At 36.9% G+C, this 72,089-nt stretch overlaps 1 protein-coding gene across 1 annotated transcript; it reads right to left on the bottom strand.

The window, feature by feature from the left end:
• Nucleotides 1–25,027: 25,027 nt before the first annotated feature.
• On the bottom strand, nucleotides 25,028–54,627 carry LOC136151184 (butyrophilin subfamily 1 member A1-like). Its single transcript, XM_065912138.1, has 8 exons — nucleotides 54,483–54,627; nucleotides 43,474–43,494; nucleotides 35,334–35,354; nucleotides 31,141–31,161; nucleotides 30,062–30,088; nucleotides 29,556–29,582; nucleotides 25,722–25,748; nucleotides 25,028–25,551 (listed from the first exon to the last, which is right to left on the bottom strand). The coding sequence occupies exons 1-8, from the start codon at nucleotides 54,625–54,627 to the stop codon at nucleotides 25,028–25,030; spliced, it is 813 nt and encodes a 270-aa protein (XP_065768210.1).
• Between the last annotated feature and the right edge of the window lie 17,462 nt (nucleotides 54,628–72,089).

Genomic DNA, 72,089 nt, shown 5'->3' with positions numbered 1-72,089 from the left:
AGAGAATGATGCAGAAGCACATTTTGTGATAGAAAGAATAATGGTCTTTTAAAAATGCCTACATACTAATCCTTGGATTTTATAAGTATCTTATCTTATATAGCAAAAGGGACTCTGCAAATGTGATTAAGCTGACCTCCAGATGTAGAGGTTATCTTTGATTTTCTGTGTGGGTCAAATTCAATACAGGGATCAAGTGAAAGAGGGAGGTGAAATGTCAGAATCAGGAGGTGTAAAGAGAAAAGAAGGCAATGTGTGGAAGAAAGGGTACATTTAAAAATCATGTAAGCTTCAAACTGAGGGATGAATTTAAATATAGTTCTATGCCTTCTCAGGTGATGCAGTAGTAAACAATCCACCTGTCAATGCAGGAGATATGAGTTCGATCCTTGGGTTAGGAAGATTCCCTGGAGTAGGAAATGGCCACCCACTCCAGTATTCTTGCCTAGAAAATTCCAGGGACAGAGGAGCCTGGAGGGCTACATTCCAGGGGATCGCAGAGAGTTGGATGTGACTGAGCATACAGCAAGCTTCAATCTGAGAGATACATTTTTTCCGGGTGGCGCTAGTGGTATAAAGAAACCACCTCTCAAAGAAGGAGATATAAAAGACATGGCTTTGATCCGTGGGTCAGGAAGATCCCCTGAAGGAGGAGATGGCAACCTACTCTAGTATTCTTGCCTGGAGAATCCCATAAGGATTCTCAGAGGAATCCTGAGAGAATCCCAGAGGAGCCTGGTGGGCTGTAGTCCATGGTGTCTCAAAGAGTCAGACACGACTGAAGGGGCTTAGCAATATGCCTAGGAATATAAAGAAATACAATGGAAGGTGAAAGCCCAAGGGGAAACCTGAAAAGCTAAAACAATAGCAGTAGTGAATAAGTAGTTGTAAATAGGGTAATGAAACTCACCTTCTTTTGCATCTAAGCAGTTTCTTGACAAAGCTGTGCAAAAAAGATTGAATTCAATCAATAAAATTAGGAAGCAGATAAATCACTGTTTCGTGATACAGGTTCCCAAAGCAGCATCATATGACAAATTATAAGTGGGAGCATTCAACAATGACAGAATGACAAAGGAGAAATCATGACTTTGATCTTTACAGACGTTACTAAAGATTTCTTGAGACTATCAGTTAAAAAGGATTTCTCTAAAGTAATAGCCTCCAAAAAGAAATGTATTAGCCTTTTTGGATACAGTTAGGCTCCTTTAAGATTTGGAAAAATTAAAATGAGTGCTTCAAGGAAACGCTATATCAGAAATTGCAATAAGTAATCAAAATTTAAAATTAAAATGTAGAAGCTTGGAAAAGCTTCTACAAATAGTGATTTCGGGCTCTATACATCAGTACTTCTCATCTCAACACCTTTATACCTCAATAACTCTCATCTCAACCTTTCAAAGAATATGGTAATCATTGGGGCTCACAAACAAAAATATTACTCACCTTCTTTCTCTGTGTTGGTCACTAAAAACCAAAAGAAAAATTGTGGCTAGTGAGCAAAGTAAAAGTGAAAGAAAAAGAGCAATGGGATAGGTTAAAGTTGAAGGATAAAGACTACAAAAGATTAAGATAGAACAATCTGGTTACCAACAAAGCTATATAAAATTGCCATTTTCTTGAAGGCACAAATAGAAAGGAGGAAATTTAAAAATATGTATGTAAATGCCAATGGAGACAAAGAATACAAAAATGTACTACAAAACTGACAAATAGGATAAGCACTAGAATAACACTAAAGAAAAATATTACTCACCTTCTCTCTCTGTATTGATCACTAAAAAACAAAAGAAAATATTTTGCACTTATGTAAACATCAGAATAATTAAGAAAATTTATGTTCATATTCTAGAGAGGTGAGTAGGCTAATTTTCAATTTGTTTCTCATAGACTATTTCACAGCTTTTATTTCTGCCTCTTATCTCTAGTGTATATACTGTTGTCATCCTGAATGACTACATGATTTATATGGGCAAACATCTATCACACTTTTGCCATTGCCATTTACATATAGATGGCATTATTTTTAACTTGGAGAAGGCAATGACAACCCACTCTACTACCCTTGCCTGGAAAATCCCATGGACGGAGGAGCCTGGTAGGCTGAAGTCCATGGGTTCGCTAGGAGTCAGACACGACTGAGCAACTTCACTTTCACTTTTCAGTTTCATGCTTTAGAGAAGGAAATGGCAACCCACTCCAGTATTTTTGCCTGGAGAATCCCAGGGATGGGGTACCCTGATGGGCTGCTGTCTATGGGGTCGCAGAGAGTCGGACACGACTGAAGCGACTTAGCAGGAGCAGCAGCAGCATTTTCAACTTAGTGTAAATGTATAGCTTTCCAAACACTTTTGAAAAGACTATCCTTTCCCCATTGCTGAAAAATTAGTGGACCTCATATGCATGTGCTTATTTCTGGGCTCTATTCTGTTTCATTGGTCTATATGTTTGTTTGCATGACAGTTTCAAAGTTCCATATCATTTGGATTAGTGTAATTTGAAATCAAGGAAGTGTAATACCACCATTTTATTCTTGTTCAAGATTGCTTTGGCTCTTTTGTGTCTTTTGTGGTTTCACACAAATTTTAGCATTGATTCCTCTATTTCTATGTAAAATGCCATTAATATTTTAATAGGAATTTCATTGAATCTGTGGATTACTCTGGGTAGTATGGCGGTGTTAACACTATTAATTCTTCCAATCCATGAACATATGATATTGTTCCATTTATTTGTGTCTCCTTAAATTTCTTTTATCAATATTTTGTAGTTTTCAGTTGTCAGGGAATGTTTGATGGGAGGATTCCTACATACTGTTTCTCATAAGTCCTCTGTTCCTTATCAGCTTCTGCCAGAAGTGAGTAGAACTGCATGCAGTTCTTAGGACTGTCATTGTGTGAGACAGGTTTGGGTCTCCTTTAGTAAAACATTCTCTTTATGACAAAACTGCTTTGTCTCGCCCCCTTTCTTGAGATGTGAATTGTCTCCTGATCTTGTGACCATTATTATCCTTTGTTCCCTTGGTAACGGTTACTGTATGTATGGTTTTCTGATCTTTATCATTATCGAAAGAAATTTCTTGTCCTACAGACTATATATACTCACAGAAAAATCGTTAAAGCACCTTTGCTCCATCAGAGCTTGGGTCCCCGTGTCTTTTCCTTCCTTCCTTCCTTCCTTCCTTCCTCCCTCCCTCCCTCCCTCCTTCTGGCTCTCTCTTACTTTCTTATCGTCAACTCTGGACTACCAGGTCCCAGTCCATTAAAGGACCCAACAAGTGGCGCCCAGAACACAGACACTGGTATGCATGGCATTTCAGACAGAGTGACTCCAGAGGCCTATTGAGGTCTGGGCCTATTGAGGTCGGTAAGTACTAAGACATGGGTCAAATGGTTGGAAAGCCCCATCATTTCTCTATTTTACTTCACCATTTGTTTAAAGCTCAGGGACTTGTGGTTTTGCGCCAATGAATAGAGGCTTACTTTCAAACAGTGGTTAAATGTAATCCTTGGTTCCCTGATAAATGCAGTTTTGATTTAGAAATTTGGCACCAGGTCAAAGAAAATGATGAATGAGCCTCCAAACAAGGAAAAAAATATTCCAATTGATTTCTAGCCCCTATGGGCTCTCATTAAAGCTGCAATTCTGCCATTTCAAGGTAAATTCTAGCCCTTCCAATATTCGACAACAGACAGAACACTTATTACATGAATAGAAATTAAATGATAAAACTTTACCAAAGGTCCAATTAAAGCAACACAAAATATTTCAGAATTTTCTTACTAGCCCTGCCCCAGATGCTTCAAATGCTCCTTTGCCAACAGGCACAACTCCAAAAGTCTCTCCTTTGTTGGAACCTAATGAAAGTTATGCTAATTGTTTAGTTATATTAGAAACTGCTATTTCCCGTACTGTAATTGGAGAAGAATCCAAGAAACAGCTAGAGAAATTACTTGCTTATGAGAATGCAAATCAGGAATGTCAAAGAGCTATCGCTGCAATTTGTGAGACTGGTATAATTATTGATTATTTGAAGGTTTGTCACAATCTAGGATCAAAAACTCAAAATATGCAAATGCTAGCTGAAACAATGGTTACTACCTTTAAAAAGGTAAATGAAGGATGTGGAGATAAAAACCATTTAAAAAGGGACTGCCCTAAGAAGGCTAATAAAAAACCTCTGAGAATTCACCCTCGCTGCCGTAGAGGAATGCATTGGGCTAAAGATTGTAAATCTAAATTTGATATTGAAGGAAAATCTGTTCCAGGAAAATCTATTCCAGGAAACTCCAAACAGGGGACTCCCCCAGGTCCCCTACAAAAACCAGGAACAAATTCTATCTTTTCCCTCAAACCCTCAACATCCGGCAGTGCTACCATCAATATACCAGCCCTAAATGATTTTTTCCTTTACCCTTAAGCAGTCCCTTCTAGAGCCTACCAGACTTCTTGGAACCCTGCCCCCACAAACCTTCAGTCTTTTATTTGGCCAATCTAATTTGGTTTCTAAAGGAATTACTGTTCACCCTGGAATAATTGATTCAAATTATAAAAGAGAGATTCAAATTATGATGTCATCTCAGATTCTATGGCAATTCAAAAAGGGGGACAAAATTGCTCAATTACTTCTTTTGCCTTACATTTCTATTAACTCCTCTAATAATGTATGGGCAGGCAGATTTGGCAGTACAGATCAAAAACAATCCTTATGGACATCATTGGTATCTGAACATGCCCAACCAAATATACATATCAAAATTAATGGTAAAAGATTTTCTGGTCTCCTCGGCACTGGATCTAATATTACTATTATTTCCAAGCACTTATGACCCAAATCCTGGCCTATACAAAAGGTCTCTTGCCAAATTGCAGGAATTTCTCAAACAAAAGTACAAGAAATTTATCAAAATGTTCAAATCTACCCATATGATATACCAAAAGACCAACCTACAACATTAAGGCCTGATGTGATAGGTGCACCCCTTAATCTAATAGGAAGGGACTTACTTACGCAATGGCAAACTCAGATATACATTCCACATTTTTCCTAGGGGCCACTGCTCATTTAACAAATAAAACAATTATTAAAATAACTGAGAAAAATGACGAGCCTATTTGGACAGAGCAATGGCCCCTTAGGAAAGAAAAATTACCAGCTACTAAAGAACTTATAGACACAATTAGAATCGAGACATATTGAGGAAATTTGCTTTTCTTGGGACTCTTATTTTTGTTATAAAAAAGAAATCTAAGGTCTCTTAACAGACCTTAGAAAAGTTAATGCATCTGTGAAACCTATGAGTGCATTACAACCAGAGATCCCATCACCCATTACTATTCCTCAAAATTGGCACATTATTATTATTGATTTACAAGATTGCTTTTTTAATATACCATTACACCCTTTAGACTAGGAGAGGTTCACTTTCTCACTCCCTTATCCTAATCATATCGGGCCTCATAAAAGATTTCAATAGACTATGTTACCTCAAGGTGTGTTTAACCATCCTGCTACTGCTGCTGCTGTCACTTCAGTCGTGTCCAACTCTGTGTGACCCCATAGATGTCAGCCCACCAGGCTACCCCATCCCTGGGATTCTCCAGGCAAAAATACTGGAGTGGGTTGCCATTCCTTCTTCAATGCATGAAAGTGACAAGTGAAAGTGAAGTCGCTCAGTCGTGTCTGACTCTTAGCGACCCCATGGACCACAGCCTACTAGGCTCCTCCATCCATGGGACTTTCCAGGCAAGAGTACTGGAATGGGGTGCCATTGCCTTCTCTGTAACAGTCCTAGTATTTGTCAAAATTCTGTAGCCAAGACTTTACTTCCTATGTGACAGCAATTCCCTCATGCATAGATCATTAATAATATACTACAACTACAAAAAGGAGAAATGATATTTTTGACACTAAATGGCCATGATATTCTGTAGACTCCAGAGAAAATTGATTAAAATAAAATCTTTTTTGAAATTGCAAAACCGGTTCTTCTTACACGTACAGTTAGGAAAAGGTTAACTTGTTAAAATACTTTTTTGGAGCTCCAGTTCTGCCTGGGAAACAAAAACAGGCCTAAGAAAAAAACCTAAAGTTAGCTCTTATTACGTCCTTGGGAAACACAGCCCACTCTATCTAGGACTCCAGCCATAAACAAATTGGTGGAACTCAAAATAAATAAAACAAAAATATATTTTAAATTTCAAATGGAAAACTATGACTATCTATCTAAAATTATCCATATCTTAATATATGTCTGTTTTTGGATAATATGAAGTTAATAAGCTCTATTTAAATTCAACTTCACATGAACTGAGAAATATTCAATATTAAATATAATGTTTATTTAAATATAAATATAATTTAAACATAAAATTTAAATATAATTATTTGTTAATCTAATTAAGATCTATCTTAAGTCATCAACATTATATAATATTTTTATTACACCTAGGTTTAAGGTAAACTAAATTTGTCAACGAAAACGTAACTCTTTATATATATATACATATATATATATATATAAACGAGATGAAAACTTTTAGATAAACTCTATTAAAAGTTATTATATTTTTGATAGGATAATCTATTATTATAATCTAAAACAATATCATTGGATTCGGGTAACCTAAATTTCTGGAGTTATACTAAACTAAATAATAAAAGTTTATTAAATAACTAGGTCATTTCCAAATGAAGTAAGATTTTAAAACATTAATTACTGAACATTAACTTCCTCTTATAAAAAGTTTTTCTTATAGAAAAACTAAAGAGATTTTAAGCTATTAATAAATATATATAAATATAAATATATATATAAATATATATTTATATAAAAATAAATATATATTATAATATAAGTATATAATAATATATAATAAATATATTCACCAATCTATAAAATACTAACATACAAGACACTTCATAGTTGTTAAAGAAAAATAAGATAAATGCTTTTAATAAAAAGATATAAGAAATGACAAATAAAATTATGAATACAAAAATTTAAAAAAAAAGGTTTATGACAAATGAAAGAGAATTTTATGGCAAATAGATGGAACTCATTGCTCTGAACTTTCTTCCTCTTCCTTCTTACATGTCTCGATCAATACAAATTCTTCTTTTCTAAGGGCAACACCTCTCCAAGGTAAAACTACACAACATGTTATAACCCACCTATCAACTTACTTTGCGATAATGAGAACACCTAATTCTATAAAAACAGACAATGGCCCTGCCTATATTTATAGGCAGTTCAAACAATTTTTACATTCATTCTCTATTAAACAGATTACAGACATTTCTTATCATCCACAAACACGAGACATAATTAAACAAACACATTACACCCTGTAACTGCAAATAAAAAATTAAATAAGAGGAAATACACAGGAACACTTTTATCTTCCTTATCCAGAACAGACTTTACTAGATTCTAATGCAATATATTCTTTAAGCCTATAACTATTATTAATACAGTTTTATTTCTGTTTCCAGTCTGTAAGATTCTTAAGAGAAAACAACATCAACTTCAATGCCTGTTTCACAATACAAAACAAAGACAACATAAAAAAGACACCATTTCCTGAATAAGTTATTTGTTCCTAAGAGTATCAAAAGTGTAAAATATTCATCTTCTTTATAGGTCTGTCTTCAAAGTATAATCATCTTCCTTGATACACTAAACAGAGAGATTCAACAGCTGCCAGGCTGCATTTCTTTTCCAAGGACAAGGTCAAATATATTTGGATGTGAGCAACATTTCATTTGTCAAGTTGTTCTGCATCAGCTTTTTAATAATTTCACTTAGGAAAAAAATGTTTGAATGTTTACTCCTAATCCTTTGCCCCAAATAACACAAACCACTTAAAACACAGTCAGGTCCCATTTCTCTCTATATCAGGAAAAATACATTCTATATGTAGTGAATGAAGAAAAAATCAACCCATTAATTCAAAAGCACAGCCAAATACCAGTACCAAACAGATTTCTGGATGATTTTTTTTCTTTTGGACTGAAATATTTCCTAGGAATGTTTTCATCATTATTGCTTTCCTTTCTTTCTATGACTATTGTTAATATAGTCTTATTCGTTTTAAATTTTTTAACTTACCACAAGGAGATATTTTGACAAAAGCAGAAAAATATTGTGAAACATTAAAGGACACCTCCCTTCCTTTGCCCATTTGATATCAAGACGGGTTAACTCATCAATGGAAGTCTAATAAACTAATCTTACAGGGAAAGGGGTATGCTTCTATTTCTCCAGATGGATCCAACGAGCTCACATGACTTCCTCTTCAGAAGATTCAACCTAAGGGGGGCCCCAGCATTCAGACTAGAGATGAAACAACAAAAACCCCAGGAGGAAAGAATTCCAATACAAGCCATGGCGACTTTAAAAATTTCCAAAAAATGCTGCACTCGACATCATCGACCTTATGATCTCACTACTTGGGGACAGAAAAAAACCCTTACTAATCAGGCTGAAAATCTGATTTCTCAACAGGGAATACCTCGGAATCCTGAAAATATTTTTCTTCGCTATGCTTACTTTGCTTGCTTTTGCTTCCCCTGCTCAGGCTGACTTAATTGATCACACTTATTGGGCTTATATACCTAACCCACCTTTTTTATTGTAGGTTATAAAATGGACAGATATAAGACCAATCATACCCACTAAAGACTCAACACATAGGCCCCCTCCTTGGAACTTGGAGGGGCCCTCTCTTCCTGAAGAAGAAGAAAAACTAATTAATACCTCTCTAGGTTATGAAGTCCTTCCTTTGTGTATGGGCTCAACAGAATTATGCATAAATATTAGCCGACAAACTTGGGCTTTCGCCCTGCCTCCAAAAAAGAACTTTCAGATGCTGCTTGGATTATTTACTGCCCTTTCTTTGTCCACAAATCATGTTTATACTACTGAAACTTTAGGGACAGAATTAAAGAAAGAACAAAGAACACTATGCAAAGGGTTTACTAATAAGAACTTTAAATATATTCCTGTTCATTGGGACAAATGTCAGGCCAAATCAGGAAAATTAATGTTCATGGCTAATCATACAATGGTCGATTGGGGACCCCATGGTATGTGGTTATCTAACTGTTCAGATGATATTAACAGCACTATGTGTGATTATGTTACTCAAGTAGCATGGAAGGTTACTAATATTACAGTGGAGCATTACTATGACAGAGGACTTCATGGATGGCTTGACGATGGAATGACCACCCCTCGTCCTCCAATCATCCTTGATAAGGAGATTGGGCCTGAACAAAGGGACATCTGGAAACTTGCTGCAAACACTGAAGAACTTGGGACTTGGATCAGACATTTCACAGGGACCAATCGTAGCTATAGTGATTATTTGTTTCACTATAATCAATCGTATTTTATACAAGCCTATATTCCACCTCCTTTTGTTGTAGCTACAGGAAATTTACAATTCAATAAGACTTTACATTTTGTAACTTACATAAATTGTAAATTATATGCTTGTCTTAACTTCTCTATTTCCTTGAGAAATGACTCCCTTTTTATTCTTTGTTCTTGACATAATCTTTGGTTACCAATAAATCTCCAACGGCCCTGGGAAGAAGGTCTTTTGGCTGGACTTGCTTCCTGGTTACTTACTAAATTGCTCCAGCGATCTAAACGATTCATTGGATGGCTGATTTTTGACATTTTGGGATTAATATCTATTTGCACCACTGCTGCTGTCACTGGTGTTGCTTTACAAACCTCAATTCAAACATGTAATTTTTTCCAAAACTGGACTAAAGATGCTCATACGGTGTGGGCCACTCAGGCTCAAATGGATGAAGATATTCAAGATGAAATACAAGAACTAAAAATAGCCATCGAATGGGTTGGAGATCAATTAGTAGGTGTACAAAAACAGGTGATACTAAAATGTGATTGGAATTCTACTCAATTTTGTGTTACTCCTGTTCAATTCAAAATAGCGCCTACAACTGGGAACAAATAAAATTTCATTTACAAAACATACATGATAATGCCTCTCTGAATGTACAATTATTACAAAAAGAAACATTTGAAACCTTTTCTAATAATCTGCCCTCTTCCACTAATTTGGAAACTTTAGCTGAACAACTAACTGATCAATAATCTGGGCTTAGACCCACGCGGATGGTTTCAAAGCATTACTCACAGCATCGGGTCTGGAACTGTAATTTTAATGATTGTCTTGACAATTATATTTGCCATCTACCATTACCTTCATGCAAAGATTGTTAAAATTAAACAAGCTCTTATGGTCAGAACTCTTTTTACAAATATTATAAATAAATAAGGGGGAATTGTCAGGGAATGTTTGACAGGAGGTTGCCTACGTGCTGTTTCTCATAAATCCTCTGTTCCTTATCAGCTTCACCAGAAGTGAGTAGAACTGCATGCAGTTCTCAGGACTGAGGTCATTGTGTGAGACAGGCTTGGGTCTTCTTTAGTAAAACATTCTCTTAACGGCACAATTGCTTAGTCTCACCCCCTTTCTTGAGATGCGGATTGTCTCCTGACCATGTGACCATTATTATCTTTTGTTCCCTTGGTAGCAGTTACTGTACATTGGTTTTCTCATCTTTATCATTATCAAAAGAAATTTCTTCTACTACAGCCTGTATATACTCACAGAAAAATCATTAAAGCACCTCTGCTCCATCAGAGCTTAGGTCTGTGTCTTTCTCTTTCTCTCTCCCTCCCTCTGGCTCTCTCTCTTTCACTTTCTTATTTTCGACTCCAGACCACCAGGTCCTGGTCCATTAAAGGACCCCAACATCAGTATATAGATCTTTCTCTTCCCTTTGTATTTGTATTTGGTTTGTATTTGCATTTTGTATTTGGTTAAATAATACATTTATTTACAAAATACTTGTTCTTTTTGATGATTCTGTAAATGGGATTGTTTTCTGTAAATGGGACTGTTTCCTTGATTCCTTTTTTGGTTATTTTGTTGTTAGTATAAATATAAGGTATTGATTTCTGTGTTTCTTTATCTTGAAAATTTATACAATTTGTTTATGATTTCTAGAAGGTTTTCTGGTGATACTTTTATGGTTTTCTACATGTAGAAGCATGCAATCTGGGAATAGAGACAATTTTACTTTTTCTTTGTGATTTGGATAGATTTAACTTTTTCATGTGTAATTGCTCTTGCTAGTACTTCCATTACTAGGTTGAATAAAACGGAGAGAGTGGGCATGTTTGCCTTGTACAGGATTTTAAAGAAAAAGCTTTTTCCTATTAATTACAATGCTAGCTGTGGGTTGTTCACATATGACCTTTATTTTGTTAAGTTCCTTTTATATATGTTTTGTTTGGAATTTTTCTTTTTTTAAAGCATGAATGGATGTTGAATTTTGTCAAATTTTTTTTCTGCATCTATTGAGGTGATCGTGTTGTTTTAAACATTATGGCCTGTTATGTTGTACCTCACCGATTGATCTGGGTATGTGGAAGCAATCTTATATCCAAGGGGTAAAATTCCATTTGGTCACAGTGTATAGTTTTTTGATGTGCTGTTGAATTCAGTTTGCTAGCTTTTGACAAAGATTATTGCATCTGTGTCTAAGCAGTACTAAAAGGGCAGTTTATAGTTATTAAAGACTGTACTAAAAATATCTCCAAAGTTTAAAGAGAAAGATTTCAAATAAATAATGTTATATTGCAAAGAACTATAAAAAGAATAAACTAAACTCACAGCAAAAGGATGTAATAAAGTTCAGTACAGAAAACAGAAACAATGAAAAAAATAAACAAAACAATAAGTGACGGCTTTAAAAAAAGATAAATAAAATTTGCAAGCACTTAGCTAGACATGATTAATTAAGAAAAAAAGAAGACTCCAATAAGTAAAATAAAAACTGAGTGAAACATTAAAAAATATCTCTGAGAAATTTTTTTAAAAAGGATCCTAAGGCCTGTTTCTCATGTGTATATTTTCTTTGGAGAAACATCTATTCAGTTTTTCTGCCCTTTTATAAATCAGTGTTTGTTTTTTTTTAATATTAGGTTGTATGAATTGTTTATATATTTTGTATATTAACCCATTTGGTCATATCATTTGCAAATATTTTCTTCCATTCAGTAGGTTGTCTTTTCTTTTGTACAAAAACTTTTAAGCTTAATTAGGTTCCATTTGTTTATTTTTGCTTTTGTTTCCCTTGCTTGAAGAGAAAGTTCTAAAAAATATTGCTAAGATATGTCAAAGAGTGTACTGCCTATGTATTCTTCTGGAGTTTTATGGTTTCCAGTCTTACATTTAGGTCTTTAATCCATTTTGAATTTATTTTTTTATATAGTGTGAGAAAGTGTTCTAATTTCATTCTTTTATAGGGAGCTGTCCAGTTTTCTCAGCACCAAACTTTCAGCTATAAGATGAATAACTACTAATTATATAATTTACAACATGATAGAGGTAATTAACTCTGCTCTACATTATAGGTGAACTTTGTTAAGAGAATAAATCTTAAGAGGTCTCATCACAAGAAAATTTTTCCTATTTCATAAATATGTATTTATATGAGATGATGATGTTCATTAAAATTATTGTGATAATAATTTCATGATAAATGAAAGGCAAAAGATGCTGTATATCTTAAACTTATACAGTGCTTCCTATTAAATTTTAATAAACCTAGAAGAAAAAAATTGAAAAAAAGTAAAAATTTACTGTGGATTTAAAAAAGAATTCATACAGATTAGTCCTAATTCTGTCTGATTAATCCCCTTAGTTGACTGTTCATCAAACTAGATAGCCCATTATATATTTGAAAGTAAAATAATTGCTATGTTTCATAAAGCTTTCCTTTCCCTAAGTCTTTTATTTATTTAATCATTCTCTCTCCATTAGAATTTGCAGACCCTGCAGATTCTGGAAAATATAATCTGATATCTTTGGCAATATTGATTCTCAGAGTTAATACAGATTTTATATGACCACTGAATGATGAAATGATAGAGTGAGTTTATCAGATACTGTCCATAGAAATTATTTTCTTCAGATATGCTAAAACACTGTTCAGATCTTTTCTTGGCACCATGCAGAATTCTAGTATTATGAATATTCAGATCTATCACTTCACTCGTTTTTTAAACTTACCATTTCCTCCAGGCTTCTGAGAGATGTCTTGATAAGACAAAGTTAGCACACTGATTGGAATAGCAGCCAAAGTGATACTGAATAATTTAATCATCATGTCAGATGTGAAATATGGAACTCCAGATATCTCTTAGTTGGCTCCTGTATAGAAAACACTGTTTTTCTTCCCTTCTTTCCTGTAAACAGAAAAATCACAGCTCAGGTCTGTTTTCCTCATGAACGCTGACCTCCATCATCCTCTGGGGAGTCAAGGAAAGATTGCTGTCTGCGTTGGCCCACGGTGGGAATTCAAGGAGGGGTTGGGATGAGGAGGAGCTTCTCTCCTGGGTTCTGTGCTGTGAGTGAGGTAACTTCATCTGACAGCACTAGTACAGGGGAGTAAGGGAAGCTCTGCCTGATCACAGTCCTGCTATCATTCTCATCTTCCTTCCCAAAGGAGGCATGAGGAGCTGCAAGAGGTAGGAAAGATTGCAGACCTTGAGAAGAAAGTTTACCTGAATGAATTCTTACATTGGTTTTGGTTGAGTGATTGAGTTCAGGGGAGGAAATGCAGATGAAAGACTCAGTGTTTTCATCTGACACAGAATAAATGCCTCTCCACAATAGACAGTGATGGAAAGAAAACTGAGGGATGTAGAGATAATGTAAGGAACATGAAATGGATCCAGAACCAACTACGATAGAGATAGATAAGTTCTGAGGACCAGAGAGAGTAAGATAAAGGCCTAATATCTAAGATTGGAGAGGATTACAGCTTTTCTAGAAGAAACCTTAAGGTTTTCTATCTAGGGAAAGGAATAAATCAGAAAAAGACAAATCATGAGAGTCAAAGACACTAAATTTAGGTCCTTTTTCTTAGAGGCTCCGTCGTCTCTACTGACCTTTCTCAGATCCTTCACACACACACACACACACACACACACACACACACACACACACACACACACCACCAGTACCCTTCTTCTACATGATAAATTTTCTTTTTACACTTACCTGGCTTAATCACCAACAGAAAATATCAGTTTCTTAGCACACATTGAACATCTCTCTTCTCTTAAGCCTTCTCTGAAATATGAAGCCCTAGAAGCGTCAGTCAGACCACTCATTTGTTTGCCTTCATGCCCTCTCACCAACAGGAACAGAAGCGTAGCACAAAGACACAAGGTAGCTGGGAGGGGACTTCCGACTATACTGTGCTCTTCTCCATTCATGAGACCATAATAAAAACCTCACATGACCATAAAGACAAATATTTAATCCAAATAGGTATGTGCTCATGTGAACACACATACAGACTGCCTTTTCCCCTGCTTTATTGCTTTTGTTATTATTTTAAAGTTCATAGCATACAGTAGAGATTTAAACACTACATTCTCACACCAGCTTCTGAGACTTATGTATTTACCTTGATCAGAGAAAGGATTGTGTATATATGCTACCTCTACAAGATTTTGCATTCTTAGTCTTATTAACCCTACAGTTAATGGAAAATCTACCCAGGATGTTGAAAATAGATGATTTCCACATCTCCATCCCCATAAATATTTCTAGCCCATTCATTCAAAAAGCTGCTGCAGATATTTACAATCATCAAGTGCTTATTTTCTTCAGGATATTCCCATGAATTGCACATTCTCAGATCATAAAATTAAATTAGAACTCTAACGATTGTTCTAGGCAAGGACACAGGAACCATCTACCTTTCATGTGTTGTTGGAACATTTGCATCCAGTTTAATCCATTAGGACAAAAACTAAATGCTAGGGATCATCAGCTGAATTTACAAGATATCTCCTGATTCCTTGCATTTGATCCCTGATAGACCACTGTAACTGACCTGCAAGGCTCCCAGGCCCCATACTGATGTCAACATCATGCACTTCTTTGATCTTGGAGCTGTTTCCTCCTGGTCTAAGAGTGTTCTACATGGTCCTATCTCTCACATGGCATCTTTTGGGTGACTTAATGCAGCAAATTCTCAAATATATCCCCTCCTGCTGTTAGATTAGAGAAAATATCCACACAGGAAACTTTGCAGATGAAAATTGTTTAACTATGCTGTTTAGAAGATGTTCTTTTAGATTAATGGACAAGATTAAGAACAGATTTCAATGGTCTTGAAAGCACAAGGGACACCAAAAAGGCAAACACCTCCCGAAATCTCTCCCCTGCTTTGGAGAATTTCATGGACTTGAAGGACGTTATGGCCTGCAACTGTGTAACACCTGTGGATACCTCATCTCTTTGAGCCTACCTAGTAATTGCTAATAACTCTTTTTTTACTGGACAAATTGTTAACTCCATGGCCAATGTCAAACAAAGTTAAATAGGAAAAATCTGAGGCAAAAAGTAATAGCCAACCCCTACTATAAAAATTCCATTAAAAATATTGGGAATTTCTACTACTCTTGGGATTCCCAGGTGGTGCTAGTGGTAAAGAACCCAGCTACCAATACAGGTAGATGTAAGAGACATGAGTTTGATCCCTGGGTGGGGAGGATAGCCTGGAGGAGGGCATGGCAACCCACTCCAGTGTTCTTGCCTGGAGCATCCCATGAACAGAGGAGCCTAGCAGGATGCAGTCCATAGGGTCACACTCAGTTGGACATAGAGAAGGCAATGGCAACCCACTCCAGTACTCTTGCCTGGAAAATCACATTGATGGAGGAGCCTGGTAGGCTACAGTCCATGGGGTCGCTAAGAGTCGGACACAACTGAGTGGCTTCACTTTCACGTTTCACTTTCATGCATTGAAGAAGGAAATGGCAACCCACTCCAGTGTTCTTGCCTGGAGAATCTCAGGGGCGCGGGAGCATGGTGAGCTGCTGTCTATGGAATCACACAGAGTCGGACACGACTGAAGCGACTTAGCAGCAGCAGCAGCAGTGGTTGGACATGACTGAAGTGACTTAGCATGGACACATGGAAATCCACTATTATTCTAAGCTGCTCATGTGAGAGATTTGGCTACTGCTAATAGAGGAATGGGAGTTGATTTCTCTATCATTTACCTTTATGGAGAGCTCCAAAAAGAAAAAAAAAATTATAAAGACATTTCTGGAGCTTTTTTGATTTAAATCCTAACTTCCCTAGGTAAAGACAACTGCTTATGTTTCCTTGGTTTAAGACTATGTCTTAAATATTCTTTCTGTGTGATTTTCCTTCTGTTTTAGTTTCTGGCACTTCAGCTGAAATTTTATATATATGTATATGTATATATGTATATATATATGTATATATGTACATATATATTCCCCAATTACACAGTAATTCCTTAAAAGTTATTTCCAATAATAGAATTGCATATCAAATCAAGGTACAATAATTTGTCTCTCTTATTGCTCAGGAAACAATTTCCTTGATTGCAAGCTTGTTTTAATTTTGTTAGTTTATACTGGCTTGCACAATGTGAAAGAGGGTAAAAACCTAGTAAGTATATTTAGAACAAATGAATGAATGAATTTTTCATTATATTTACTGTCTTTACTATTCTCTTGCCACTTCTATTTCAAAGTAATTCATATAGAATAATCTGCAAAGTGTTTTTCCCCCAGAGTTTGCTGATTCTCATCTCTGTTTTCTCTCCATGAAGTTCCTGCTGAGTGTCATAAGGTGCCTGTCTCTCTCTTTTTTTTTTTTCCTTCCTTTTCGGGTTATTGTTTATCTTCAAACATCTTACTTTAGATAATGAGAAAAAACTATGTAAGACTTTATTGCCTGATGAAAGGTCACCCTGACCGCAGGCGGGAAAGCGCCAGCTGGAAAATGCTGACGGAGAAGCCCCCACCGGAAAGTCCCGGATAAGACATCCACCAATCAACAGCCCATTGCCAGGCAGAATGATGGATGCTAAGGCGCCAAGACTCTGGCCAATCAAAAACTGACACGAGACCGAAAAGTCCAGTCAGCACCCTAGAGCCCGATTCTAACCATATATGGAAAGGTCCCGCCACTTCCGTATCCACCAGGGCATATAGGTGTCGCCCCCCTTCCCGCAGGTTGCAGACTCTTGCTTTCCCCCCTGCTCGCCCCTGGGAGCTCTGCCCAGAAGCGATTGCCCAGTAAAGTCTCTTAACACTCCGGCCCTCTCTTCATCTTGCCGCGGCGTTCTTACACCTACATGCTAATGATTGCAGCAATAAATCATCCACAACTTAAGAAGATATAGTTTTTATTGCTGGGAAAGTAATTTGATGAGAAACTTTTTGTGTGTTTCATTGTTAGAGAGAATTTTCTAGGTTCATAAACATATTAGGACATTTCAGAGGCAAAATCATGACAGAAATGGTGCACAAGAGCTATGAGAAAAGGAGATTTGAAAATAATTTAACAGTTGAATACAGGTCAGAGGAAACTTTGAGAAAGACTGAAGAGTAAATATCTGGAAGGAGCTGACAGAATGTTGGCAGGTCATTTTGAGAAAGTCATTTCCTAGGCAGGTTGATAAGAAGTCTAGGGGTTCCCAAGAAGAGAGGGGTCTGGAATTTTCAAGGAGGAAGAAAAGACAAAAACTTTTTCCCCCTCTACATTCCTTAGGATTATATAACAATAATGTATCCTGTTTGAGGACAGTCTCTGGATTAAACCTTCTGGCTAGTCCTGTCATCTTAAAATGTAAATTATGGGAGTAGGTCTGGTCTTTATAAGGATTATATAGCAATAATGTATCCTGCCTGAGGACAGTCTCTGGATTAAACCCTCTGGCTAATCCTGTTATCTTAAACTGTAAATTATAGGAGTAGGTATGGTGAGGTCTTTATACAACCTCCAGACATTCTTTGGATTCATGGGAGAGTATATAACTCTATTGCTAACACTAGCAAGGGGGTACTTTTTCTACCCCCTTCTGACACCTATGTCAGAAGCTTTCTCTGTCCCTTTTATACTTTAATAAACTCTATTGCACTAAAGCTCCGAGTGATCAAGCCTGTCTCTGGCCCCAGATTGAATTCTTCTCCTCCAGAGGCCAAGAATCCTGGTATCTTTTCATGGATTCAGCAATAACCTTTCAATTTCTGCATCGTTCTCTTTTGCAGTTCTCACTAAGGGTGAAATATCACCTCCTGTATTCTTTCCCAGGCACAATCACTTCGATTAACACCATTCCCCAGTCTCTTCCATCTCTCACTCTGTTCTCCTTTCTACATAAACATATGTTTTTATATTTCCCATTTAAAAATAGACTAAAATTAAGCAAAGCTATGCAGAGCAAGCACCATCAAAATTCCTTCCTTCTAACCTGCCTTCTGTTAAAGATTCTGTCATTTCTTTTTTCTTTTCTTTTTTTTTTTTTTGGTATTCATTCTAGAAGTTCTTGTAGGTCATTATAGAACCATTCAACTTCAGCTTCTTTGGCATTAGTGGTAAGTGTATAGACCTGGATTACTGTGATATGGAATGGTTTGCCATGGAAACGAACAGAGATCATTCTGTCATTTTTGAGATTCCACTCAAGTACTGCATTTCAGACTCATCTTTCAGTGTCATATCTTTTTGTCTTTTCATACTGTTCATGGGTTCTCAAAGCAAGAATACTGAAGTGGTTTGCCATTCCCTTCTCCAGTGGACCATGATTTGTCAGAACTCTCCACCATGACCCGTCCATCTTAGGTGGCCCTATGTGGCATGACTCATAGTTTCACTGAGTTAGACAAGTCTGTAATCCATGTGATTAGTTTGGTTAGTTTTCTGTGATTCTGGTTTTCCTTCTATCTGCCTCCTGATGGATAAGGATAAGAGGCTTGTGGAAACTTCCTGATGGGAGAGACTGACTGTGGGGGAATCTGGGTCTTGTTCTGATGGATGGGGCCATGCTTAGTAAATATTTAATCCAATTATCTGTTGATGGGGCTGTGTTCCCTCTCTGTTGTTTGGCCTGAGGCCAAACTATAGCAGGGTTAATGGTGGTAATGGTGACCTCCTTCAGAAGGATTTATTCAGTGCCCCTGAGCGCCCCCCTCCCCCCCAGCAGACCACTGTTGACCCACGCCTCCACCGGAGACTCCTGGACACTCATAGGCAAGTCTGGCTCAGTCTCTTGTGGGGACACTGCTTCTTTCTCCTGGGTCCTAGTGTGCACAAGGTTTGGCTTGTGCCCTGCAAGAGTCTCTTTCCCCAGTCCCGTGGAAAGTCTGTAGTCAAATCCCACTGGCCTCGAAAGTCAAATTCCTGGGGGTTCTCAGTCCCTTTTCCAGATCCGCAGGTTGGAAAATCTGTTATGGGTCCTAGAACTTTCTTAACAGTGTTCTTCAGTTTGTGGATCATCTGCTTGGTGGCTCTATGGTGGGGCTAATGGTGATCTCCTCCAAGAAGGCTTATGCCACACGCTGTGTTTCCCAGGTCTGCTGCAGCCAGAGCCCCTATCCCTGTGGCAGGCCACTGCTTACCCATGCCTCTGCAGGAGACACTCAACACTCAAGGCAGTTTTGGCTCAATCTGTGGGATCTCTGGGCCCTGGTGCCCACAAAGTTGTGTTTTTGTTTTTGAGCCCTCTGAGTGTCTCTGGTGGGTATGGGGTTTGATTCTAAAGATGATTTCGCTCCTCCTACCATCTTGTTGGGGCTTTTCCTTTGCCCTTGGATGTGAGGTATCTTTTTTTTTGGTGGGATCCAACATTCTCCTGCTGATGGTTGTTCAACAGCGAGTTGCAGTTTTGGAACTAACACCAGAATTTTGGAACTAACACCTTCTAGAGCTAACACCATAATAAGATGTCATTTTCTTCATAGGGGACTGGGATGCAAAAGTAGGAAGTCAAGAGATACCTGGAGTAACAGGAAAGTTTGGCCTTGGAGCACTAAATGAAACAGGGCAAAGGCTAACATAATTTTGCCAAGAGAACACACTGGTCATAGCAAAGACTCTCTTCCAACAACACAAGAGACGACTCTACACATGGAGATCACCAGATGGTCAATACCCAAATCAGATTGATTATATTCTTTGCAGCTGAAGATAGAGAAGCTGTATACAGTCAGCAAAAACAAGACCAGGAGCTGACTGTAGCATCAGATCATGAACTCTCTATTGGAAAATTCAGGCTTAAATTGAAGAAAGTAGGGAAAAGCATTAGATCATTCAGGTATGACCTAAATCAAATCCCTTATGACTATACCGTGGAAGTGACAAAGAAATTCAAGGGACTAGATCTGATAGACAGAGTGCCTGAAGATCTATGAATGGAGTTTCCTGACATTGTACAGGAGTCAGTGATCAAGACCATTCCCAAGAAAAAGAAATGCAAAAAGGCAAAATGGTTGTCTGTGGAGGCCTTACAAATAGTTAAGAAAGGAGGAGAAGCTAAAGGTAAAGGAGAAAAGGAAAGTTATACCCATCTGAATGCAGAGTTCCAAAGAATAGCAAGGAGAGATAAGAAAGCCTTCCCAAGAGATCAATGCAAAGAAATAGAGGAAAACAACGGAATGGGAAAGACTAGAGAGTTCGTCAAGAAAATTAGAGATAGCAAGGGAAAATTTCATCCAAAGATGGGCAAAATAAAGGACAGAAATGGTAAGGACCTAACAAAAGCAGAAGATATTAAGAAGAGGTGGCAAGAATACACAGAAGAACTATACAGAAAAGATCTTCATGACCTAGATAACCACAATGGTGTGATCACTCACCTAAAGCCAGACATCCCAGAATGCAAAGTCAAGTGGGCCATAGGAAGTATTACTATGAACAAAGCTAGTGGAGGTGATGGAGTTCCAGTTGAGCTATTTCAAATCCTAAAAGATGATGTTGTGAAAGTGCTGCACTCAATATGTCGGCAAATCTGGAAAACTCAGCAGTGGCCAGATGACTGGAAAAGGTCAGTTTTCATTCAATCCCAAAGAAAAACAATGCCAAAGAATGCTCAAATTACCACACCATTGTGCTCATCTCACATTAGCAAAGTAATGCTCAAATTCTCCAAGCAAGGTTTCAACACTATGTGAACCAAAAGCTTCCAGATATTCAAGCTGGATTTTGAAAAGGCAGAGGAACCAGAGATCAAATATCCAACATCCACTGGATCATTGAAAAAGCAAGACAATTCCGGGAAATATCTACTTCTGCTTATTGACTACTCCAAAGACTTTGACTGTGTGGATCACAATAAACTGTGGAAAATTCCTGAAGAGATTGGAATACCAGAGCATGTTATCTGCCTCCTGAGAAATCTGTATGCAGCTCAAGAGGCAACAATTAGAACCGATATGGAACAATGGACAGGTTAAAAACTGGGAAAAGAGTTCATCAAGGCTGTATATTTTCACCCTATTTAACTTATATGCAGAGTACATCATGCAAAATGCTGGGCTGGATGAAGCACAAGCTGGAATCAAGATTGCTGGGAGAAATATCAATAACTTCAGATATGCAGATGACACCCCCCTTGTGGCAGAAAGTGAAGAAGAACCAAAGAGCCTCTTGATGAAAGTGAAAGAGGAGAGTGAAGAAGCTGGCTTAAAATTCAACATTCAGAAAACTAAGATCATGGCATCTGGTCCCATCACTTCACTGCAAATAAATATTGAAACAATGGAAACAGTGACAGACTTTATTTTTTGGGCTCCAAATTCACTGCAGATAGTGACTGCAGCCATGAAATTAAAAGACGCTTGTTCCCTGGAAGAAAAATTTTGACCAACCTAGACAGCATATTAAAAAGCAGAGACAGTACTTTGCTGATGAAGGTCTGTTCAGTCAAAGATGTGGTTTTCCTGTAGTCCTTTATGGATGTGAGAGTTTGACCATAAAGAAAGCTGAGTGCCAAAGAAATGATGCTTTTGAACTGTGGTGTTGGATAAGACTCTTGAGAGTCGCTTGAACTGCAAGAATATCAAACCAGTCCATCCTAAAGGACTAATTAGTCCTGAATATTCTTTGGAAAGACTAATGCTGAAGCTGAAACTCCAATACTTTGGCCATCTATGTGAAGAGCTGACTCATTTGAAAAGACCCTGATGCTGGAAAGATTGAAGGCAGAAGAAGAGGACAATAGAGGATGAGATGGTTGGATGGCATCACTGACTTGACAGATATGAATTTGAGCAAGCTCCGAGTGTTAGTGATGGACTGAGAAGCCTGGTGTGCTGCAGTCCTCAGGGTCACAAAGAGTCTGACACGACTGAGAGACTGAGCTGACCTGAACTGATTTCTTTCTACTTTTTACAATCAATGTTTCTTTGAAAGAGTGGTCCTCAGTCATCCCCCTCACTCACCAAATATCCATTGTTTATAAGATTTCACAATGTTAGCATTCTAATGCCTTTAGATTGGAGGATGAATAAGCATAATGTGGTATATCCATATAATGGGATTCTATTAAAAATAAACAAACCACTGAAATATGCAAAAGTGTGTGTCTAAGATATTATGCTAAGTGAAAGAAGTCAGACATAAAAGATCATATATTATATGACTGCAACTGTATATATCCAGAAAAGGAAAATCTATATATAGAGAAAATAGACTAGAGATCTTGGGCCTGGGAACAATGATTATTTGAAAACGAAAGCAAGAGGTCTTTTGGGGAGATGGAATCCTTTACGACTGGATCAGTAATGATTGCCCAACCATGTAAATATGCTAAAAAGTATTGAGTTGATTTTTTTAAACGAATGAACAGTTGAATGAATGTATGGTATGCAAATAACATCTCAACAAACCTTTTTCTAAGAATCATCACAGAATTAAGTACCTTGTATGGATTTATAAGAGTTTCAGAGTTCTTACTTTATTTAAGGTACATTTTCTCTATGTTGATTTTTCAACCATGACATGAAATTTATGTAAATGTAGAAATCCCTTGGAATTTCCATAGCAAAGGGTTTACTTTGGGATTACTTTATTAAAGAAAGGAAATGAGCAGGTTGTATTTAACAAAAGAGGATTGTATATGTTTACTATACCTGCTACTATACCACAACAAAATACCACTAGCTGAGTAGCTTAAATGTTGGAAGTTATTGTAATAGCATTGTGGAGGCCAGAAATCTGAGTTCAAGATGTTGGCATGGTGATGCTTCCTCTGAAGGCGCTAGGAAAGGATTGGTACCAAGACTTTATTTTTAAACTTTGGGTGGTTTGCTAGCAGCTTTGGAACTTCCTTGCTTGTGGCAGCAAACTCCAATCTTCAAAAGCTGTTCTTTCTGTGCATGTGTTTATGTCCACATCTTTCCTTTTCATAAAGACAACAGTTATGTTGATTTAGGGACCCGTTCTATGCCATCTTAACTAACTATATCTACAATGACCCTATTTCCAAATAAGGTCACATAGTGAGGTACTGGAGGTGAGGCTTTACATATCATAGAATATACTAAGAAGGAAATAAAAACAAGGGAAATATAAATAGAGACTTTAGATAAGTATTTTGAGAAGTTTGATTATGAAAGAGAGTCAAAAGAGTTAGTAAGAAGATGTAGAGCTGATGGAAAATTGCATTATTTTGATTTTAAGATAGACAAGATTTAAAATTTTTAAGTTTATGGTAGAAAAACTAGTAGGAACACTGAGAGGAATAATTGATGGACCTCAGTACCATGTAAGACACAGGATGGAAAGATGGGTAGAAAGAAGAGATAGATTGGTGTTCTGTAAAGGAAGAGGGATATTTCTCTTAATGTAACAGTGAGGGAGGAGGATTGCAGAGTTGGGAGATTTAGATAAGTTTGCTATATTTGTCATTACAAAGATGAAGCGATTCCCTTCTGATTGATTCTATTTGTTATTATCATTACTATTCTTTCAAAATGGAAATGCAGTCTTATATTGAGAATTAGGTGGGAGTAGAATTAGAAGTTTTAAAAAGTGGAATTTTTAATGAAATTGACTGAAAGGCAAGGGAATGTAAATGACTGGAGACACATGGGAAGCTTGCCAGATAGAGCACTGCCACCAACAGTGCTACTGCCCAAGTTGTGACAGGTTACTACACATGTATAGAGTAACCATTCTGCTCATCTGTGTGGATTTATAGCATGTTCAACTATATGAACATTTCTCCAGTATGAGAAATGCATAATAGATTCATTCATTTTGGGATTTTTTTCCAAGCAGATGTGCAAAAGGACAATGAGATCAGGAACTTTCACTTATTAGTAAAAGAATCCCTAAAATTGTTAATCCTGGCATTTAAATAGGAAAGAGTAGGAAGTGAAATCAGGAGGGTTTGATGAGTCAGGAGAAATTGGGAGACCGTAACTTGACTCATACACTGGAGGAGTAGGAGTTGCTAAGAAATCAAGTACAGGACTCTATGCCTACTATTTCACTTAAATAGTCAACTGTGGGTGTCATCTGTTGCCATCCTTAAAGGGGGGGGGGGTATACTAGCTAGGATTGAATTCAATTATAAATGACAAAAATTCAAAGTATAAAAAGCTTAGAGAGATAACAGTTTATTTCGCTGAAGATAATTTAGGAACTGAGTAACAGAGTAGCTCCGCAAGTTATCAAAAACATAAGTCATTGTATCTTGTCTGCCACCCATGACTTTTACATGGTCACAGATGTTTCATTAATTATAGATTTCAGGCATCATAAAAAGCAAACAGAATGAGAAAAGCACACAGTTTTCCTTTAAAGAAACATCCCAGAAATTATACAGAATAATTAATCTTATAATGCACTGGTCATCATTTAGTGATATTCAGCTGGTAGTCTAAGAAATTTAACCTTTATACTAGGTTATCACAGGCATAGTAATAGTAGGAGTTTATGATTAAGGAAAAAGAAAGAAATGACATGAGAGGCAACAATCAGTCAGTCTCACAGAACTTCACCTTGAGAATGAACTAGTATGCAGGAGGGGGAAAAAAATCAATTTGTGGCCAGTGGGGAGAATTATAATGATCACTTGGGCCCAATGCAGTAATTTCTCATGGAGGTGTAGGCACATGAATTACAACATCAGTGTGTTCTACTCCACCTGGACAATGGTCAAGGGGCCAGAGTCAGGGGACCAAAGTCTGAAAAGTGGTCTTAAGACACCATAAAATGTCTGTTTGGAAAATGTGAAAATGTGAGATTCATCTGTCATATTATAGAAAGATACATCTCCAGCCTCATAATCCAGGAATATCCCTACACTAAGGGGTTTTTCTCTTAGAGTAAGATAAGTTTCTGAGATGGTAAGAGCCCAGTAATCCTCCTGGTGGAGTCTAATGGCCCAGAAACCATTCTGTGGGGACATTTGGAAAGTCCCCTTCCTTGATACATTATCCCTACAAACTCCCAGGTCCCAGGAATGCAGGTCCCCAACTTCCACCTCCCAGTAGTATCTTCCCGAACAGATTTGTGGCTGACCCAGCACACAGGGAATAGAGACAAATCTCTGTGTGGAGCTGGGTAGATCTTGCTGTATTTCCTGCAAGGTTACTCCTCTCCCCTCTTCAGTCAGGAGGAGGCTGGGATGAGCAGTGGCTTCATCAAGAGTCACATTTACTGCAAAAACAATTAGACTATCATGTTTATGGAGAGTCTCAGTAGGCCTGGGCCAGAGGGTCCCCATTCTGTGAGAACTTCTCTGGCCCTGGGAAGATCCAAGTCATTTTCACCTGTCTTCCTTTCTTAACCCACAAGGAGCGGGGTCCCTCCTGGACCATCATACTCACCAGCTTGGAACTCTTCTTTCCTCCAATCTGCAAGGAACATATGAATGTGAGAAGCCCCATCTGATTGATAAATACATCCATCTGCTCAGATTACGAGTATAAATTCTCAAGGATTAATTTATGAGTGATAATATCCAAAGAAATTATTCTTTGATATACTTGCACCTCTTTTCAGTCTGTTAAATTATGTCTGGCTTTAAGAACTGATTTCTTTGCAAATCAAAACCACAATGAGGTACCATTACACGCCAGTCAGGATGGCTGCTATCCAAAAGTCTACAAGCAATAAACGCTGGAGAGGGTGTGGAGAAAAGGGAACCCTTTTACACTGTTGGTGGGAATGCAAACTAGTATAGCCACTATGGAAAACAGTGTGGAGATTTCTTAAAAAACTGGAAATAGAACTGCCATATGACCCAGCAATCCCACTTCTGGGCATACACACCGAGGAAACCAGATCTGAAAGAGACACATGCACCCCAATGTTCATCGCAGCACTGTTTATAATAGCCAGGACATGGAAGCAACCTAGATGCCCATCAGCAGATGAATGGATAAGAAAGCTGTGGTACATATACACCATGGAATATTACTCAGCCATTAAAAAGAATTCATTTGAATCAGTTCTAATGAGATGGATGAAACTGGAGCCCATTATACAGAGTGAAGTAAGCCAGAAAGATAAAGAACATTACAGCATACTAACACATATATATGGAATTTAGAAAGATGGTAACGATAACCCTATATACAAAACAGAAAAAGAGACACAGACGTACAGAACAGACTTTTGAACTCTGTGGGAGAAGGTGAGGGTGGGATGTTTCGAAAGAACAGCACGTATATTATCTATGGTGAAACAGACCACCAGCCCAGGTGGGATGCATGAGACAAGTGCTCGGGCCTGGTGCACTGGGAGGACCCAGAGGAGTCGGGTGGAGAGGGAGGTGGGAGGGGGGATCGGGATGGGGAATACGTGCAACTCTATGACTGATTCATATCAATGTATGACAAAACCCACTGAAGTGTTGTGAAGTAATTAGCTTCCAACTAATAAAAATAAATAAATAAAAAGAAATGAGCTATCAGCAAGGAGATCCAACTAGTCCATCTTAAAGGAAATCAGTCCTGAATATTCATTGGAAGGACTAATGCTAAAGCTGAAACTCCAATACTTTGGCCACCTGATGCAAAGAGCTGACTCATTTGAAAAGACCCTGATGCTGGGAAAGATTGAAGGCGGGAGGAGAAGGGGACGACAGAGGATGAGATGGTTGGATGGCATCACCGACGCAATGGACATGAGTTTGAGTCTGCTCCCGGAGTTGGTGATGGACAGGGAAGACTTGTGTGCTGCAGTCCATAGGGTCGCAAAGAGTTGGACACGACTGAGTGACTGAGCTGAACTGACTGAACACTATAATAATTTGTTATAGCAGCCCTACCACACTGATATACAGGATTGAAGTTTTTCATGTTATTCTATTAACCTTCTATAATTTTCAACTATTATAATAAGAGTCACATGGTGGAAAAAAGATGTTGCAGTCACAACACAGTTCTCACAGCACAGTCCTAATTCTTTTATTGTCTTTGTTCCTTTTGGAAATAATATAAGCAGTTTCCTGAAATAAAATAAATTTTATCTTAAAAAAAAAAAATAAATAAATTAAAAAAAAAAAAGAAAGAAATGAGCTATCAAAAAAAAAAAAAAAAAAAAGAACTGATTTCTTCAACCAACATTCCCATAGGATAAGTATCCATAATCTATTTAAGATGTTAGAAAAGAAATAGAGATTATGATATGTCTGACCAAGTAAATTCTTTTTGTTGTAGTTTCCTCAGATTTTATAGGTGATAATCTTTTACTTATCCTCAAAGCATGATCTGTCAATTAAAAAATAATAAAACAAATAATAAATGTTGGCTAGGATGTGGAGAAAAGGGAACCCTGTAAATGGTTGATGGATGTAAACTAGGGGAAAATAGTATAAAGGCTCCTCAAAACACTAAAAATAGAACTGCCATATGATCCAGCAATTCCACACCTAGGTATATAACCAAAGAAAATTAAAAACACAAATTTGAAAAGGTACATGCACCCAATTGTTCATACTACACCTGAATTTAGTGTGTGTGTATATATATATATATATATATATATATATATATATATACTACAAATGACTAAATATTTTTCTTTTGTATGTATGTATGTATATATAAATACACATACTGAAAACTGTTCCTTTGTGTGTCTGTGTATATATAAACAAAAACATGAAATTTTGACATTTGCAACAATATGGATGGGCCTGGAAGGTATTACTATTAATGAAATAAGTAAGACAGAGGAAGATAGAGTATGTTATCACTTATATGTGGAATCTAAAAAATAAAATAGTGAACGTAACAAAACAGAAACAGACTTACAGATATAGAGAGTAAATGTAATTATCAACGGGGAGAGGAAAGAGGGGAGGAACAATATTAGGGTTTCATAGGTACAAACTACTATGTATAAAATAAATAAATCTAAAGGATATATTGTACAGCATGGGAAATATGCTTCTCTGGGTTGGGAAGATCTCCTAGGGAAGGAAGTGGCAATCCACTCCAGTACTCTTGCCTGGAGAATCCCATGGATGGAGGAGCTTGCTAGGCTACAGTTCACTGGGTCACAAAGAGTTGGATATGAATGAGTGATGTCCCTTTCTTTCTTTCATGGGGAATATAGCCAATTTTTATAATAACTTAAATGGAGTATAGCCTACAAAATTTTGAAGTCACTATGTTGTAGACCTGAAACTAATGTAATATTGTAAGCCAACTATGCCTTGTAGAAAGTGAAGAACTAAAGAACCTCTTGATGAAAGTGAAAGAGGAGAGTGAAAAAGTTGGCTTAAAGCTCAACACTCAGAAAACTAAGATCATGACATCCAGTCCCATCACTTCATGGCAGGTAGATGGGGAAACAGTGGAAACAGTGGCTGACTTTTTTGGGGCTCCAAAATCACTGCAGATGGTGATTGCAGCCATGAAATTAAAAGACGCTTACTCCTTGGAAGGAAAGTTATGACCAACCTAGATAGCACATTAAAAAGCAGAGACATTACTTTGCCAACAGATGTCCGTCTAGTTAAGGCTATGGTTTTTCCAGTGGTAATGTATGGATGTGAGAGTTGTACTATAAAGAAAGCTGTGCACTGAAGAATTGATGCTTTTGAACTGTGGGGTTGGAAAAGACTCTTGAGAGTCCCTTGGACTGCGAGAAGATCCAATCAGTCCATCCTAAAGATCAGTCCTGGGTGTTCATTGGAAGGATTGATGCTGAAGCTGAAACTCCAATACTTTGGCCACCTGATGCAAAGAGCTGACTCATTTGAAAAGACCCTGATGCTGGGAAAGATTGGGGACAGGAGGAGAAGTGGACGACAGAGGATGAGATAATTGGATGGCATCATCGACTCTATGGACATGGTTTGGGTGGCCTCTGGGAGTTGGTGATGGACAGGGAGGCCTGGCGTGCTGCAGTTCGTGGGGTCAAAAATAGTTGGACAGGACTGAGCAACTGAACTGAACTGAACTGAACTATGCCTCAATTATTAAAAAATCAAATAGAAAATAATAATGGTCAAATTGCTAAAATTTAATATTTTAAATACATTATTATCTTTTAAAATACTGAGTAATTTATTGAGTTCATAAAATGCATATTTTGGAGTTTCTTTAATTTTTATTGTATTGTTTTGCATGCAGTAGGTATTCATTTAAAATATATTTTGCAATAGGACAGTTTTGTTTTTTTTTTTAATCAGAATCCATATCACTCACCAGGGTATAATGTTGACTCCCTCCAGCCTGCAAAAACAAAAATAGGAAATTTTACTTTTTTTTCTTCCATTTTTTTTCTCATTGTATTTTTCATTTCTCCTTGTCTTTGTCATAAATTTTCTTCTGAATTCTTTAGACTTCCTCTTTTTATCCTATATTCTCATATTCCATTTTTAGAAAACACAATGATAAAAATGATCACATGGAGGGTAGATAGAAACATAGAAGCAATAAAAAGTGGGAGGGATGAAGGAGAAGTGGGAAGGAGAGGACATGAAATAAATTAAGGAAGGAAGGGGAGAGAAGGAAGAACATGCTGAATCACTGGTGGTTTGTCTTTTGAAAATAATTAATTGAAATTACTAGAATTTAGCAAGATAACTCTTCAAATGCTTTTTGCCTACTATAAGCACTTTTGTTGCATTTCTAAACCGTATTCAACTTCTACAGCAGAAGAATATGAGATTTAGAAGAATAAAGGGTTCTGGGAAATAAGCTTTACTCACCTAATTTGAACTGAGCCTTCCTCCTATCTGAGAGAAAACAAACAAGTATATATACACATATATAATGTTAACTAATTAGTTAAAAAAATGTTTTCTTAACATCATAAAAAAAATTCAAGTAAAGTTATACATGTGCACATACATGCGCCAATGCTAGTAGTGTCTGAAAGTTGACCAAGTAATGTCCATTTTAAAAGCAACTAAAGAAATCTCTGAAGCCTACTGCATCTGAAAATCTTCTTACAATTTGAAGAATATAATTTGATATGTAGGGACATGAGAGTTTAATAATTCTTATGATATAGTACTAAAATAGTGTAGGAATAACTTGGAAAATAACTTTAGATTTTAGGTTTACAATGTAGTTTATTTGAGTGAAAAAAATGTATGTATAAAGACCTTGAAGTATTAATGATTGAAAAGGTGAAAATAAAAATAAAAGAACAATAATTATGGTTGGAAAAAAAATCAGGCAAAGTCATGCAAAAAATATTTATACACCTTAAATCACCTGAGAATATAGTCAAGAGAAATGAACTAGGAAATCTCAAGATTAACTTGACATCAATATATATAGCATAATATACAGGTCAAACAAAAAAAGGAATTTATCTCGCTCAGCTACTTTGGAGTTGTAACTTTCCCATAAAAACAAGCACAATATCATGTATAAAACAATGGGCACTCCATATCAGAGCAGATGCTGAAGAACCCAAATTAAAAGAAACTTTCTGTCATCATTCTTAGCTTAATTTCCTTTATCTCACCAACTGTAAAACTAACTACTGTAAAATGAATTACTGTAAAATTCCAGTAATCACCTGGACTATATTAACAGAAGAAGCCTAAAAATAAAGCATAGAAAGGAAAGGAAGTGAACAAAAGCTGAGAGAATGAAAAGGGAACTTAACATGGAATGAGTTCAGGAAGCTAGAAAAAAAAACAGATAAGGTAATTTGAAATCCACAAGAAGAAAAAGGCAAGACAGGAGTGAGTAAGAGGTAATGAGATAGGAAGTGATGGGAAATTTTTTTTTCAAAGAAATATATCAGCAAAAAAGAATGTCAGAAAAAAGTTACCAATTTCTTTCTGAAGATCTTCTGAAAAATAAAATGGAAATCTCATGTAAATATCAAGAGAAAGCAATATAAAAAATGAAAATGAGTAGAAAATTTTCATTGCATGGTAAACTGGAAGGATGAATGTGATTAGAAACAAACAAATAAAAACTCTTAAAAAAAAAAAAAACAGCCAAGGAAACACAGTTTTATCTTCAAATACTGAGAAAAGGAAGTGAATTTGCCCAGTTGAATAAATAAAGAAGAATGATGATGATTAGGGCAGAAAAACTAACTAGGATTTTATCCCATACATACATACTTTATGAAAAGCATTAAGGACACTCATAATTGAAGATTTGGACAAAATACATATTTAATAAAAGAATAAAATAATTCCATAGCAAATGTTATCTTCATAGTAGCATGTTGAAACTGATTTTGAGTTATGCAAGTCTTTCTATGTCAGATTAAAGCAGTTGTCTTTAAGTGAAACAATTTGTGTGAATTGTAGTCAATAAACACTAAGTCCTGAGAGTATCTTTTTAGAAGATGTCATAGCCATTAAGAAAGCAAATGACTACAATGTCTGAGTATATTCTTTGGTGACTGCAACCATGAAATTAAAAGCTGATTGCTTGCTCCTTGGAAGAAAAGTTATGACCAACCTAGATAACATGTTAAAAAGCAGAGACATTCATTTGCCAACAACGGTACGACCAGTCAAAGCTATGGTTTTTCCAATAGTCGTGTATGGATGTGAGAGTTGGACTATAAAGAAAGCTGAGTGCCGAAGAACTGATGCTTTAGAACTGTGGTGATAGAGAAGACTCTTGAGAGTCCCCTGGACTGCAAGGAGATCAAACCAGTCCACCCTAAAGGAAATCAGTCCTGAATATTCATTGGAAGCACTGATGCTGAAGCTGAAACTCAAATACTTTGGCCACCTGATGGGAAGAACTGCCTCTTTGGAAAAGACCCTGATGCTGGGTAAGGTTGAAGGCAGGAGGAGAAGGAGATGACAGAGGATGAGATGGTTGGATTGCATCACCGACTCGATGGACATGAGTTTGAGCAAGCTGTGGGAGTTGGTGATGGACAGGCAAGCCTGGCGTGTTGCAGTCCATGCGGTCATAAAGTCTGACACAACTGAGCAACTGAACTGAACTGACAATCTTTTCTGAAGTCTAATGGTTTCTACTTACATTGAATAATAGTGCAATGAAATTTAATTGAGTTTTCAGTTGAGAGAACTTTTAAAATTAGATTTGATAAACTCACACTCTCAATTTTATCAGAAGAAGTTCAAAGAATTGAAGTTAGGACTGTAATGAAACTTCCATTTCTATTAACTTACATATAAGTACACCATTTATCAGCACATAAATATTTTATAAGTAAGCCAAAAATTAATGAAATACATTAATGTTTATCTTATATTCATGTATTTGAAGGGACTTAAAATATGAGTTAATGGAGATAAGATAATGCTAGTATTACATGAGAAAAATGTTAGAAGATCATTCTTTAAGCAGTTTATTTTTAATCTTATCCCTATAATGTGACTCTAGGCTTTATGGGATTTCCCTGGTGGCTCAGATGTTAAAGAATTGCATGCAATGAGGGAGACCCAGGTTTGATCCCTGGGTGGGGAATATTCCCTGGAGATGGGAATGGCTACCCATTCCAGTATTGTTGCCTGGAGAATTCCATGGACAGAGAAGCCTGGTGGGCTACAGTCCATGGGGTCATAAAGAGTGAGACATGACTGAGTGAATAACACTTTCACTTCACTTTCAGGTTTTATTGAAGTCCTTTAAAAAACCTACATATACATTTCAAGGGATAAGCTCTTGTCTAGAATTCATGTGTTGTAAAAAGTATCTTGGGCATTCTTGCATGTTATAAGTTTTAAGCTTTTATATAGGGATTCCCTGGTAGCCCAATAGTCAAGAATCTGCTGCAGGCGATTCTCTCCCTGAAGAAGAAAATGGCAACCCTATCCAGTATTCTTCCCTGGAGAATTCTATGGGCAGAAGACCCTGGTGGGCTACAGTCTATGTGGTTGCAAAAGAGTTGGACACAACTTAGCGACTAAACAACAATGATGATATAAAAGTACACATGTGCTTTTCCTACATTCTTTGAAGAAACCTCTTTGGTGATGCTAATTCCACTGCTTCCTCCTTTTCCCATCATTGTTATATTCTCTAGACTTAACCATCTATTGATACTCATTCATGCCTCTCAAGTAATAACCTTCCTGAATTTTTATACCTTCTAACCCAATTTTCTTCATGGGAAAAATGAGGATATTGTTATACAATTCCAGTGAAGAAAATCTTATAATTTCTATACAATGAAATGAAAGGAAGGGAAATAAAATATTAAAAGGCAGGTGAAGTGGGCTCTAATAATATCACCTGAGCCTATCTTGGATAAAGGTAGCACAACAGTTTTCTAAAAAATACCATAAACTTCTAAAGTATATTATTAATAAAAATTTATTTAATAGAAAAGATCTGTATACATAGATTGGAATGGCAGGATAAATTATGCAAATGATAATGGTGAAAATTTCAATAACAAATGAAGATACGAAGCTTCAGTTAGAATCATAGGATCATCAGAAAAATTCATTTAAAGCATATGTAGATTGGAATTGCAGAAAATGTTCATTGATATTTGAAGAAATAAGAACAAGGAGATCGAACCAGTCAATCCTAAAGGAAATCAATCCTGAATATTCATTGGAAGGACTGATGCTGAAGCTGAAGCTCCAATACTTCAGTCACCTGATGCAAAGAGCTGGCTCGTTGGAAAAGACCGTGATGCTGGGAAAGGTTGATGGCAAAAGGAGAAGGGGATGACAGAGGATGAGATGGTGAGATAGCATCATTAACTCAATGCACATGATTTGAGCAAACTCAAGGTGATAGTGGAAGATAGGGAGACTGGCATGCTATAGCCCATGAAATCACAAGGAATCAGATATGACTTAGCATCTGAACAACAAGAGATGACATAATGACTAGATAACAGAGTAAACTACATAAATGGGATTAACCTTTTCATTGTCCATACTTAGCAGAAAATAAAAAAAATAAAGAACCAATTCATTTAAAAGCAAGTCCTATATGCAAAACAGAAAAAGACACAAAGATGTACAAGACAGACTTTTGGACTCTGTGGGAAAAGGCGAGGGTGGGATGTTTCGAGAGAACAACATGTATATTATCTATAGGGAAACAGATCACCAGCCCAGGTGGGATGCATGAGACAAGTGCTCAGGCCTGGTGCACTGGGAAGACCCAGAGGGATCGGGTGGAGAGGGAGGTGGAGGGGGGATCGGGATGGGGAATACATATAAATTCATGGCTGATTCATGTCAATGTATGACAAAAACCACTACAATATTGTAAAGTAATTAGCCTCCAACTAACAAAAATAAAAGGGGAAAAAAAAAAAGCAAGTCACTATGTCAGGAAGGAAAAGGACAAAAATTTGAAACACGTCCATAGTTTTCAAAATGACTCATATCTCTGACAAGTTGAAACTATAGGATTCAAAGCCCATCTCAAAAGCCAATAAAATGCAATAGTGTTTTACAGGACCCCCACCCCTTACACAGAAGAAGGTACTAAGACAGGAAACAAAACCTGAGAGGAGATACCATAAGATGTGTCTGGGATAAATGATATCAATCATTCATCTTCAATTGAACAGTCACATTTTTAAGAAAAAAATGCAGGAAGATTGCTTACAAGATGGTGGAGTAGAAAAACCTTGAACTCGTCTCCTCTTATGAGTACACAAAAACCACAACTATCTGTTAAACAACCATCAATAAGAGGGACTGGGACCTGCTAAACAGATATTCTATAACTAAAGACACAAAGAAGAAATCACAGTGAGATGGTAGGAGGGGCACACTTGTGATATAATCAAGTCCAAAATCCCCTGAGGGGTTTTGCACAGGTTTTCCCACAAGAGTAAGAGTTCTGAATCCCATATCTCTGCAACCTGGGGGTTTGGTGTCAGGAAGAGGAGTCCCCAAATTATTTGACTTTGAAGGCCAGTGGGGCTTAAATTGCAGGGGCTCCACAGGACTGGGGAAAAAGAGGCTTCACTCTTAAAGAGTGTGCACAAAATCTCATGTGTACCAGTATTGACGGCCAAAGCACTAACTTCATAGAAGCCTGGGCCAGACTTACCTGCTGGTCTTGGAAGTTCTCCTGGGAACATAAGAGGGGCACAGCAGTAGCTTACTCTGGGGGATAGACACAGTGGTGGATATATTGGGGAGTATTCATCTGCATGAGCTCTCACTGGAGGCTGACATCTTGCTTAGGTCATTAACACCAAGTTCTGGCCCCACCCAACAGTTGGTAGGAGCCAGTGCTGGGATGCTTCAGGCCAAACAATCAACTGGGGGAAATACAGCCCCACCAATCAGCAGACAGGCTGTCCAAAGATTTCTTAAGTTCACAACCACCTCTAGACACACCCCTTGACCTGGCCCTGCCCACTAGAGGGCCAGGACCTAGCTCCACTCATCAGTGGTCAGGCATTGGCCCCTCCTGCCAGAAAGCCTACACTAACCACTAGACCAGACTCATCTACCAGGCAGCAGATGGCAGAAGCAAGAAAACCACAATCCCACAGTCAGTGGAACTGAGCCTGCAATTTGCATTAGCATATGAAGAGCCTACTCATTGGTAAAGACCCTGATGCTGGGAAAGATTGAGGGCAGAGGAGAAAGGGGCGACAGAAGATGAGATGGTTGGATAGCATCACCGACTCAATGGACATAAGTTTGAGCAAACTCTGGGAGATAGTGAAGGACAGGGAAGCCTGACAATCCTGCCATTCATGGAGTTGCAAAGAATTGGACACAACTGAGTGACTGAACAACAAATGTGTAAAATAGATAGCAGGTGAAAAGTTGCTATGCAACACAGGGAGCCCAGCCTGTTTCTCTGTGATGACCTAGAGGGATGAGGTAGGGGGAGGGGAGGGAAGCTCAAGAGGTAGGTGATATACGTATAGTGAAAGTGAAATTGCTCAGTCGTGTCCGACTCTTTGCGACCCCATGGACTATAGCCTACCAGGCTCCTCTGTCCATGGGATTTTCCAGGCAAGAGTATTGGAGTGGGTTGCCATTTCCTTCTCCAGGGAATCTTCCTGACCCAGGGATTGAACCCAGACCTCCTGCATTGCAGGCAGATGCTTTACTGTATGAGCCTTATTAGCATTGTTGTATGGCAGAAACCAACAAAATCTTATAAAACAATTTTCTCCCATTAAGTAATAAATTAAAAAAAAAAAAAAACAAACCAAAACAACAACAGATCAGACCCTACCCTGGGACCAGCTGATTCCTTACCCTTGAGTAGTGTGAGGGGAGTGCACTATTGGGACACCTAAGACATCCCCTACAGAGGGTCGCTTCTCCAAGGTTAAGGAGTGTAGCTAACCCCTCTCTCTCTCTGTGTGTTAGTTACTCAGTTGTGTCCAACTCTAACATACATAAAAACACAAGCAGAACTTCAGATAAAATGAAGCAGCAGAGGTATATGTTCCAGATGTAGGAACAAGAAAAAAGGCAAATATGCACGTACACACGAGTTCAGTTCAGTCGTTCAGTTGTGTCCGACTCTTTGTGACCCCATGAACCGCAACACACCAGGCCTCCCTGCCCGTCACCAACTCCTGCAGTCCACCCAAACCCATGTCCATTGAGTTGGTGATGCCATCTAACAATCCCACCCTCTGTTGTCCCCTTCTCCTCCTGCCCTCAATGTTTCCCAGCATCAAGGTCTTTTCAAATGAGTTAGCTCTTTGCATCATTGACCAAAGTATTGGAGTATCAGCTTCAACATCAGTCCTTCCAATGAACACCCAGGACTGATCTCCTTTAGGCTGGACTGGTTGGATCTCCTTGCAGTCCAAGGGACTCTCAAGAGTCTTCTCCAACACCACACTTCAAAAGCATTAATTCTTCGGCAGTCAGTTTTCTTTATATTTCAGCTTCCAAATCCATGCATGACCACTGGAAAAACCATAGCCTTGACTAGATGGATCTTTCTTGACAAAGTAATGTCTATGCTTTCTAATATGCTGTCTAGGTGATGTCATCCAACCATCTCATCCTCTGCATCCCCTTCTCTTCCTGCCTTCAATCTTTCCCGGCATCAGGGTCTTTTCTAAGAGTCAGCTCTTCTCATCAGGTGGCCAAAGTATTTGAGCTTCAGCTTCAGCATCAGTCCTTCCAATATTTATTTGATTTCCTTTAAATGCTTGATTTTGTTAGGATGGACTGGTTTGATCACTCGATGGACATGAGTTTGAGCAAGCTCTGGGAGTTGGTGATAGATAGGGAAGCCTGGTGTGCTGCAGTTTATGAGGTCACAGTCGGACACGACTAAATGACTGAACTGAGCTTAATCCAGAGTCAATGCCCTTCAACTCAAGAAAAAAGAACTTAACAACAACCAATCACAAACAGTCAAATAGGTTTTCATAAATAAGGCAACAGTTTGAGCTGTGACCAGTAAAATAATTGCTTTGCTTCTGCATCATTTTCTCTATAAATAGTTTGCCGCTAGTTTGTTTGAGTCGGAGAAGGCAATGGCACCCAACTCCAGTACTCTTGCCTGGAAAATCCTGTGGATGGAGGAGCCTGGTAGGCTGCAGTCCATGGGGTCGCTAAGAGTCGGACACGACCGAGTGACTTCTTTCACTTTTCACTTTAACTCATTGGAGAAGGAAATGGCAACCCACTCCAGTGTTCTTGCCTGGAGAATCCCAGAGATGGGGGAGCCTGGTGGGCTGACGTCTATGGGGTCGCACAGAGTTGGACACGACTGAAATGACTTAGCAGCAGCAGCAGCAGCAGTTTCTTTCCGTAGAGCATGCTTAACCACTTTCAGTTTGGTGCTGCCCAATTTGAATCGATGTTTACTCAGGTAAACCCTTGAAAATGATAATATGCCTCAGTTTATTTTTTAGTGTATGAAAACTACTATATGCATTAAAGAGACATATTTTTAAGTTCAATTCCCTATATAAACAAAAATATATTTGAATGTCATTAGAAAAAGAGGTTATAAAACTTATGATAATTACATTACTGTTTCACTAAAAGTCTTTTGGAAATATCTCAGGAATCATGTTTCACATGCAATTCACACACAAAATTCAAAATTGAGAGATATATTTGAACTTAAAATCCTGCTACAATTATTTGAAAGGAATTGCAGTTTGTTTATCCGATAATAAAAATTAAAAAGCTGAAGAAAAATTTTTATGGTTGAAAAATTTAAAAATCCAAGAAAACTTATAATATATATACTTGGAAACTCTGGGGTAATATGTTCGATAGTAGTGGAAAAATGAATTTTGACCAATGAATTATATCTGAATTCACACAGTAGTTGAAAGAACAACATAGAAAGAAACTTCAGTCAGCAAGCTTGGAGACTTCCTCTCATCTCCTAAAGTATGAGAAAGTATCAATTTCATAGCAATAGGCCTTCAGATTTAGAATGCAGATGTCCAAATTTTGGATATTTTGAACAAATCTGTATATTGTAGAAGCCATGTGCCTATCAGCCTAAGTTCCTACATTGCATAAATTTCATAGAGACACTTTTGCAAATTTCTAGAAACAGAAGAGGCCAGTTTGTATGGGGGAAGATCAGGTATGAAATTAAAAAAGAAGGAATAGAAAGAATAAAGGTAAGGAAACAAAATGAATAGCACTCACTATGAACAAAGCTTATAATGCAGAATTCAAACATCCAGAGAAGGGTGAGCCAAAAGACGACATATTTATAAAAAGGCATGGAATAGAAAGATATCAAGAAAGCAGTTATTTAAAAGGTGTTTTAGGAAGAAGTAGATGTTAGAGAAAATTTACCAGATTTTTTCTGAAGTTCTTCTGAAAAATAAAATGGAAAGATCAATGTAAATTTTACGAGAAAGAAATATGAATAAAATGCACATTTATTGAAAGTATGTGTGTAATATTAAACCTACAATGACTCATGTAAACATGTGCATATGCATGAATACATGCAAGCATGTACACACATGTGTGAACACATACACACACACACATTTGACTGAAAGCCCCCTTTTGTGCCAAGAGTACTCTTCAAAAAATGAAGAAGGAGGAAATGAATGAATTTTCTGAATTGAAAAAAAGTTGGAATTTTTGTTCTGACCATTATCTTATACAAATTCTCTTGATCCCTTTTGAAATTATTTGGATGTTTACAGAAGCTGTTAGCACTTATAAGTTCTTTGCTGCTAATTATATGTCAGTTATCTTAATTGCAGGATTAAATTCATGGATGCCTCTATTCACAACAGTTTTTTAACCAATTAAAGCATCATCTTATTTTAAGCTTTTGATTTTAACTCATACCTAAATGCAACTTATCTTAAAAATAGTCAGATGAAAGAAATGGAAATAAGATATTAAATGACAGTGAAGGGGGTTATAAATCAAAAGACATAAAGTTCAAATCAGAAACTAAAAAATTACCAAAATATTACAGATAAATTGTTACTAAAATTTACTCAGCAGAAAGAAAATACATGCAGAGTTTGCAGTAACAACAAAAATCAGTAATAATGATGCAGATACATAAGAAATGATGAAGAAATATTATCTTTCAAATATTGTATCTGAATTACAGGTGAAGACAGTTAATTTTATTTGAAAAAAATAAAATAATAAAAAACAGGAACATGTAAAAAACATTGGCATTGAGGAAGATAATTATTGAAGTTGAAGACAAAGTTAAAATAAACAGAAGAACGATGCCTAGGCATGAAGTGAAGTATATTAATGGCATTTACCATTTTCCTGTTTATATTTATCTGAAAAATAGAAGAAAGAAAAACCAATTCATTAAAAATGAAAACACAGCATGTATATCATCTATGGTGAAACAGATCACCAGCCCAGGTGGGATGCATGAGTCAAGTGCTCGGGCCTGGTGCACTGGGAAGACCCAGAGGAATCGGGTGGAGAGGGAGGTGGGAGGGGGGATCGGGATGGGGAATACGTGTAACTAATGGCTGATTCATATCAATGTATGACAAAACCCACTGGGAAAAAAAAAAATAAAGCTAGACCCAAAAAGAGAAAAAAAAAAAAAAAAAAAAGAAAACACAGTATCAGGGAGAAAAGAGTAGAATAATTTGAAATCCTTCCAGCTTCACTTCTTTAAAAAAACTGATTGTTATTTCTAAAATATTGGAACTAAAAGTTTTCAAAGACCGTCTAGCCAATGAAAGGCAATGTTGTTTTCCATAACCTACCCCGTAGGGCAAAAGGAATTAAGATAAGAAATGAAACCATGACTGAAGTAAAATGGGAGTTCCTCTAGGATAAATAATGTCAATGATCCTTCATTGGGCTATCTCCTCTTTTTCAGACTAAAATGTTATATTAACATACACAAATATGACATAGGAACTTAAAACATAATGAAAAGCCTATAGAAAAACTACTCATTAGTCAAAACTGCATCTGTTGTAGTAGCTACATGAAGTCTGCTACATGCATTAAAGATATAAGTTCCCAAACTATATTCAACCTGTAAACAGAAATATAATTTAAAGTTTGGAAAAGAAAGATGTTGAACTTTTAGTGAGTATATCGATGTTTTATGAAAAAATCTTTCAGAATCATAGAAAAATAGTTTTTTGTGTCATTCACATAAAGAATTCTGAATTGAAGATACACATGAAATTTTCTTGATATAATATCCTACAAATGTTTAAAAGGTATTGCAGTTCACAGAATTAATAACTGTGTGACTAAAAGTGCAAAAGAATAAGAACATTTATTATAGTTGGGAAAATAGCCAGAAAAATTTGTGTAAAATATTTGTATAACTGAGAACACTTGAGTAATACAATCAAGGGCAGTGAAAGAGTGAGATCCAAGGTCATAGGTAACCTGTGAATGACAGTGGAATTTGTACAGTCTTTGACAGGATAATGCGGGAAGAAACTTCATTCATCAAATCTGGAATTTTCTTTTATCTCTTGAATCTTGGGAATGTGTCAATTGTACAGTAATGACCTCTTGAACTTGGAATATGTGCAGTGGCCCTAAGTTAATGGATGTTTTCAGCACAGTATGTACAGACTGGAACTCATATCTATTGGCCTAATCAATCTCCCTCATCTCACAAAACTAATAAAGGATCTATGGAAAGTCAGTGGAAGACAGGAGAAGCCAATGTTTCTAGGAAAAGGCAGTATGGAATGAAGAAAAAAAAAGAATGAGGAAATGATAGAAAGTAGGAAAATGGAAATGGAAAGTATTTAATGTAGAAGAAGTTCATAAACAAGCAAAAACCCTGGAGAAGGATGAGTAGACATACAAAAGAAGAATGAACCAATGAGTCACATATAGGTAAAAAGTCATGGAATGCTAAAAATGTCAAGAAAGCAGTCATTTAAAAAGGATATTGGAATAAAAAGTTATCAGAGGTAATTTACCCAATTGTTTCTGAAGTTCTTCTGAAAAAAATAGAGTGGAGAGAACAATGTAAATATCATAGGAAACAAAATCAAATAAAATTCAAATTTATTGAAAAATATCCATGTAAAGTTAAATGTGAGAACTGGACTAAATGTGAGAGTTGGACCATAATGATGTGAGAGTTGGACTATAAAGAAAGCTGAGTGCCGAAGAACTGATGCTTTTGAACTGTGGTGTTGGAGAATACTCTTGTGAGTCCATTGGACAGCAAGGAGATCCAACCAGTCCATCCTAAAAGAAATCAGTCCTGAATATTCATTGGAAGGACTGATGCTGAAGCTGAAACTCCAATACTCTGGTCACCTGATGCAAATAGCTGACTCATTTGAAAAGACCCTGATGGTGGGAAAGATTGAAGGCAGGAAGAGAAGGGGACAACAGAGGATGAGATGGTTGGATGGCATCATCGACTCAATGGGTATGAGTTTGAGTAAATTATGCAGATCACTGAAAAGTTATGGATATTTTCACAAACATCTGAAGTAATTGCAGTTGGTCAAATTGACAATTGTGTCAATAAAAGTAAATAAGAATCAATTAAAACTATACTCTTTGGATATAAATAATTATGTTAAGTGTTTGCATACCTGGAAGTAATAAACTAAAGGGCAATATAAAAGCGACCTTCAAGTTTACACTTGAAAAATAAATGATTTTAAATTTTATTCACATCTTGAAAGAGAAGAAAAGGGAGAAATATGGGAGAAGTTCACAAGCAAACTATTGCTGGGAGTGTGCAAGGCAGTGAGGGCATACTGATTAAAAGCTGGCATATGTTTAGTATATCCCCAAAGCAGGTGTTTTAAAGTGTTTTGGGATTATAGGAATGTCAGTGATACTTAACCAATTTTTATCTGAAGTTTGTCTGTAAAATAAAATGAAAGTCAATGTAAATTTCATTGAAAAGAAACATGGAGAAAATTCAGATTTGTTGAAAAATTGTTTGCAAGTTTAAATTATCAGAATATAGATGAATACACTAAACACAGGTGCATAGAAACATACATACACACAGAGTCTGAAAGTTTCCTTTTGAGAAATAAACAGTACTTAATAAATGAAGAAAGGAAAAATTAATATATTTTCTAAACTGATAAAACTTTAGAAATATTATATTTGTTAATTGCCAAATAAAATTTGTCATGATTTATTTTGAAAGTATTTACTCTTTTATTACTTAGCTTTTTTATCTTTAATGAGTTATCTAGCCATGCTGAATATATACACACAAACTTCTTTTACTGGTGTTTTTGCTGTATCACCAGATGCTGAATTACAGAATCCTGAACCACCACTTATGATATTCAGGGTCAGGCTCAAGGGTACCACTTTTCACAACACTTTGTTAACTGATTAATGCATAACTGTATTTTATGGCAGTCTGATTTTAACTATGCCTCAATGAATTCTACTTTCACAAATTAAAAGAAAGGGAGGGGAATGAAATATTAAATGAGAGTTAAAGGACTTCTAAATCAAATGGCTGAAACTATTTGGACAAAATTTTCATATCAGAAACTAAAAATAGCAAAATATTACAAGTAAATTCTTTGTAGTATGTACTTGACAAAAAGGGAATTTCTTTATAGATAATAAGGACATGATAAATCAAAGAAAAACACATAAAAATGTAAAATTCTGTTGAAATCATAATAAAATTTTAAAATATGATGGAAAATTAGGTATGTAGGTTGGAGTTGAGAAAGATGACCATTGAGAATGAAAGGCAATGTAAAAGAAAGAGATGAAACATAAGATATGGAATGTAAAAAACTAGTGGGACTTACCTATATCCTGTTCACCCTTAACTGAAAAACAAAATGAAGCAATAATCACTCAAATAAATGAAGGCACAAAGTCAGCAAGAAAGTAGGACAATAATTTGAAACTTTTTCTTTCCCTATTCTTTTCTTAAAACTGTCCCATCTTTCTAAGGATTGGAATCAAATTTTCCTAATGCCATGTAACCCATAAGAAGCAAGGTTGTTTTATAATCTCTTGTGTTTTCTTTTCTTTTTTCCATTTATGAGTGAAAACAAAACCAAAATATGACTTTATCATTTCTCAAGGAATTTTCTCCTTTCTTTTCTTTTTTCTTTTTTAATTGGAGGATAATTGCATTGAATTTTGTATTGGTTTCTGCCATACAACTATAGGAATCAGTCAAAATTGTATATTAATGTATATCCTCTCCCTCTTGAGCCTCTGTCCCACTTCTTTAAGTAGTCACACAGAGTCAGCTGGATGTTATACACTAGCTGTCTGTTTTACACATGCCACTTTCTCAGCTTTTCCTACTTTCTCCTTCCTCTACTGTGTCCACAAGTCCATTCTCTATGTCTGTGTATCCATTCCTTCCCTGCAAATAGGTTCATCAGTACTACTTTTCTAGATTCCACATAAATGCATTAATACATGATATTTGTTTTTCTCTTTCTGACTTACTTCACTCTGCTTAACAGGCTGTAGGTTCACATACCTCACTCCAACTGACTCAAATTCAGTCCTTTTTATGGCTGAGTAATATTCCATTGTATATATGTACCACATCTTCTTCATCCATTCATCTGTCCATGGATATCTAGGTTGCTTCCATGTCCTGGTTATTGTAAATAGTGCTGCAATGAAAACTGGGGTACATGTGTCTTTTTGAATTATGGTTTTCTCAAGTATGCCTCCAGTAGTAGGATTGCTGTCGCATATGTTAGTTTAAGTCTTAGTTTTTTAAAGAATCTCCATAACTATTCTCCATAGTGACTGTATCAACTTACATTCCTATCAACAGTGCAAGAGGATTCCCTTTTCTCCACATCCTCTCCAGCATTATTTGTTTTTAGTTTTTTGAGGATGGTCATTCAGATTGGCATGAGGTGATACCTTATTGTAGTTTTGATTTGCATTTCTCTAATAATGGACAATGTTGAGCATCTTTTCATGTGTTTATTGGCCCACTTGTATATCTCCTTTGGAGCTGCCCCTCATGCTTCTGTGCTAAATGGATTAAGATGAGAAAGAAAATAATCTCAAAATGTAGAGTAGAACTTTCCCTGCTATAAAAGTCATGACAGTCATCGATCCTACATTGGACTTTCCAGCTTTTTCACAATAAAAGACAAAGATGGTCACATGTATAATACAGGTGTCTATAGTTTTTACTTATGAAAGCATATGGTAAAAGTACCCCGTGTTACAAACTGTATCTGTTACTGTATCTATATGAAGTCTACTTCATGTTATTAACAAATATGTTCCCTAATTTCATTCAATTTTTAAATCAAAATATAATTGAAAAATATCATTAGAAAAATGAAGATGTTAAACTTTGAATAAATACATTAGCGCTTTACGAAAAAATCTTTTGAATTTATGCTAGGACAGCAGCATCCCTGTCATTCAAATGAAAACTTCTAAATTGAGATATATATTGTACATAAACTTTTCTTAAAATATAACATCCTTCTGTAAACATTGTAAAAGGATTGCAGTTTGAAGAATTAGTATTTATGTGAAAAAATATAAAAGAATGAAGAACATTTACTATAGTTGAAAAAACTCAGGAAAATATTGTAAAGTATTTGTAATATTGGGAAAAGTTAGGTGAGATGATAACAGCTTAGGAAGGTAGGAAGACAACAATTTAAAATACCTTAGTGTCCTGTGGGATTCTAACAGATACCTATTTCTGAGACTGAAAATGTGAGATTCCAAGGTTATCTCAGTAATTAGAAGATAATGTTTTTGTACTTCCATATATGCCTGGCTGCAAAAAAAAGAATATTATTGAAAATGATACCCAAACAAGTCATTGTATAGCACTCCCTCTAGGAGAAAAAGCTATCAGTCATTACTCGTGCGTTGAGCCTTCCACCTTTTCAGAATATGATGAAAACATATACAAACTCATTCACCAGAAAGGTAATTGAAAATGGATGACAAAGTAAAGGCACCCATCTGTCCATAGTTCTGCTGTAACAGTAGTCAAGTGTCTGCTACATAAATAAGTTTAATATATAACTGAATTGAATTCTTTCTGAAATGAAAATTGTCATTAAAACTTTTTTTAAAAATGTCAAAGTTTTAAGGATTATTTCCTGTTGTAGGAAAAGTTTCTTTGGCAACTTCCTAGGAAAATGTTTTTCTTTGATGTTCATATCACTGACTCAATGGACATGAGTTTGGGTAAACTCCAGGTGTTGGTGATGAGCAGGGAGGCCTGGTGTGCTACAGTCCATGGGGTCGCAAAGAGTCAGACACAAATGAGCAACTGAACTGAACTGAGGACAATGTTTTTCTTTGACTTTCACTTCAAAAGTTAAGAACTGAGTGAAAGTTATCAGTCACTAAAAATTTGTTGGCATATAAATTTCTTCTAAAGCATTAAACAAAATTCAAGTTGTCAGTATGATCATTGCATCATTCAAGCTCAAAAAAAAGAAAAAGAAAACAAATATAATAAGGAAAATTACCATTGTTGGAAGAAAAATTCCAAAACCAATCTTTGGAAATATCTTTGTGCATTGGAATGCTAGGGTAATGTATTTGGGTTCAGTGGGTCAACCCATTTCAAAATTCAATGAAAACAGACACAAACTAAACTACAGGAGAGGTGCTTGACAAGGGTGAGGAAGAACAAAGACACCCATCTGTCCACAATCTACCTGCTGCAGAAGTTGTATCAATCCTCCTAGATACACAATTTTGATATATAACTGAATTAAATTATCTTTGAAATAAAAAAAATGCACTGAAAGCTGTCATTAAAAGATGCTAATGTTTTATGTATTCTATCATGTTATAGGAAAAGAATATTTGGCAGCTTGCTAGGGCAAGGGTTTCTTAATCTCTCACATTGAAAACTGAGAGAGGAGTATAAACAATTAAAAATTTCATGGGTATACATTTCTTCTAAAACTAGCAAACAAAATTTGGGTTGGCAAAAAGATCATGTGTTATTTGAAGCACAAAAGAACAAGATTACTAATATTGGAAGAAAATATTGTAAGCATAACATGAGAAATATTACTATATTTGAAAATGTGATTAGGCACAGCAGAAGAATGAGTGTCAAGTTAATGGACCAAGAAAACAGAATTTATACAGGCTTTGAATAATCAATGAGTAGCCAAACTTTATTCAGTTTTCTTTATAGTCCAACTCTCACATCAATACATGACTACTATTAAAAACACAGCTTTGACTACATGAACCTTGGTTGGCAAAGTAGTGTCTCTGCTTTGTAATATGCTGTCTAGGTTGGTCATAGCTTTTCTTCCAAGGAGAAAGTGTCTTTTAATTTCATGGCTGCAGTCACCATCTGCAATGATTTTGGAACCCAAGAAAATAAAGTCTGTCACTGTTTCCATTGTTTTCCCATCTATTTGTCATAAAGTGATGGGACCAGATGCCATGATCTTAGTTTTCTGAATATAGAGTTTTAAGCTAATTTTTCACTGTCCTCTTTCACTTTTATCAAGAGTCTCTTTAGTTCTTCTTCACTTTCTGTCATAAGGGTGGTGTCATCTGCATATCTGACTTTATTGATATTTCTTCTGGCAATCTTGATTCAAGATTGTGCTTCATCCAGCCCAGCATTTCATATGATGTACTCTCAGTTCAATTTAGTTCAGTCGCTCAGTCGTGTCCGACTCTTTGTGACCCCATAAATCGCAGCACGCCAGGCCTCCCTGTCCATCACCAACTCCCGGAGTTTACTCAAACCCATGTCCATTGAGTCGGTGATGCCATCCAGCCATCTCATTCTCTGTCGTCCCCTCCTCCTCCTGCCCCCAATCCCTCCCAGCATCAGGGTCTTTTCCAATGAGTCAACTCTTCGCATGAGGTGGCCAAAGTATTGGAGTTTCAGCTTCAGCATCAGTCCTTCCAATGAACACCCAGGACTGATCTCCTTTAGGATGGACTGGCTGGATCTCCCTGCAGTCCAAGGGACTCTAAAGAGTCTTCTCCAACAACACAGTTCAAAAGCATCAGTTCTTCAGTGCTCAGCTTTCTTCACCGTCCAACTCTCACATCCATACATGACTGCTGGAAAAACCATAGCCTTGACCAGATGGACCTTTGTTGGCAAAATAATGTCTTTGCCTTTTAATATGCTATCTAGGTTGGTCATAACTTTCCTTCCAAGGAGTAAGCATCTTTTAATTTCATGGCTGCAATCACCATCTGCAGTGATTTTGAAGCCCCCCAAAATGAAAAGTCTGACACTTTCCACTGTCTCGCCATCTATTTCCCATGAAGTGATGGGACCAGATGCCATGATCTTAGTTTTCTGAATGTTAAGCTGTAAGCCAACTTTTTCACTCTCCTCTTTCATCAAGATGCTTTTTAGTTCCTCTTCACTTTCTACCATAAGGGTGGTGTCATCTGCATATCTGAGGTTATTGATATTTCTCATGGCAATTTTGATTCCAGCTTGTACTTTCTCCAGCCCAGCGTTTCTCATGCTGTACTCTGCATATAAGTTAAATAAGCAGGGTGACAATATATAGCCTTGGTGTACTCCTTTTCCTATTTGGAACCAGTCTGCTGTTCCATGTCCAGTTCTAACTGTAGCTTCCTGGCCTGCATACAGGTTTCTCAAGAGGCAGGTCAGGTGGTCTGTTATTCCCATCTCTTTCAGAATTTTCCACAGTTTATTGTCATCCACATAGTCCAAGGCTTTGGCGTAGTCAATGAAGCAGAAATAGATGTTTTTCTGGAACTCTCTTGCTTTTTTGATGATCCAGCAGATGTTGGCAATTTGATCCATGGTTCCTCTGCCTTTTGTAAAACCAGCTTGAACATCTGGAAGTTCTCGGTTCACGTATTGCTGAAGCCTGGCTTGGAGAATTTTGAGCATTACTTTACTAGCGTGTGAGATGAGTGCAATTGTGTGGTAGTTTGAGCATTCCTTGGGAATGCCTTTCTTTGGGATTGGAATGAAAACCGACCTTTTCCAGTCCTGTGGCCACTGCTGAATTTTCCAAATTTGCCAACATATTGAGTGCAGCTCTTTCACAGCATCATCTTCTAGGATTTGAAATAGGTCAGCTGGATTCCATCAGGTCCACTAGCTTTGTTCATAGTGATGCTTTCCTAGGTGCACTTGACTTCACATTCCAGGATGTCTGGCTCTAGGTGAGTGATCACACCATTGTGATTATCTGGGTCTTGAAGACCTCTTTTGTACATTCTTCTGTGTATTCTTGCCACTTCTTCTTAATATCTTCTGCTTCTGTTAGGTCCATACTGTCCTTTATCGAACCCATCTTTGCGTGAAATATTCCCTTGATATCTCTAATTTTATTGAAGAGATCTCTAGTCTTTCCCATTCTGTTGTTTTCCTCTATTTCTTTGCACTGATCACAGAGGAAGGCTTTCTTATCTCTCCTGGCTATTCTTTGGAACTCTGCATTCAAATGGGAATATCTTTCCTTTTCTCCTTTGCTTTTCACTTCTCTTATTTTCACAGCTATTTGTAGGGCCTCCTCAGACAACCGTTTCACCTTTTTGCATTTCTTTTCCATGGGTATGGTCTTGATCCCTGTCTCCTGTACAATGTCACAAACCTCCATCCATAGTTCATCAGGCACTCTTGTCTATCAGCTCTAGTCCCTTGAATCTAATTCTCACTTCCACTGTATAGTCATAAAGGATTTGATATAGGTCATACCTGAATGGTCTAGTGGTTTCCCCTACTTTCTTCAGTTTAAGGCTGAATTTGGCAATAAGGAGCTCATGATCTGAGCCACAGTCAGCTCCCGATCTTGTTTTTGCTGACTGTATAGAGCTTCTCCATCTTTGGCTGCAAATAATATAATCAGTCTGTTTTCGGTGTTGACCATCTGGTGATGTCCATGTGTAGAGTCTTCTCTTGTGTTGCTGGAAGAGGGTGTTTGCTATGACCAGTGCGGTCTCTTGGCAAAGCTCTTATTAGCCTTTGCCCTGCTTCATTCTGTACTCCAAAGCCAAGTTTTCCTGTTACTCCAGGTGTTTCTTGACTTCCTACTTTTGCATTCCAGTCCCCTATAATGAAAAGGACATCTTTTATGGGTGTTAGTTCTAAAAGGTCTTGTAGGTCTTCGTAGAACCATTCAACTTCAGCTTCTTCAGTGTTATAGAAGTTAAATAAGTAGGGTGACAGTATACAGCCTTGACCTACTCCTTTCCCTATTTGGAAGCAGTCTGTCGTTCCATGTCCAGTTCAAACTGTTGCTTCCTGACCTGCATACAGGTTCTCAGGAGGCAGGTAAGGTGATCTGGTATGCCTATCTCTTGAAGAATTTCCCACAATTTGTTGTGATCCACATAGTCGAAGGCTCTGACGTAGTCAATAAAGCAGAAGTAGAAGTTTTTCTGTAACTCTCTTGCTTTTTTGATGATCCAGCGGATGTTGGCAATTTGATCTCTGGTTCCTCTGCCTTTTCTAAATCCAGCTTGAACATCTGGAAGTCCACAGTTCATGTACTGTTGAAGCCTCACTTGAAGAATTTTTGCACTACTTTGCTAGCCTGTGAGATGAGTGCAATTGTGCAGTAGTTTGCACATTCTTTGGCATTACCTTCCTTAGGGGTTGGAATGAAAACTGACCTTTTTCAGTCCTGTGGCCAATGCTGAGTTTTCCAACTTTTCTGGTGTATCTTTTTAAATAATTCATAATTCCTTTTGTCATTAGTTAGGCTTTCATTATTCATTTTTAAGGTATGATAAGCTATTTGGCATTCAGTGGGGAAACTAAATGGAAAGACACTTCTATGGCAAAGTTTATAAGTCTAAACTCTATCTGTAACAGTAGTCATATATTTATCAAATAGGTACATTTTAAATGAATTCCATTGAAATCTAAAATATAGTTGTAATATAATGTAAAAGAACACATTAAATGTTATAACTATATTCCTGAGTGAAGGTGATTCAAAGAAAAGAAATATATCACCTACTCTTGTATTGGAAGCACTAATATTGTTAAAATGGACATACTATCGAAAACAATCTAAAAATTTAATATGATCCCTATAAATTACCTATGACATTTTTCACAGAAGTAGAACAAGTAATCCTAAAACTTATATGGACCCAAGAAATACCCAGAATTGCCAACGCCATGCTAAGGGAAAAGAACAAAGCTGGATGCATGACCATCCCAGACTTCAGACAATTTTACAAGGCTACAGTAATAAAAACAGCATAGTTTTGGCACAAAAAATGGACATAAAGATTCAGAGAACTAGATAGAGAGTGCAGAAATAAACCCAAATACCTATGGAAAATTATCATTCAGCAAAAGATGCCAGAATGTACTATGGAAAAAAGACAGTCTCTTCAGCAAGTAATGTTAGGAAATCTGGACAGTCTCATTAAATCAATGAAGTTAGAACATTCCTTCACACCACACATAAAAGTAAAGTCAAAATAGATTAAAGACTTAAATGTAAAACATAATGCCATAAAAGTCCTAAAAGATAACATATGCAAAGATTTCTCTGATATAAATCATAGCAATATTTTCTTAGGTCAGTCTCCCAAGGCAAAAGAAAGAAAAGCAAAAATTGAAAAATAGGGCCCAATCAAGCTTATAATATTTTTCACAACAAAGGAAGCCTTAAACAAAATGAAAAGACTACATAAGGACGGGGAGAAAATATTTGCAAGCAATTAGACTGACAAGGGATTAATTTGCAAAATATGCAAACAACTCATACAGCTCAATAAAATAAAGTAAAAATGGACAAATACCAAAATAGATATTTCTCCAAAGAAATGAGTGAAAGTCACTCAGCTGTGTCCAACTCTTTTTCACCCCAAGGACTGTAGCCCACCAGATCCTTGGAATTCTTCAGGCAAGAATGCTGGAGTGGGTTGCCATTTCTTTCTCCAGGGAATCATCCCAGCCCAGGGATCAAACCCAAGAGCCCTGCATTGTAGGCAGAGTCTTTAGCATCTGAGCCACTAGGGAAGCCCAAAGAAGACATACAAATGGCAAGTGGCACAAAAAATGATGCTCCACACTCCTGATCCATCTTCAAAAGTTCTACAAATGATAAGTGCTGGAGAGAGTGTGAAGAAAAGGGAATCCTGCTACACTATAGGAATGTAGATTGGTGTAACCATTATGGCAAAAAGTATTGTGATTTCTTTAATAACTAAAACTACAGTTATCATATGCTCCAATAGTCCCAGTCCTGAACATCTTAACATATCCAGAAAAGATAAAGACTAATTTTGAAAAGGTGCACATACTATGATGTTCATAACATCACTATTTATAATAGCCAAGACATGGAAGCAATCTAAGTGTTGATCAACAGATAAATGGGTAAAGAAAATGTGGTATATCTCTACATGCAACTGAATAGTATACAATCAGAAAAAAAGAAAGCATTGGTATTTGCAGTAGCATGAATGGACCTAGAGATTATCATACTCAGTGGAGTAACTCACAGAAAGAAAATCATATATGATATCACTTATATGTGGAATGCAGCAATAATGCATATGAACTGATATACAAAATAGCTGTAGACTCACATAGAAAAAAACCTTATGTTTTCCAAAGGGGAAATGTGGAAAAGAGATAAATTAGAAATAGGGGGTTAACTAGATACACACTATTGTATATAAAATAGATAAACAACAAGCATTTCCTGTATACCTCAGGGAATTATATTTAATATCTTGTGATAACCTATAATGAAAAGAATCTGAAAACTATTTTATATATCCATATATTTATGTATGAATTTATATATGAGCTATGAACATTTTACATATTGTATATCTGAAACACTTTGTGGTACACCTCAAACTAACCCAATATTGTAAATCAACTATACTTCAATAAGCTAAAACTATATTCATGTAGTATGAAAAACACTTGAAATCATCTTTGGTAATCACATCCCATGAAATTTTAATGAAAATTGATATTTTAGAAGTATGTATAATGGAACAATTCCTGAGATATGGGTCCTTCTATAATTATTAGTCAGGAATGTAAATTTGACAATTAAAATTATGCTTTTGAAAATGCAAAAATAAAAAGAACAGATTGTTCATTAAAATTTTTCCAAAAGAATCATGTAAAATTATTTGCATACCTGGAAATGTTAAGATATCATGTTAAAGAGAAGTGAATAAATGATCCTCAAATTCATATTAACTAGTGATTGATATTTACTTGTTTTAGAGGAAGAATGGATGGAAAAACATCACATGATAGAGATCTTTTTTTATCTGTAAATGTTCGGGGAAGTATCATCGACATATTAATAGAAATGGTCTCTTGAAATTGGTATATGTGACAGAGTTCCTATCTTTGGATGTGTTTCAGAAAGACAGGCAAAATATACCTATCAAGTTTGTTGCCCTTCAGCTCACTAATTTCTCCATGAAAATATTTCAAGTCTCTAGAAACAAAAGGCAATGTCCATTGGTAAAGAGTGGTATGGAATAAATGAAGTAAGAATGAAATATGAAAGAAGTTTGTGAAATTAAAAGGAAGTTAACTTTAGGTAACTTAAGAAAGAAGTGCATAAATATTTAATTGAGAGAAAAGGTAGATATCCAGGAGAATAGCGAGTCAATGGATGGTTATAGGTTAAAAGGCAAAAGACATCAATGCAAACAGAAACCATTATTTTGATGGGTTTGGGAGGAAGAGGATTTTTGAAAATTTACCTGGTTTCACTGGAGTTTTTTCTGAAAAAGAAAATGTAAACATCAAAATAAATATCACATTAAAAAGGGACAATAATTCAAATTTAATGCAAAAGTTATCTTTCAAACTGAACCCATGTAGATGTGCAAATACACACATGTATATATGTCATTGCAAGAAGGCACACACACTCACATACTTATACATGTGCCCATTAGTTGAGAGCCCAGTTTTATCCAGTGAATGTTTTCTTAAAGTGAAAATGGATGGGGGAGGAGCCAAGATGGCGGAGGAATAGGACGGGGAGACCACTTTCTCCCCTACAAATTCATCGAAAGAACAATTGAACGCTGAGCAAACTTTACAAAACAACTTCTGATCGCTAACTGAGGACTTCAGGCGCCCAGAAAAGCAGCCCATTGTCTTTGAAAGGGCAAAATATAAAAGATAAAAAGAGGTAGGGACAGAGACCCATCCTGGGAAGGGAGTCTTAATAGAGTCTTAATAGAGGAAGTTTCCAAACACCAGGAAACCCTCACACTGGTGGGTCTGGGGGAAGTTTTTGAATCTCAGAGGGCAACCTAACTGGGAGGAAAAATAAATAAAACCCATAGATTACGTGCCTAAAAGCAACTCCCAACAAGAAAGTACCCCAGACGCCCGCATCCGCCACCAGCAAGTGGGGGCAGAATGGAGAGGAGCGGGAGGCATTGCTTAGGGTATGGACCAGGCCTGAGTGCCCTGAGGGCAATTGGAGGGAGCTTTGTGAGATAGCAACTTAAACTGTGGGATAGCAAAAGAGAGAGAAAATTAACCAGCCCGAACACACTACCGGCCGTTCACAGAACAAGGGGTCTGAGCAAGTCCAGAGAAGAGCTAGCCTGCGGTGGACCGGCCCAGTCCTGCCGGAGGCAGGAGGCAGAGGGGAGGGGAAAGGGGCAAACTCGGCCCCAAAGATGGCATCCCCTACCACACTGCAAACAGGCCTCCAGTTTCTAACCAAAGACTTCCTGAGATTCTGGATGTTTGACATCCGCCAGGAGGGTCGCAGCAAAACACAAGGCGCACGCACTCTACTGGCGCGGGTGGAAACTGAGCCTGGGGCCACGGGGCGGGGGGGGGGGGGGGGGGGAGAAGGCGCACCGCACCCGGGGAGAGTGCGCCCGTCAAGCTCCTGGCTGCCTGAGCTGCTCGGGCGGGGAAGGCACAAAACGCAGGCGCAACCAAGTTCACGCTTTTGTGGAGTACCCAAAAACTGGAACCGCCCATAACGCAGGGCCTGCTCCATATAGAGCAGAGGGGAGTCTGAGCAGCTTAGATGGGGAAAGCAGCGCCCCTCCCTCCCCGCAGCAAGACTGAACTAGTGAACATGAACAAGAGACCACCTCCGCCTGCCTGTGTCAGGGCAGAAATTAGACACTGCAAACAGAAGCCAAATAAACAAAGGGAACTGCTTCAGAAGGGACCTGTGCAACAGATTAAAATACCTGTAGATAACACCAACTACATCAGAAGGGGCCTAGATATTGAGAAGTGTAAGCTGGAACGAGGAGCTATCTGAAACTGAACCGAAACCACACTGACTGCAACAGCTCCAGAGAAATTCCTAGATATATTTTTACCTTTTTTTTTTAATTAAAAAAAAAATTCTTTTTCTTTTCTTTTTTATTTTTTCTCTTTTATTTTCTTATAAAATTCCCTACTCCTCCATTACTCCTTAACTTGCATTTTCATATATTTCTATGATTTTCTTAATTAGGAAAAAAATTTTTTCTTTTTTTTTTCTCTTGTTTTCTTTCAATGTCCTCTATTACTCCTCTACTAATCCTAAATTTTCATTTTCATTTCACTATAACCTTGCAAAAAAAGAGAGAGAGAGAAGTCCTATTTTTAAGCAAAATTTCATATATATTTCTAAAATTTTTGGTGTTTTTGTTTTTAATATTGTATTTTTAAGAGTCTAACCTCTACTCTAGATTTTTAATCTTTGTTTTTCAATATATGATATAAATTTTGGACATTTAAGAATCCAATATTCAGTTCCCATTTTTATTCAGGAGTGTGTTGATTACTCTCTCCCACTTTTGACTCTGCGTTCTCTACCTCAGAACACCTCTATTTCCTCCTTTCCCCTTCTCTTCCCAATCCAATTCTGTGAATCTTTGTGGGTGTCTGAGCTACGGAGAACACTCTGGGAACAGACAACTGCGTAGATCTGTCTGTCTCCTCTTGAGTCCCCCCTTTTCTCCTCCTGCTCATCTCTATCTTCCTCCTCCCTCTCCTCTTTTTCATGTAACTCAGTGAACCTCTCTGGGTGTCCCTCACGGTGGAGAATCTTTTCACCATTAACCTAGAAGTTTTATTATCAGTGCTGTATAGTTGGAGAAGTCTTGAGACTACTGGAAGAATAAAACTGAAATCCAGAGGCAGGAGACTTAAGTCCAAAACCCGAGAACAACAGAAAACTCCTGACTACATGGAACATTAAGTAATAAGAGACCATCCAAAAGCCCCCATACCTACACTGAAATCAACCATCATCCAAGAGCCAGTAAATTTCAGAGCAAGACATACCACACAAATTCTCCAGCAACAGAGGAACATAGCCCTGAGCGTCAACATACAGGCTGCCCAAAGTCACACCTAACACATAGACCCAACTAAAAATGCATTACTGGACACTCCATTGCTCTCCAGAGAGAAGAAATCCAGTTACATGCACCAGAACACTGACACAAGCTTCCCTAACCAGGAAACATTGACAAGCCAATCATCCAAACCCACCCACTGGGTGAAGCCTCCACAATAAAAAGGAACCACAGACCTCCAGAATACAGAAAGTGCACTCCTGACACAGCAATCTAAACAAGATGAAAAGGCAGAGAAATACCCAACAGGTAAAGCAGCATGAAAAATGCCCACCAAGTCAAACAAAAGAGGAGGAGATAGGGAATCTACCTGAAAAAGAATTTAGAATAATGATAATAAAAATGATCCAAAATCTTGAAAACAAAATGGAGTTACAGATAAATAGCCTGGAGACAAAGATTGAGAAGATGCAAGAAATGCTTAATAAAGACCTAGAAGAAATAAAAAAGAGTCAATTAAAAATGAATAATGCAATAAAAGAGATTAAAAAACACTCTGAAGGGAACCAAGAGTAGAATAATGGAGACAGAAGATAGGATAAGTGAGGCAGAAGATAAAATGGTGGTAATAAATGAAGCAGAGAGGAAAAAAATGAAGACCACCTCAGGGACCTCTGGGACAATGTGAAACTCCCCAACATTCAAATCATAGGAGTCCCAGAAGAAGAAGACAAAAAGAAAGGCCATGAGATGATACTCGAGGAGATAATAGCTGAAAACTTCCCCAAAATGGGGAAGGAAATAGCCACCAAAGTCCACGAAACCCACTGAGTCCCAAACAGGATAAACCCAAGGCAAAACACCCAAGACACATATTAATCAAATGAACAAAGATCAAACACAAAGAACAAATATTAAAAGCAGCAAGGGAGAAACAACACATAACACACAAAGGGATTCCCATAAGGATAACAGCTGATCTATCAATAGAAACCCTTCAGGCCAGAAGGGATTGGCAGGACATACTTCAAGTAATGAAAGAGAATAAACTACAACCTAGATTACTGTACCCAGCAAGGATCTCATTCAGATATGAAGGAGAATTCAAAAGCTTTACACACAAGCAAAAGCTGAGAGAATTCAGCACCACCAAACCAGCTCTTCAACAAATGCTAAAGGATTTTCTCTAGACAGGAAACACAGAAAGGTTGTATAAACGTGAACCCAAAACAACAAAGTAAATGGCAACGGGACGGTACCTATTAATAATTACCTTAAATGTAAATGGGTTGAATGCTCCAAACAAAAGACAAAGACTGGCTGAATGGATACAAAAACAAGACCCCTACATATGCTGTCTACAAGAGACCCACCTCAAAACAAGGGACACATACAAACTAAAAGTGAAGGGCTAGAAAAAAATATTTCACGCAAACGGAGACCAAAAGAAAGCAGGAGTTGCAATACTCTTATCAGATGAAATAGACTTTCAAATAAAGGCTGTGAAAAGAGACAAAGAAGGACACTACATAATGATCAAAGGATCAATCCAAGAAGAAAATATAACAATTATAAATATATATTCATCCAACATAAGAGCATACAATATGTACGGCAAATGCTAACGGGTATGAACGAGGAAATTAATAGTAACACAATAATAGTGGGAGACTTTAATACCCCACTCACAACTATGGATAGATCAACTAAACAGAAAATTAATCAGGAAACACAAACTTTAAATGACACAATGGACCAGCTAGACCTAATTGATATCTATAGGACATTTCAACCCAAAACAATCAACTTCACCTTTTTCTCAAGTGCACACGGGACCTTCTCCAGAATAGATCACATCCTGGGCCATAAATCTAGTATTGGCAAATTCAAAAAAATTGAAATTCCAGTCATCTTTTCTGACCACAGTGCAGTAAGATTAGATCTCAATTACAGGAAAAAAAAAAAAAAACTATTAAAAATTTCAACATATGGAGGCTAAATAACAATTTTCTGTATAACCAACAAATCATAGAAGAAATCAAAAAAAGAAATGAAAATATGCATAGAAATGAATGAAAATGAAAACACAACAACCCAAATCCTATGGGACACTGTAAAAGCAGTGCTAAGGGGAAGGTTCATAGCATTACAGGCTTACCTCAAGAAGCAAGAGAAAACCAAATAAATAACCTAGGTCTATACCTAAAGCAACTAGAGAAGGAAGAAATGAAGAACCCCAGGGTTAGTAGAAGGAAAGATCTTAAAAATTAGGGCAGAAATAAATGCAAAAGAAACTAAAGAGACCATAGCAAAAATCAACAAAGTTAAAAGTTGGTTTTTTGAAAAAATAAACAAAATTGACAAACCATTAGCAAGACTCATTAAGAAACAAAGGAAGAAGAACCAAATTAACAAAATTAGAAATGAAAATGGACATATCAAAACAGACAACACTGAAATACAAAGGATCATAAGAGACTACTACCAGCAGCTCTATGCCAATAAAATGGACAACTTGGAAGAAATGGACAAATTCTTGGAAAAGTATAACTTTCCAAAACTGAACCAGAAAGAAATAGAAGATCTTAAAAGACCCATCACAAGCAAGGAAATCGAAACTGTAATCAGAAATCTTCCAGCAAGCTAAAGCCCAGGACCAGATGGCTTCACAGCTGAATTCTACCAAAAATTTGGAGAAGAGCTGGCACCTATATTACTCAAATTCTTTCAGAGAATTGCAGAAGAGGGTAAACTTCCAAACTCATTCTATGAGGCCACCATCACCCTAATTCCAAAACCAGACAAAGATACCACAAAAAAAGAGAAAACTACAGGCCAATATCACTGATGAACATAGATGCAAAAATCTTCAACAAAATTCTAACAAACAGAATCCAACAACATATTAAAAAAATCATACACCATGACCAAGTGGGCTTTATCCTAGGAATGCAAAGATTCTTTAATGTCCACAAATCAATCAATGTAATACACCACATTAACAAATTGAAAGATTAAAACCATATGATTATCAATAGATGCAGAGAAAGCCTTTGACAAAATTCAACACCCATTAATGATTAAAACTCTCCAGAAAGCAGGAATAGAAGGAACATACCTGAACATAATAAAAGCTATATATGACAAACCCACAGCAGGCATTATCCTCAATAGTGAAAATTTGAAAGCATTTCCACTAAAATCAGGAACAAGACAAGGGTGCCCACTCTCACCACTACTATTCAACATAGTGTTGGAAGTTTTGGACACAGCAATCAGAGCAGAAAAAGAAATAAAAGGAATCTAGATAGGAAATGAAGAATTGAAACTCTTGCTGTTTGCAGATGACATGATCCTCTACATAGAAAACCCTAAAGACTCTTCCAGAAAATTACTAGAGCTAATCAACGAATATAGTAAAGTTGCAGGATATAAAATTAACACATAGAAATTCCTTGCATTCCTATACACTAACAATGAGAAAACAGAAAGAGAAATTAAGGAAACAATACCATTCACCATTGCAACAAAAAGAATAAAATACTTAGGAGTATATCTACCTAAAGAAACAAAAGACCTATACAGAGAAAACTATAAAACACTGATGAAAGAAATCAAAGAGGACACAAACAGATGGAGAAACATACCGTGTTCATGCACTGGAAGAATCAATATTGTCAAAATGACTCTACTACCCAACCAATCTATAGATTCAATGCAATCCCTATCAAGCTACCAACGGTATTTTTCACAGAACTAGAACAAATAATTTCACAATTTGTTAGAAAATACAGAAAACCTCGAGTAGCCAAAGTAATCTTGAGAAAGAAGAATGGAACTGGAGGAATCAACCTGCCTGTCTTCAGACTATACTACAAAGCCACAGTCATCAAGACAGTATGGTACCGACACAAAGACAGAAATATAGATCAATGGAACAGAATAGAAAGCCCAGAGGTAAATCCACGAACATATGGACACCTTATCTTCGACAAAGGAGGCAAGAATACACAATGGGAAAAAGACAACCTCTTTAACAAGTGGTGCTGGGAAAACTGGTCAACCACTTGTAAAAGAATGAAACTAGAACACTTTCTAACACCATACACAAAAATAAACTCAAAATAGATTAAATGTCTAGATGTAAGACCAGAAACTATAAAACTCCTAGAGGAGAACATAGGCAAAACACTCTCCGACATAAACACAGCAGGATCCTCTATGACCCACCTCCCAGAATATTGGAAATAAAAGCAAAAATAAACAAATGGGACCTAATGAAACTTAAAAGCTTTTGCACAACAAAGGAAACTATAAGCAAGGTCAAAAGACAGCCCTCAGATTGGGAGAAAATAATAGCAAACGAAGAAACAGACAAAGGATGAATCTCAAAAATATACAAGGAACTCCTGCACCTCAATTTGAGAAAAATAAATGACCCAATCAAAAAATGGGCCAAAGAACTAAACAGACATTTCTCCAAAGAAGACATACAGATGGCTAACAAACACATGAAAAGATGCTCAACATCACCCATTATCAGAGAAATGCAAATCAAAACCACAGTGAGGTACCATTACACGCCAGTCAGGATGGCTGCTATCCAAAAATCTACAAGCAATAAATGCTGGAGAGGGTGTGGAGAGAAGGGAACACTCTTGCACTGTTGGTGGGAATACAAATTAGTACATCCTCTATGGAGAACAGTGTGGAGATTTCTTAAAAAACTGGAAATAGAACTGGCATATGACCCAGCAATACCACTTCTGGGCATACACACCGAGGAAACCAGATCTGAAAGAGACACGTGCACCCCAATGTTCATTGCAGCACTGTTTATAATAGCCAGGACATGGAAGCAACCTAGATGCCCATCAGCAGATGAATGATAAGGAAATTGTGGTACATATACACCATGGAATATTACTCAGCCATTAAAAAGAATTCATTTGAATCAGTTCTAATGAGATGGATGAAACTGGAGCCCATTATACAGAGTGAAGTAAGCCAGAAAGATAAAGAACATTACAGCATACTAACACACATATATGGAATTTAGAAAGATGGTAATGATAACCCTATATGCAAAACAGAAAAAGAGACATTGATGTACAGGACAGACTTTTGGACTCTGTGGGAGAAGGCGAGGGTGGGATGCTTCGAGAGAACAGCATCGAAACATGTATATTATCTATAGTGAAACAGATCACCAGCCCAGGTAGATGGATGAGACAAGTGCTCGGGTCTGGTGCACCGGGAAGACCCAGAAGGATCGGGTAGAGAGGGAGGTGGGAGGGGGGATCGGGATGGGGAATACATGTAACTCCATGGCTGATTCATGTCAATGTATGACAAAAATCACTACAATATTGTAAAGTAATTAGCCTCCAACTAATAAAAATAAATGAAAAAAAAGTGAAAATGGGCATAAAATTAATCCGTATTCTGATTTGAGAGAACTTTTTAGAAACAGCTGTTCTACTGCTCACCTTTAAAAAGTTCCTTCTCCTGTTTGAGATAATTAGACTTTAATTATTCAGTTTGCATGTTGTAAAAAGTACATTGCCTTAAAATTAATATGCATATTCAATCTTGTTATTATGACATTTATATGGTATAAAATAGCCACAAACAATGAATTGGAGGATCTTAAACCACTGCTTCCAGAGGTAATAAAGGGTATACCACCTGGGCTCTTCTATTAAGAATATTTATATTACCCAAGGAATATATAACATGATGCCTGTAAATTTATCTTTTGCTGTTGTTATTCAGTTGTCCAACCGTGTCCGACTCTTTGCCACCCCATGGACGCAGCACGCCAAGGCTCCATGTCCCTAACCACCTCCCAAAGCTTGCTGAAGTTAATGTTCATCATATTGATGATGCCATCCAGCTGTCTCATCCTATGATGCCCTCTTCTCCTTCTGCCCTCAATCTTTCCCAGTATCAGGGACTTTCCCAATGAGTCATCTCTTCTTATCAGATGGCCAAAATACTGCAGCTGGAGCTTCAGAATTAGTGCTTCCAGTGAATATTCAGGTTGATCTCCCTTAAGATTGACTTGTTTTGTCTCCTTGCTGTCCAAGGGACTTTCAGGAGTCTTCTCCAGCACCACAGTTCAAAGGCATCAATTCTTCGGTGTTCTGTCTTCTTTAAGGTCCAGCTTTCACAACCATACGTGACCAGTGGGAAGACCATAGCCTTGACTATATGGACCTTTGTTGGCAGAGTAATGTCTCTGCTTTTCAATACACTGTCTAGGTTTGTCGTAGCTTTCCTGCTGCTAAGAAATCATCTGATTTCAAGGCTGCAGTCACCATCCACAGTGATTTTGGAGCCCAAGAAAAGGAAATCTGTCACTGCTTCCAATTTTTCACCTTCTATTTGCCATGCAGTAATGGGGCCAGAAGCCATGATCTGTTTTTTAATATTTAGTCTTAAGCCAGCTCTTTCATTTCCCTCCTTCACCCTCATCAAGAGGCTCTTTAGTTCTTCTTCCGTTTCTGCCATTAGAGTGGTGTCATCCACGTAGCTGAAGTTGTTGATGTTTCTCCCATCTATTTTGTTTCCAACTTGTAACTCATCCAACCTGGCATTTCTCATAATATGATCAGCATCTAGATTAAACAGGATGACAGCAGACACCCCTGTCTTACTCCTTTCTCGATCTTGAACCAATCAGTTGTTTCATAAGGGGTTCTAACTGTTGCTTCTTGACCTGCAAACAGGTTTCTCAGGAGACAGGTAAGATGGCCTGGTATTACTGTGTCTCTAAGAGCTTTTCACTGTTTGTCATGGTCGACATCCTCAAAGGCTTTAGCATAGTTGAAGAGACAGATGTTTTTCTAAAGTTCCCTTGCTTTCTCTATAATCCAGTGAATGTTGGTAATTTGATCTCTGGTTCCTCTTCCTTTTCCAAACCCAGCTTGGTTATCTGGAAGCTCTTGGTTCACATTATGTTGAAGCCTAGCATGCAAGATTTTAAGCATGACCTTACTAGCATGGGAGTTGAGTGCAAATTTATTCTTTAACTATGCAGAAATGAATTTTTTCTAAAGTTCCATGAATTAAAAGATGTATTGAAAGTCAGTGCAGCAGGTCTAAATGAAGTGACCTGAGCATATCTTGGACAAAACTTTCACTTCAGCCACTTGAAAAGCCAATATGTTAGAGAATATTATTGATAAAATTTACTTGACTCAATAGGAATGCCTGCATACATTACAGCAATAGGACAAATTAAATAGCAATACTGGGAGATAACTGAATGTCTAATGAAGATGGATCCCTTACTTGCAAAGATCAGACTGAAGAGAAAAAATCATGTAAAAAATGAATATCTTGGAGTTGAGAAAAATGATGCTTGGAAGTTGAACTAAAAGATATTAATACAAGTAGCAGTTGAAACCAGACTCTGTGGTAAAAAATCCACCTGCCAAGCAGGAGATGCCAGTTCGATCCATGGGTTGGGAGGATCCCCTGGAGAAGGAAATGTAACCCTCTTCAGTATTCTTGCCTGGGAAATGCCTTGGACAGGTATCTGGTGTGTTACAGTCCATGGGACTGAAAAAAGTCAGACACAACTTAGTGACTGAACAGTAACAAAACAGTTGAAACCATGCTTAGGTACACAGGGAAACATATTTATGGGACTTACGTTTTTTTTCTTCACCTTTGTCAATAACTAAGAGAAAGAAACCGTTCATTCAAAATAAGGCCCAACGTTACAAAGGAAGAGGACAAAACTTTCAAGCATTTCCAAATTTGTTTCTGACAGTTGACTTCTGAGAATTGAAAGTACATTAGTGTTCAAAGACCATCTCACTAATCAAAGGAAGATTTATTTCATTCTGTATATCTCTTGATAACAAAGGGACTAAGCAGAATCATTGAATGCAAGGCAGTAGAATAGCACTCCCTCTGGGTTAAAAGTTATGTGTGTGCATGCTAAGTCACTTCAGCCATGTCCGACTCTTTGTGACCCTATGGACTGTAGCCTGCTAGGATTCTCTATTCATGGGATTCTCCAGGCAAGAATACTGGGGTGAGTTGCCATTTTTTTCCTCCAGGGGATCTTGTCAATCCAAGGATTGAACCTATGTATCATGTCTTCTGCACTGGCAGGAGAGTTCTTTACCACTAATGCCACCTGGGAAGCCTGGGTTAAAGGTTATGGGATACATCAATCATGGATTTCTATTGGGCCTTCGACTTTTTTCAGAATAAGGAAAATACACAGCCATACAAAGAAAGAGGTACATTCAAAGAGATATAAAGTATAGATTAAAGGCATCATTGTATAATACTCTCTGCATTGCTAAATTTATACATAGTTTTATTGAGGTCTGAAATCAATATATACTTGAATTGAAATCCCTTTAAAATAGAATTATCATTTAAGATATCTTTACTTGAGGTAAGTGAGCAAATTAAGGAGAAAGGTAAGCAAAGAAAAGAATAAAGATTAAGAGACTGGGAATGTTAAGGCCTTAAGAAGTCCACCATGTAAAAGGGTTTGTGAGCAGCAAGTTTTTAGCATACATACCGTTTCTATCCTGAGGTTCTTTAGAAAAATAAAATAAGTTTGTGGTCAATATCATGAAATGGAAGAAGAAAAAAACAAAATTTATTTTAAAAATTCATATTTAAAATTACAACTATCTGAAAACATATACAAACACACACACTGCAAGCACACACACACAAAGTGGTTGAGAGCTCATTTTGTCAGGGGACTATTCTCCCATGTGACACTAGAGTAAGAGATAAAATTATGTGTCTTAATTGAGGAAAAATATTAAAATAATAATTTTGAAGTTTACCTTAAAATATGTTCTTTACCTGTTTAGATATTAGTAGTCTGTTTATTAGCTCCAATATTTTCCTTGGCAGTTATTAAGTAGATTTCCAAGTTTATTATTGTCAAAGCAAAAATGTATTAAGAAGACATGAACATTGAAATAACATTTTGAATCACTGCCATAGAGAAAATGCCTGGTTCATTTCCATGATTCTATTCATACTTAGGTCAACTAGGAAATACAAAAATTCCTGTAATGTGAATTTCTACTTTAACTCAAACCTAGGTGATGCATTTCTTAATGAAATCACATAAAAACAGGATTTTATTACTAAATGATAGTGAAATTGGTTTTAAATCAAATAATGGAGCATATACTGGAAAAAACCCATACTTCAATAGCTTGAGAATGCAAAATTATGAAAAGTACTATTACTCACATTCAGCTGACACAAAAGTAATGTCTGCCTAGATTACATCAAAATGAGACATCATAGAAGTACTAATGGAGGAAAAAGAATAACAATTACAGAAGACAAACTTCTAATACCCAGCCTAATATCTGTCATGGCTACAAAAATCATAATAAAATAAGGGAGCTTCACTAGCAACACATACAATAAGGCCCTAATGTTTACAGAGAAGAAGAGATGTGAGATGAAAAACAAAAAATGAAAAAGGAAGGAATTTGTAAAACTAGATGGAGGAAATTAATACAGCACAGTCTATATCAAAAAATTAGGAGGGAAGAATGAGCCATGGGTGGCATACACATAGAAAGGCAGAGAATGTTAGCATTCATTTAAAGGTTGTGGTGCACAGAGTGTCAGAAAAATATATTGATTTTTTTCTCCAAAAAATCTGAAAAATAAAATGTAAATATCAAAAGAGACAAAAAAGATAATTCAATATTATTGAAAAATTTTATAGAGATCTGCATTTACTATAAATTAATTAATATTCAAATACATACACACAGAATAGGAAAACCCTTATGGAACATGAGAATATATAAGAACACACACACACGCTCACAAACTCACATTGGCAAATCTTGCTCTTGCTCAAGGATATTCTCCAGAAATGGAGAAGGGCATATACTGATATATAAAATGTATTATACTTAGCAATATATTTAGAAATTTAGCCCTAGAATTTACCTTTTAAAAAATTTCTTAACTATACTTGTCATTAGTTTGGCTGTCTTTTTCAGTTCATAAGACAAAATGGGCTACTAGGGTGCTACTATGCATCTCAAAGAAAGTAGGGAAAATTGCTAGACCATTCAGGTATAACTTAATTCAAGTCCTTTATGACTATAGAGTGACAGTGACAAATATATTCAATAAATTAGATCTGATAGAGAGCTTGAATAACTATGGATGGAGCTTCATAACATTGTACAGGAGGCAGTGACCAAAACCATCTCCAAGAAAAAGAAATGCAAGAAGGCAAAACGGTTGTCTGAGGAGGCCTTGCAAATAGCTGAGAAAAGAACAGAAGTGAAAGGCAGAGGAGAAAGGGAAAGATACACCTATCTGAATGCAGGGTTCCAAAGAATAGAAAGAAGAAATAAGAAACCCTTCCTAAGTGAACAATGCAAAGAAATAGAGGAAAGCAATAGGGTAGGAAAGACTAGAGATTTCTTCAAGAAAATTAGAGATACTAAGGGAATATTTCATGCAAAGATGGGCACAGAAAAGAACAGAAACAGTAAAAAACCTAACAGAAGCAGAAGGGATTAAGAAGAGGTGGCAAGAATACATAGAAGAAATGGACAAAATACTCTTAATGACCCGGATAACCATGATGGCATGGTAACTCAACTAAAGCCAGACATCCTGTAGAATGAAGTCAAGAAGGCCTAAGGAAGCACTACTATGAACAAAGCTAGTGGAGGTGATGGAATTCTGGCTGAGCTATTTCAAATCCTAAAAGATGCTGCTGCTAAAGTGCTGTACTCATTATACTAGCAAATATGGAAAACTCAGCAGTGGTCACAGATCAGGAAAAGGTCAATTTTCATTCCAATTCCACAGAAGGGCAATGCTAAAGAATGGTCAAACTTACTGCACAATTGTGCACATTTCACATGCTAGTAAAGTAATGTTCAAAATCCCTCAAGCTAGTCTTTAACAATATGTAAACTAAGAACTTCCAGATGTACAAGATGGATTGAGAAAAGGTGGAGGAACCAGAGATCAAGTTGTCAACATTCATTGCATCATAGAAAAAGCAAGATAAGACCAGAAAAACATCTACTTCTGCTTCACTGACTAGGCGAAAGCCTTTGACTGTGTGGATCACAAAACATCATGGAAAATTCTTAAGAGATGGGAATACCAGACCATATTACCTGCCTCCTGAGAAACCTGTATGCAGTTCAAGAAGCAACAGTTAGAACTGTACATGGAACAATGGACTGTTCAAAATTGGGAAAGGAGTACATCAAAGCTGTATATTGTCACCCTGCTTATTTAAATTATATGCAAAGACATCATTGGCATGCTGGGCTGGATGAATCACAAGCTGGAATCAAGACTGCTGGGAGAAATAGCAACAACCTCAGGTATGCAGATGATACCAACATCCTGGCAGAATGCAAAGAGAGACTAAAGAGTCTCTTAATGAAAGTGAAAGAGGAGAGTGAAAAAGCTGGCTTAAAACTCAGCATTCAAAAAACGAAAATGATAGTATCTGGTCTCATTACTTCATGACAAATAGATGCGGAAACAATGGAAACAGTGAGAGACTTTATTTTCTAGGGTTCCAAAATCACTGTGGATAGTGACTGCAGCCGTAAAATTAAAGAAACTTCCTCCTTGGAACAAAAGCTAATAACAAACCAAGACAGCGTATTAAAAAGAAGAGGCATCACTTTGCCTATAGAAGTCCACATAGTCAATGCTATGGTTTTTCCAGTAGTCATGTATGGATATGAGTGTTGGAACATAAAGAAAACTGAGAGCTGAAGAAGTGATACTTTTGAACTGCGGGGCTGGATAAGAAGACTTTAGAGTCCCTTGGGCAGCAAGGAGCTCAAACCAGTTAACCCTAAAGGAAATCAACCATGACTCTTCATTGGAAGGACTGATGTTTAAGTTGAAGGTCCAATAATTTGGCCACCTGATGCAAAGAGCTGACTCATTAGTAAAGATCCTGATGCTAGGAAAGATTGAGGCTGAGAGGAGAAGTGGGCAACAGAGGATGAGATGGTTGGATGGCATCACTGATTGAATGGACATGAATTTGAGCAAGTTCAGGGAGATAGTGAAGGACAGAGAAGCCTGGTATACTGCAGTCCATGGGATCGCAAAGAGTCAGACATGATTGAGTGACTGAACAACAACAAACGCATCTCTGGCTTCTCCAGTGGCTCAGATGATATACAATCTGCCTACAACGCAGGATAAAAAAGTGAAAGTAAAATCCCTCAGTCAAGTTCAGCTGTTTGTGACCCCATGGACTGTAACCTGCCAGGCTCCTCTGTCCATGGAATTCTCCAGGCCAAAATACTGGAGTGGGTAGACTATCCTTTTTCCAGTTTATCTTTCTGATCCAGGATTTGAACCAGGGTCTCCCGCATGCGGGTGGATTCTTTACCAGCTGAGTTACCATGGAAGCAATTCAGGATACTTGGGTTCAATCTTGGGTCAGGAAGATGCCCTGGAGGAGGGCATGGCAACCCACTCCAGTATTCTGACCTGGAGTATTCCATGAACTGTGGAGCCTGGTGGGCTACTGTTTATAGTGTTGCAAAGAGTCATAAACAACTGATGCAACTTGGCACAGACACACACATTTCAACCAATGCCTAGATGAAATTATCTGGATTAAATCTCATGAAAGGAAGGGAAATAAAATATTTATTTCCAGTGAAGCAAGTTCTAAATTAGATGATAAGAATCTGTCTTAGACAAACATATTACAAGAGCCACACTGAAAATGATAGTATTTCAGCGATATGTTATCACTACCTTTCACTTGACAGAAATAAAACATCTGCAGAGATTGCAACTCTATGATGAATCATAAAAGTACCAATGGGAAAAAATTGAATAACAACAGAAATGTCAAACATCCCTTGCAAAGACAAAGAAATGATAGAAAAATCATACAAAAATGTTCATATGTTTTTGAAAATGATGGTAACTGAATATTAATGGCAAAAATACAGATGGATCCATGACTAGGTACACAGGGAAACACATCAATAGGATTTGTCACTTACCACCCCCCCCCAATATATTCACAAAGTGAAAGGAACAAATAAACAATTCACTCAAAATGAGGATAAAAATTCAGGAAGGAAGAGGACAAAACCTTCTGTAGTTACCTGTGAAGTTCTATCAGACACATATTTCTGAGCACTGAAACTGTGAGATTCCTGGACCAACTCTTTAATGGTAAAATAATGTATACCTCTACATATGCCTAGGTTTAAGAGAGATGATTGAAAATGACACCAGGCAAAGGAAAACAAAGAAAAGACACTAGAAGGACAGAATAAAAGTGTCTATCTGTCAACAATTCTAGCTATAATAGTAGCCAGATAAAACCTGCTACATGAACAAATTTTATGTTTAACTGAATTGAATTATTTTTGAAATGAAAATTATTACTTAAGCTGTCATTAAGAAATGTCAAAGTTTCTAGGATTATATCTTGTTGTAGGAAAAGAAATTCTTTGGTAATGTCCTAGGGCAATGTCTTCTTTGACTTTCACATCAAAAGTTAAGAACTGAAAGAGATATGTGAAAGTTAAACTGGCTCAGTCATGTCTGACTCTTTGTGTATAGTCCATGGAATTCTCCAGACCAGAATACTGGAGTGGGTAGCCTTTCCCTTCCCCAGGAGATCTTCTCAACCCTGGGATCGAACCCAGGTCTCCCACATTGCAGGCGGATTTTTTTTACCAGCTGAGCCACAAGGGAAGCCCAAGACTATTGGAGTGGGTAGCCTATACCTTCCCCAGCATATCTTCCAACCCAGAAATCAAACCAGCCTCTGCTGTATTGCCAGCAGATTTTTTACCAGCTGAGCTATGAGGGAAGCCCAAGAGAGAGATGAACTGAGAATTTTCTGGGATACATATTTCTTCTAAAAACACTAGACAAAGTTTGGGTTGCCAAGATGATAATTTGACATTCAAAATGCAAAACTTAAATTCAAATAAAAAGGAAAAAATTACCATTGTTGGAAGAAAAAATTTCCAAGAATAACTTTGGAAATATATTTATGCCTGGGAATGATAGGGTAATGTATCTGGGTACAATGGTATAATGTGTGTCAAGTTTATGGACCACGAAGAGAAGCAGAATTTACACAGACTTTGAAGGGATAATGAATAGACAAATTTCACTCAACCTGTTAGGTATCTTCTCTCAACTGTGCAGATCTGGGGAAGTCTTAGTGACCTAAACATGTGCTCATAAAAATAGAGTATGATGAAGTTCTTGACTAGGGATGTGCCCAGAAGATAAATAGGAGGGAACCCTGTGCTTTCAATTTAATGTCCTCTGTCTCTTCAAGTTTTCAGTGAGCCTATATCAAGTCCTCAGAAACAGACTGAGGAAAACAGAAAATGCTGATATGTGTAGGAAAGAAATGATGTGGAATGGGAAAAGTGGGAATTGAAATGGTTTTTAGGAGGAGAAACTAAATGGAGAGAACATCCTCTGAATAAGTCTATAACAAATTTGGTGATATAAGACAGACATCCAGGGGAAGGGCAAGACTGAGAAACCTATGGATTAAGAGACAGTGAATGGTTAGGTGTGAAGAAATTAGTCAAGTAAAAATCATTTGTGAGTAATAAGTTTTTAATTACTACTCCTTTCCTGAGGTTCTTTAGAAAAATAAAATGGAAAATTTAAGGTCAATTATGGAAATGGAAGATCAAGAAACAAAATTTATGGAAAATATTGCATACATATTTAAAATTATAATTATCATAAAGCATACATACAAACACGTAAACACACAGAAGACACACATTGTGGATTATGTGTCAGCTCATTTGTTAAATATAATATTCTCCTGAAATAGAACAGGGGTAAAAATAAAAGTATTGTCTTAATTGGAGAAAATTATTAAAATATTAGTTCTGAAGTTGACCTTTCAAACTGTATTTTATCTATGTTGACAGAACTAATTTATAATCATTCAGTTTATTAGCTCTATGAATTTATTTGGCTGCTAATTAATAGATAGGGTTAAATCAGTTATTGTAATATCTGAAATGTTAAGAGTCACATGGATTGTGTAACATCTTGAACCAGTGTTGTCAAAGAAATGCAGGGTTTGTAGCCTGGATGATTCTGTCCACATGTTTGTCAATAAATGAATATTTAAAATATACTGTAATGCAAATTTCTATTTTAGCTAAAGCCTAAGTGAGGCAGGTCTTCCATGTATGAAAATATGTGAGGAAAATGTATCTAAATACTAAATGATGGTAAAAGGGTTTGTACATCAAAAGACTGAGCATATGTTGAAGATAACTCACACTTCAGAAGCTTGAAACAGGTAAATTTTTGAAATATACCAATACTAAATTTAGTTGACACAAAATAAATATCTGCTTCCATTGCATCAAAATGAGAAAATCACAGAAGCACTAATGGGGAAAATGGAATGCCAAATGCAGAAGACAAACAAAATTTGAGGAGACTAAATAAAAAGACATATTCATGTAAGTTATTTGTATGATGGTGTTTGGGAACATGCAAATTGATTGTTGAAGAAAAATGTGTAAAAACACAGATGAAACCATGTGTAGGTTCATAGTGAAATGCATTATGAGTCATGTGTTTTCCTTCTTCACACTATTGATCAACAAAAGAAAATAAATCCAATTCATTCAAATAAGAGTAGAATGTCAGGAAGGGGCCAGGTCAGAAATTGGAAACCCTTCCTTCATTTGCTTTTGGGTTCAAATGGATGACCATTTCTTAGAATTAAAACCAAAAGTTTCAAAGTCTACCATACTAATGAGAAGTAACCATTTTCATTCCATATATTCCATTGTGCAAGATTGGAAATGGCCCCATCAGGGGAGTTAAATTATGTGTTCTGTTAAACAGTATCAAATCCTTGGGTTTGTGTTGGCACATCTGCTTTTCTCAGAATAGAATATTAGTGTGAATTGATATACAAACAACATATCTAAAAAGTGATGAGGGAACATAAAGGGACTTTTGAACACATGGTACAATGGATCAGTAACCAGTTTTAGCCTCTGATTATACTGCTAAATTCTATTTCCTCTTAAGCAAAGATGTAAATGGAAAACATCAAGAGAATAAAGAAGATAAAATTTTAATGTTTGAATTAGTGTTTTCTGAATAAAAATTTTAA

Source organism: Muntiacus reevesi, chromosome 20, assembly GCF_963930625.1.
Source record: "Muntiacus reevesi chromosome 20, mMunRee1.1, whole genome shotgun sequence".
Lineage (NCBI taxonomy): Eukaryota > Metazoa > Chordata > Mammalia > Artiodactyla > Cervidae > Muntiacus > Muntiacus reevesi.
This window is presented reverse-complemented; position numbering and strand designations above follow the sequence as displayed.

Coding starts and splice junctions, on each gene's coding strand:
- LOC136151184 (XM_065912138.1), bottom strand. CDS start 54,627: ATGGAGCAGGCCCTGCGTTATGGGCGGTTCCAGTTTTTGGGTACTCCA. Junction 31,162..35,333: donor AGAACTTCCAAGACCAGCAG/GTAAGTCTGGCC, acceptor TTTATTTTTCAG/AAGATCTTCAGAAAGAAATT. Junction 25,552..25,721: donor GAAAGAAGAGTTCCAAGCTG/GTGAGTATGATG, acceptor TTGTTTTTGCAG/TAAATGTGACTCTTGATGAA.